The sequence below is a fragment of the Sardina pilchardus genome, chromosome 6 (assembly GCF_963854185.1).
Source record: "Sardina pilchardus chromosome 6, fSarPil1.1, whole genome shotgun sequence".
Classification (NCBI taxonomy): Eukaryota; Metazoa; Chordata; class Actinopteri; order Clupeiformes; family Clupeidae; genus Sardina; species Sardina pilchardus.
In genome coordinates, this window is record NC_084999.1 from 26,821,678 (window position 1) to 26,891,752 (window position 70,075).

The 70,075-nt window shown below is 44.5% G+C and overlaps 5 protein-coding genes across 10 annotated transcripts in view; all 5 read left to right on the forward strand.

The window, feature by feature from the left end:
- Positions 1 to 1,172: 1,172 nt before the first annotated feature.
- arid1aa (AT-rich interaction domain 1Aa) lies at positions 1,173 to 34,857 on the forward strand. 5 transcript variants are annotated; one of them, XM_062539246.1, is made up of 20 exons: positions 1,173 to 2,310; positions 12,747 to 12,941; positions 13,462 to 14,292; positions 14,656 to 14,778; positions 18,524 to 18,764; positions 19,465 to 19,554; positions 19,888 to 20,055; positions 21,553 to 21,895; positions 23,402 to 23,544; positions 23,980 to 24,083; positions 24,267 to 24,476; positions 24,748 to 24,952; positions 25,332 to 25,464; positions 25,888 to 26,060; positions 26,339 to 26,483; positions 29,005 to 29,127; positions 29,320 to 29,416; positions 30,740 to 31,877; positions 32,030 to 32,160; positions 32,471 to 34,857. In XM_062539246.1, exons 1-20 carry the CDS (start codon positions 1,405 to 1,407, stop codon positions 34,427 to 34,429), a joined length of 7,458 nt encoding a protein of 2,485 aa, XP_062395230.1. In that variant the 5' UTR covers positions 1,173 to 1,404; the 3' UTR covers positions 34,430 to 34,857. The 5 variants fall into 5 exon arrangements, with proteins under 5 accessions (XP_062395230.1, XP_062395234.1, XP_062395232.1 ...); XM_062539250.1 differs by having other exon boundaries at positions 25,894 to 26,060; XM_062539248.1 differs by having other exon boundaries at positions 24,270 to 24,476.
- Positions 34,858 to 36,872: 2,015 nt separating this feature from the next.
- Positions 36,873 to 39,375, forward strand: pigv (phosphatidylinositol glycan anchor biosynthesis, class V). The gene is made up of 3 exons (XM_062539252.1): positions 36,873 to 37,225; positions 37,574 to 38,743; positions 38,857 to 39,375. The coding sequence occupies exons 1-3, from the start codon at positions 37,157 to 37,159 to the stop codon at positions 39,163 to 39,165; spliced, it is 1,548 nt and encodes a 515-aa protein (XP_062395236.1). The 5' UTR covers positions 36,873 to 37,156; the 3' UTR covers positions 39,166 to 39,375.
- Positions 39,376 to 39,486: 111 nt separating this feature from the next.
- Positions 39,487 to 44,566, forward strand: LOC134083428 (fibrous sheath-interacting protein 2-like). The gene is made up of 6 exons (XM_062539753.1): positions 39,487 to 39,733; positions 39,917 to 40,030; positions 43,441 to 43,602; positions 43,685 to 43,774; positions 43,886 to 43,993; positions 44,441 to 44,566. The coding sequence occupies exons 2-6, from the start codon at positions 39,920 to 39,922 to the stop codon at positions 44,564 to 44,566; spliced, it is 597 nt and encodes a 198-aa protein (XP_062395737.1). The 5' UTR covers positions 39,487 to 39,733; positions 39,917 to 39,919.
- A 4,376-nt stretch (positions 44,567 to 48,942) lies between these two features.
- LOC134082149 (uncharacterized) lies at positions 48,943 to 53,757 on the forward strand. The gene is made up of 4 exons (XM_062537796.1): positions 48,943 to 48,970; positions 51,827 to 53,366; positions 53,452 to 53,515; positions 53,640 to 53,757. Exons 2-4 carry the CDS (start codon positions 52,236 to 52,238, stop codon positions 53,693 to 53,695), a joined length of 1,251 nt encoding a protein of 416 aa, XP_062393780.1. The 5' UTR covers positions 48,943 to 48,970; positions 51,827 to 52,235; the 3' UTR covers positions 53,696 to 53,757.
- A 6,881-nt stretch (positions 53,758 to 60,638) lies between these two features.
- Positions 60,639 to 70,075, forward strand: part of zdhhc18a (zinc finger DHHC-type palmitoyltransferase 18a) — a 12,709-nt gene continuing 3,272 nt past the window's right edge. The window contains exons 1-8 of one of the 2 annotated variants that reach the window (XR_009939698.1): positions 60,639 to 62,021; positions 62,337 to 62,497; positions 62,764 to 62,913; positions 63,666 to 63,803; positions 65,349 to 65,400; positions 67,851 to 67,953; positions 68,469 to 68,581; positions 69,394 to 70,075. The exon at positions 69,394 to 70,075 is cut by the window's right edge and continues 87 nt beyond it. Coding sequence is in view for 1 of the 2 variants with exons in the window: in XM_062539253.1 (XP_062395237.1) it covers positions 61,780 to 62,021; positions 62,337 to 62,497; positions 62,764 to 62,913; positions 63,666 to 63,803; positions 65,349 to 65,400; positions 67,851 to 67,953; positions 68,469 to 68,581; positions 69,394 to 69,496 (1,062 nt within the window). In the remaining variant the exon portion in view is untranslated. The remainder of the gene's footprint in view (positions 62,022 to 62,336; positions 62,498 to 62,763; positions 62,914 to 63,665; positions 63,804 to 65,348; positions 65,401 to 67,850; positions 67,954 to 68,468; positions 68,582 to 69,393) is intronic. The other variant, XM_062539253.1, reaches the window with a different exon arrangement.

Below are 70,075 nucleotides of genomic sequence, written 5' to 3' on the forward strand. Positions count from 1 at the left end.
GTGAACAGAGTGAGGTCTAGGCTGCCCGGTGTAGGACTGTGCTGAGAGCTGGCGGCTCTGCATTGCATTAAGGCTGCTGCTGCGCTGCCTGCCTGCCTGCGCGCCCATCCCCCACACACAGAAACCAGAGTTGTGCTGCTTTTGAAACCAGCGAGGCTGCTGCCTGAGAGAGTCAGAGAGAGGGAGAGGGAGAGCGAGAGCGAGGGAGAGGGAGAGAGTGAGAGGGAGTGCGAGAGGGGGTGGGGAGAGACAGAGCCAGAGGGAGGGGGGCCACTGAAGGTGCCTTATTCTTCAGTTGTAAAATAATTCAGTCACCCTCTCTCGTATGCGTTCAAATCTCCATATGTATATTTCATACACCAGCCTGCTTTGGGCATGTGTGGATTTTCAGCCATCAGACAGGGTTAAAGTGGGTTGTTTGGGCAAGAATAATGTATTCTGCTGTGTAGCAGTTCGCTGGTTTATCTGATTTTCCTCTCTCCCCTCTATTTTTTTTTTTCGTTTCACTTCCTGCTTGTACTGGCTCAGCCCACTAGCCCTCCCTTTTCTTTCACTCTCTCACTCTCCCATACCTCTCAGGCTGCTGTACCCAGCCATGCTTTCCCTCTCACACTACAATCTTACTGCTGCTGGCAGCCTCCAAACCAACACCTATTTCAAGGCATATAGGCCACACTGTGATGTATTCCACAAGACCTATTTCATTAAGGCCTAGCCTATAGCCTAGACCACAAAGGAAAAGCAACATCTACATTTTGAATAGGCCTACACATCACAAGCATTGTCCTATTAAAGCAAAATACTATTTGTGACATGTTGAAATTAGGCCTACCATCTTAGACAAAAAAAGAGAAACAAATAGCCTAGATATCCCTTTGAAATGTGCTGTTAATTTTGGTCAATAACTGCTCCCTCATTTGAACTGAAAAATACAGTATTCTCTGCTATCATACAGCTATTTGGATTTCCTCACACTACTACAGTCACACTAACATATATTTCACATCATACACCTATTTTACACGTTATTGTTACGCAATGTCAAGTCCCCCCACTAAGTCCGTTCCGTCGTCTAACGAAAATCCAGTCCGTGTTTTGCGTGTCTCAATGTACCTCAGTAAAATGGCTGTATCTCGCTGAGCCTCGTGCTGATCTGATCCATTCCTCGGCTGTAGTCTAGTTCTGTAATAGAACCCCCCACAAATTTGTCGGTAAATTCATTTCTGGGATTTGAAATTACGTGACCAAGTGCTCTCAACACGGAACCTGAGTGGAAGCCGGATTCAGTCCGGTGCACGGGGTGGGAATGAGTCAGGACACGGATAAATTGTGGTAAACTATTGTATTTACATTCAATGTTTAGCGTTTGATTGTGACTGACTCGCCGAGAGGGAGAGGGGTATCATGGCCGCTCAGGTCGCCAGCGCTACCACTCTCAACACCAGCCCGCCCTCCGAACTGAAAAAACCGGATCGAGACCCAAAGGAGGAGTCGGTACCGGGAGAGAAGCAGCAGGAAAATAAGGAAGCGGGATTAGAGAGTGGATCTCCGGGCCGGGGGGAACTGCAGGACGGGGCCGATGTGGGAAATGCAGGGGGAGGAGGAGAGTCGGAGATGAAGAACGGTAACGGGAATCCGTCTCGGGTAAATAATAATCAGAATGATTCCGCGGGAGCCGACGGGAATAATCATCCCGGGATGGTACACCATCACGCATCCGCTTTTCCACCACCTTCATATGGTTACAGTCCGCACTACGGCCGGGCCCCTTTTCATCAACATGGCGGACAACAAAGCCCTGGCATGGCAGCTGCAGCGGGGCCAGCCGCGCTGTCGAGCAACTTGATGGACCCATATCAGCCCAATTCTCATGATCACAGCTTTCCCAATCACCAGTTCAACAACTACAGCCCATTCCCGAACCGAACCCCCTATCCCGGTCAAGGATACGCAATGAACTCCCCGCGAAACACTCAAGCTCAGGCGGCAGGGGGGCAGGCAGCCAAGCAACAGACAGCGGGAGGATCTGCTATGGCTGCATCATACAATAACCCGAGATATAACATGGGAAATCCGCAGCCCACTGCCACCCCAACTCTCAACCAACTTCTAACCTCCCCAAGCTCAACAAGGGGCTACCCAAACTACCCACCAAGCGATTATAACAACCAGGAAGGGGGTAATAAGGGACCAACAGATTTGGGCAGTAGCGGCCAGTATGGTGGGGGCCATCCGGGTTGGCAACAAAGGACACATCACCCGCCACCCATGAGCCCGGGAAGTACAGGGCAACCACTGGGTAGAAACCAGGTAAACTTTAATTTTCAGTACATTTTTCTCGAGTTTATTTTTCGTCGCTTTGGTCCTAATGTAGTGCATAACGTAATGGCCTAGGCATTGTCTATCTAAGACGCTCTAAAATGGCTGCCTCCCTGTTTTTTTTAATACACCACCTCATTTAACAGTATTTATTTCACAAGAATAACGTTCCTTTCCAATGAAGAAGTTACATATAATACTGGTGCGTTGTTAAACGTCTAACAGCGATTAGTTTTGAGTGAATGAAAGTCGCCATAAGGACATTAAACGTCAGATAAGGCGTATTTAGCCAACTTGTTTTTCACGAAGGCGGCTTAAATACAATTAAATTGTTATTCATTACAAATACACAGTTGGGAATGTGTGTGTCCCCGTATCTATCAACTGAAAAAACAGCTTACTGATGAAAATATGGCTTGTGGAAAGTTTAAAGGTGTTTGCTAAAACGGTGCTTAAACTCTAAGCTAACCTGGGTGCTCATTTGCAAGGCCTGAAAACCTTAGCTTGCTAGCTTTCCTTGCTAACTGTCTCGATCACGAGACATTTGTATGGTTGACCAGTGAAAGGTCTACAAAATATGTGTAGACGACGCAGTTTCTTGTCGGTTACCAACCTATTTGTACAGAAACAGAACCGTTTAAACAGCGAATAACAGGTTTCTACGACTTCATTTTGCCCGCGTCAACGCGTTATACAGCTTGTAAACATTAGGCAAGTGATTTCAGTAAGTGCAGATTGGTTTGCTCTGGGATTTGAATTGTGGAGGTAAAATCCTTCTGTCAAAGCCAGGAGACAGTTGGTCTTGGGTTGACATGCTAGCTGTGATCTGATTGGTTCCCATCCTGTGCTCTTAGCCATTTATAATTGCATATGATGTAACGCAGTAACAATTCCTGATTAGTGCGTTTATATACCCCTGACACATATGAAGGATGACTCTTTCCCCTTCTTTTCCCCCATTTCTCGATGCTTTATGACCTTGTGTCTAATAGTCAGCCTCCCCTAACATGCTTAAATGGCAATTGATTGCTAAAGAATATTGAAGCAGCCCCCCAAGGAAACATTGTGTAATTTTATACCAAACACTGGAAGGCTTTTCATTGTGGCCCTAATTGACACATGTTGATTATTTCACATGCCTTTTCAGGGATGCATAGCTGTGCAATAGGTTCGCAGAAGCAAACTAGCCTAACATAATATACCTTAATTGACATTTTCATGGGCAAGCCTTATTTGAGTGGCTGCGAGGGTGGTAACATTTTCAGAAAGGATTGTGTGGGAACTGATAAGTCAGCAGTGCACTGCTTCAGATTATGATTTCATAGTATTCAGTTTTGCAGTGAACTTTCACTTTCGCTGACTAGATTTCGTCTTCTTATACCTGCCTTATAACACTAGATAGGCCTGCATTCATAGTCAAGCCTAATGTTTCAAATGAAGTATGTCAACACACATGTATGAAGCATGTAGATCTGTTTTGACTGCTATGGCTTGGTACACTGCTTGTGTGTGTGTGTGTGTGTGTGTGTGTGTGGTTTGTGTCTTCTTGAACTTATTCAGTGTGCTTGCAGGTCACACTGTAATGTCCATATCTATGTTGACCAGATACAGAAGAATATCTTGTGTTCTTTGTGTCAACATGGAGAACAATTTACGGATTAAGTACCAGATTTAGTTGAAAGTTCCAAGCTTCAAGCTTTTTCCCCCTCCTTGTATATTGGATAAATATGAAAGCAGGAAATATTAATAAAAAAGATGAGACATCAGTGATCCAGTCATCTTTACACAGTTATGAACTGAAAAATTGTCCATACAAGCTCCTTCTTGATGAGCCTAGTTGTGAATGTGACCAGTCTCATGCCACTCTATCACAAGTTATTTCATGAACTTCACTTTTCCTTAGTAATGCTCCAGAAATGTAGATTCTTGTTACAAGAAATGTGTAGTCATCCTAGTAGCTGGTTGAAGTGAAGTATCTAGACAGTACTAGGAACAGTAAGGGTTGAGGTGGAAGAAAGTTGCTTGGAAGACTGTCTGCATTAGTAAAAAAAAAACTGAAATGGAAATTAAATAAAGTAAACACAGAGGGTAGAGTGAGAATATGCCATGTAATTAAGCACACAAGTGAAGTACACTGTGTATTTTACACGGATGTTTGGGTCCAGAGCAGAGAACAGCCCCAGTTTTGTCAGGTGAGTTTGTGTGTGCACATGTGTGACACTGTTGGGTGATGGTCTCCAGTTAGAATCTGTTAGGCACAGCTTAATTTGCCTGCAGCTAAAAGGACTCTGCGACTAGCTCATTTTCAAGAAACTAACAGCATTTTATATAACGTAAACATGTGTATTAAAGTGCTCAGCTCTTGGATCTAATATCTGCTCCCAGTACTATGTTCTTGATCATGCACCCCAAATATAGAAATACGTCTCATCTACCATTCCTACAACTGCTGCTTCCTGGTAGAACATGTGGCTGTGTATCCTGATCACAAATTGAGTGGCAGGGTGGTTACCTTGTTGGTGTTTGATATGGTACTTGGTTATTACCTTTTAGTTTTGCATGCAAATTTGGATTGCACTGTAACTGTAATCAGCACTTTTAATTCAGTGTCTCTAATTAGGTCATGGATGCTGTAAAGAAAACATATGAAACAACTAGATTGATTCTCAAACTGCTATCTTGTAGGTTTTCAGATGTATAGTCTCAGTACACATTGTGAATATTTATATAGGTGTTTCAGCCACAAACAAACTTTGGGAAGTTAAAACTTTCAAAAATCCATTCTATCTGGATGGATTATGGCATGTTACTTGTATATTAGGCTTACTTCAATTGTAAAAGAAAGGACTTTGGCTGTATTGTAACGTAAATAAATTGCATAATGGGAGGTTAAAACGACACATGTGGCTTTGAATGGTTTTACACACTACAGAGAGGTCTGTGAAATGTCAGATCTCAGTCGGATGCATGTTACCCGCAACTTGGAACAGACCATGCAGTGGAGAAGATGCTTTAGTCAGGCTTTATGTATGGACCCTCTTGTATGCACATGTGAGTTGGGCCCATAAATAGTAGGCTGTACAATTTCTGAGTCTGCAGAAATCCCAGGGCATCTTGTTAAATTCTCTCTGTTTTCCATGCTGGTCTAAAATGTTTTCCATTGAACTGGCCTTCTGATTGTGGAGGTAAGATCTGCATCCTGTTGCAACACAAGCTAACCTCTCCCCCCAGGTAACAGCAGCTGTTGAGATCTCAGAGTCCTCTGATGAGCCTTCACATAGAAGCTCACGTTTTCAAAAATGAATTTGTTTGTAACAGTTCAGCTCTCTTTGTCTGGAAGACCATTCTTCGGCCTTTGGGTTGGAATACCCTTTAGTGTTTAATATTGAGATCAAAGGAGAATGTGTGTTTAGTGTGTGTGCGTGTGTGTGTATCCTGGATGTCAGAGCCCTTCTATAAGATTGTGTTTTCTGGGAAGGTGAAGTCCCAGCCCAACAGAGGGCCAGATGGTGGCTGACAGAAGAGACCTGTCCTTGGGGTGCTCGTCCTTACCGCTCCCCCCACTTCCACCGGTTCCCTAGCACTCGTACCCTTGTCGGGCTGTCTGAACCAGAGCCTTTTTCTTCTAGTGTGAAAAGAACCCTTTAGTAATCAACAGAAAGAGCAGGGTCCTCACAGTCCAGCCTGGAAGCTTTTTTACCACACACTGAAGGCACTGCAGGTTCCAGACTAGTGATTGTCTTCATCTTCTCAAGGATATGCACCCTGGTTTCTTTTCGAAGTGTATTGAAAGTAAAGAAGACGGGACACTTGTGACCTGTATGGTTTTGCAAATGGGTCTGCTAAAAGACTGCACTTGTAAATGCATGGGGGTAGAGTGAAGCTTGATGAGGCAGAACCTCAGTTCAGCCGATTTAGCCTGCTCACACGTTTGTGTTTGTGTAACGTTACAGATGGATCTTTGCTGCATAAAATTAAAAGATGTTGTATTCGTTTTTGCAACTAGATATTTGTATGGCTGCAATAGTCGCTCTTAGCCCCTGATAGCAATTATTGTGTTGTCTTGGTTGGTATTTTGTTAAAGCTGCAGTTGTCAAGGGCTTGTGTGCAATGAGGACAACAGGTTGACCAGCTCCTTTGCGTTGTCCATAGCTTCTGTACCTGTTTGAGTTTTGCACGACAGTTCAGCCATACAATCTTCAAAGGGTGTAAGGGAGCATGTCACGTTGACTTGGCTGAGATGGCGGTGGTGGGATGGGGTGGCTTTCTCTTAGGACTTGGTGTGCTCCAAATCGGAACTCACTGAATACTGTTTAACAGCTACTGCTCGATAATGGATTTGTTTATCATATAATTTTAACGCTAGATAGTAAACTGAATATGGTGTTTATTTGTGCAGATTTATCAGTTATCAGGAGGGAGCCTGATGTGTTTTGGGTTTGATGGGTAGATCGTGTGTGTGTGTGTGTGTGTGTGCGTGTGTCTTGTTATAGTTGTATAGTAGTAGTTACAAGGTGTGTGTGTGTGTGTGTACGTATGCAACAAAGCAGAATTGATATTTCAGTTCAGAAGCAGGAATGCTGTGTGGTTCTACAGGGAAAGTGACCTGGAAACATTGATGGCAACTAGGAGATGTTTTGAAAGGTGAAAGTTGTACGCTGTAAGAAGGTGGGTGACAGGATTTGCAGTTCTTACGTGTGTTATAGTCAGAGAGTGAAAATGTGTAGGTCTGTGTTAATTGTCTGCACTAGTTGGAACACATTTGTTCAGTGTATGCTATTGGTGTGTGAGAGGCTATAGATAGACAGAGATAGAGAGAGGCCTGGACCGATGGATATAGACGAGCACACAATCGGGCAGTGTGTCTGCGTTTGGCTGATGAGCGGAGAGCAGCAGCTCACCCCATCAGGTCCACCACTACTAGACTGCCCCCCCCCACCCACCTCCACCCCCTTCCACGTCCCCAGCCGCCCCCACGGCCAATCAGACTCCGAGGCCGGCGGCATCTCCCCTGCCAACAGATCCTTCACTTTATCTTATGCAGATTAGCCATGTGCCTGCCCTTATTTATTTCATTTCATTATGTGCAAGTTGCCAAATGTCACGGAAGGCTCGTTCTCACCCCCCCTCCCCTCCCAGCCTCTCTGCACGCATTCCAAAGAAAACAACAAAAAAGGGATTTGACTTCTCGCTCACACACACTCACACACACACACTTGTCCTCTCTGCCTCTTTTATTCCGTTTTTCTTCCCCCTCCTTCAGTCATCCCACTTCCCCACAACAGACGGATCTGTTCCTCTCCCACATGGTTAAGGCTATATGTAGTATTTAGAGCTGGGATTAAATGCGTACATTTGAAGTGATCACAGTGAGAATTCAATTTGGTTGTGCCCATTTAATTCGATAGCTCATTCTCCTCTTGGCTGTGGTATGTCAAGCATACAGCTGAGCCAGAATTTGTACTTTTTAACCAGCCAGTTCGTTCTCTGTACACAACTTCATGTTAAAGGCCCCCCCCCCCCCCAAAGCGCATTTAGGTGTGTGTTAGGCCCTGGTGGTCTGGTAGCAATGGAAACAAACCAGTCTCTAAGGAAGGTCTATCTGAGGACCTCCATATCTCCCCTCTTGGATGTGGAGAAAGTGGAAAGTGGAACATTACCTACATAACCAGCCATCTGTAGAGCCGAGCAGAGAATCAGGTGTGTGTGTGTGTGTGTGTGTGTGTGTGTGTGTGTGCGCGCACACTTTCTACCCTTGACTGGACTCTTTCCATGCTCTGAGGGCCAAGGTTCTAAAAATAGCCGACTACCCACGGTACACACACACCAGGTCTGCATGATTATGGCAATAATCATAATCACAACGTGTTGGTCAATAGTGAGGCCTTGATTTTTTTTTTTTTAACATTTTTTTTTTGTGGGATTGTTTTTATCAGCAATTGGCCATCAATTATTATTTTTATTTATTTATTTTTCCAGCAAACATGAACTTGTGGTACTTGTGATTCCTTTTTGCTTCATTATTCCTCTTTTATATGATTCAAATCATCTTTAGATAAGTTGGGTACTATGCATTTAGTTTTTTGTGTTCAGTTGAATAGAGAAGCAGCCTACTGGATAGTTGGGCTGTGCTTTTGATATCGATATATCGTATCGCTGTTTGCACCATATATCGTATTGTATTGGATCGCCACTGCTGCCAAATGTCAATATCTTTCATTAAACGCTAGACTGTGCAGAAATGTCTATACAACTGACCATTGCGATTTTTTGTTTGTGTTCGACATATTATACTGCCCAGGTGGTACAGACAATACACAGATTTTTACATTTTCTGTAAAATTTCGATATATTGTGCTATATATTGCTTCTCAATATATTGTAATGTATCGTATTGTATCGTATCGTGACCCATGTATCATGATGTGTATCGTATTGTGAGGTCTTTCCCAATACACCTACTGGATAGTGACATAGGCCTAGTCGTGTGAGTTTGATCAGGAGCCAAGATTTCCTGTATTTGTAGTAGCTGATCAATCAATATGGTGGAAAATGTCCCTTAAGTTCTAAGAGTTTTTGCACCATTTGTTTTTGCTGACATTTCAAAATACCCTGAGGTTGGAGATGAGGTGAAAGAATATTAATGTTTTTAAATTGAAATCGTAATTTTAAACTAATAGCGACGCTATTGGTTGTGCAACTCATGGCTCATGACATGTTATTTAAGAATATTTTGATACTTCCTGTGACAACATGTTGAACATGTCATGTACCAACGTCTTAAAAAGCACTATGGCAGCTGGACAATGAATGTAGCGTAAAAAAGTAGTCCAATATATAATATAAATAAATGTCTTGTATTGTGGACATTGAACCCTAAACTTGAATTTCAAAAATGTATCATTATTCAAAATCAAATTGCAATGTGCAATATCTCATTGTGATTTTCCCCCCCAAATCGTTCAGTCCTAGTTGAAGAGTTTGATTGCATTTGTCCCCAAGTTTGACACGACTGGTGTGTGTGTGCTTTATTGTCCTGTTTAATGTCTGCTATCTGCTAGCTAGGAGATGTACCGGAAACTTTTGCCTATTGGGCCCGACTGAATTCTGTGATGCTGAGTTGAAAGATACAGTGCTTTAAGCTGACGCCTTTTGTCATATAGCTCTCCATTCAGTTAAAATGTGGGTGTTTGTAATGTATGCAGTCCGTGGGTGGTGGTAGTGTAGTGGTTAAGGAGCTGGGCTAGCGTGCAGTAGCCGGAAAGTTGTGGGTTCAATTCCCGGCTTCCACTGTTGTGCCCTTGAGCAAGGCACTTAACCTCAAGTTGCTACAGTGGACAATGTAATCCCTAAAATAGTTGACATAATGTAAGTCACGTTGGACAGCAGTGTCTGCTGGATTAATATGTAAATGTAATGTTCTTTCTACAGTGGCTCAGAGGCAGCCATCAACAATCCTAGCCAATCAGCGTAGGAGCATAGAAGGGGCAGGTGTGATTTGTTTGGCTTCTGTGCTCAAATATCAACAACCTCTCATGAAATGAAAACCTGACTCAAAACTGCATCTTTAAAAGATGAGTTCATGAGGTAGGCTAGGCGATGTGTGCTTTTGACTCGAGTGTCTGTCTACTTTAATGCCTTTTCTTAGTGGTAGTGTGATGAAGGACTCTACCATTCCCTTTGATGTTTATTGCTTGAGGAGCAGAAAGAAATAGACCTATTTGCAAAACATACCTTTGCAGGAAATAGCTCTGTGTCTAAACCTATATTTTGACTGTGCAGCGATTACATGGCTAGGGTGTATATAGCCTAGGTCCTACCGGAGTGGCTAAATGGAATCCGGGAGACCCATTAAATAACATAATGCATGGAGAGCTCTTGTGTCCTAGAATCCATGTAAATGAATGGTAGATGTGCAATTGTCTTTGTACGTGATGGATAGGTTTTTTTTTCTTAACAAGGTACTTGTATTGGGGCAGGCGTGGTGTACTGGTTAGCGCATCGGGCTTGTAACCGGAGGGTTACCGGTTCGATCCCCGACCAGTCCACCACGGCTGAAGTGCCCTTGAGCAAGGCACCTAACCCCTCACTGCTCCCCGAGCGCCGCTGGTTGGGCAGGCAGCTCACTGCTCTGGGTTGTGTGATTCACCTCACTGTGTGTTCACTGTGTGCTGTGTGTTCACTAATTCGGTTAAATTGGGTTAAATGCAGAGAACTGAATTTCCCTCACGGGATCAAAAAAGTATATATTCTATTCTTCTTCTATTCTATTTGTTGATTTTAACCATACATTGGAAGAGAAAGGCACCTTCCAGGTTTAAAAACAATTCCACAAGTACCATAATTTCCCAACTATAATCCGCGGCTGATACATATTGATTTTGCAAAATGTCTTAATCTATGAGGTTAATAGATGGGGGCAATTAATGCGGTATGGTTTTGTTTCTTTTAACTTGCATAAAAGACTGTCCTGCGGCTTATACACAATGCGGCTAATGCACAGGAAATTGGTCATTGGCCTGTGCCCGCTGGTACAGCGGCTTTAGCAAGTGTGCTCTTAGAAATGTTCAGAGGTTATCCTCCTCTCCATGTAAGCCTGTGTGAAGATTCGGATCCGAAGGCAAAGTGTTTGAGAAGGCAACTACCTGCACACCTCTGTCTCTCCCTGTCCCTCTCTCCCTGTCTCTCCATCTCTCTCTCTCTCTCTCCCTGTCTCTCCCTGTCTCTCCACCTCTCCCTCCCTCTCTCTCTCTCTCTCTCTCTCTCTCTCTCTCTCTGTCTCTCTCCCCCTCTGCCTTCCTCCTTCCTTCCTTCCCTCTGAAGCGTTGTCCACCAGGCGTAGGCTCTCTCCCTCTGTGGCTGGTGTCATTCATTCAGTGCCAAGATTGCCTCCTTTAAAAAAAAAAAAAGAGGGAGAGACCAGAAAAAACTCAGGAAAAGCTGGCTTGGCCCCGGCTCAAACGGGAGCGCAGCTGGGATGTGTTAGATATTCGGCAGACTGCCCTCTGTTTGAGATGAGTTATATATAGCCGTGGTCGACTTCCTTAACTAAGGCTGTGTAAGGTAACGCGCAGGTTAATGAGCGTGGGAAAAACACAAGCCGTGTTTTTTTTCCCCTTCTTTCTTTTTTTTCTCCCTTTGGTCTTGTGCCTTCTTTTCTTCTGAGGTGGATAACTGCCATTTGGGGTTGCTCGTCTCTGAGCCTCTTTCTGGTATGAGTGAACTTATATCCAGGGCCAGGCCTCACAAACAAATGTTGTCAGGATGTTTACACATTGGTCAAACACCAGCTTAACAGAATGATTGGCAGTTTGTGCCATGGATGGTTGCAAGCATCCATGGTCCTGTCTGGGTGCACAGAATCAAGAACACGAGTGAACACCACCAGTGTAGAAAATGGGAGCCTTGCAAAAGCTGTGGAGAGTGATGAGGGGACTCACCCAAGCAGTATTTGTTTGCAGACTATGGTTGCAGAGTTTGTGTTGTCAACTTGTCAGTTGTGTTTGTTTACGGCTTTGCTGAGTGCAGCTCACACTCCACTTGCTCAGGGGTGGCTCGGGTAAAAAAAAAAACCCAAATAAAAACAAATAAATAAACTGGTACTCCACTGTTGACACACTTTAGAAATTTTGTTTTTTTGTGTCGACGTAAAAGTGTGTTCCTGAAGGAGCGTGCATGACACCTTTCTTGCCGTCATTTTAATGAGCCTTTTTATTTTGAATTTTTTGATCGTGTCACTTGGTCCCTTAAACCTGTAACATGTGTGAACTATGCATCAAGACCGCAAAAAACGTTTGATGGCAAGCCTCTCAGCGCTGTCCTGCCTCCTCTCCTGTGTTGTGTGTTTCTAAAGGCCCATACATGCTCAACGTGTGTTAATTTACGTCTGTATTTTGTACGTACGTTCTACCCGGTGTTGTCTTCATACCTCCATCCGTATTTTACGTGTGAATGCATAGCGCCCCCACTTTTTCGTGTGGTATTCATGTGGTAGTGCTCCGTATTGCAACGTTTCATCCGTAATCGTATAAGCCCCTCAATTTCGTGTCAAAGTATGGACGAAATCAACGGAAAGAACGTTTGAAACACTCCACACGTATCCGTATTTTACGTTGAGCATGAATGGGCTGACATCCTCAATGCGTATTTCAGACCATTTTTAACTCATGTTATGAGTTCAGAAACGATATCGCTAATCAAATTTAATATTTTCCTTGAATAGTCCAGCCCAAAGTCTAACCATTTCTTCTCTCTCCCTCCTCTCTCTGCCTCTATGTCTCCCTCTCTCTCTCTCTCTCTCTCTCTCTCTCTCTCTCTCTCTCTCTCTCTCTCTCTCTCTCTCTCTCTCTCTCTCTCTCTCTCTCTCTCTCTCTCTCTCTCTCTCTCTCTCTCTGCCTCCTCTGCTCTACCTGTCCTCCTCCTGACAGCCTCCAGGCTCCATGGAGCAGATGAAGATGCGGGGGCAGCCGTATGGCGCAGGCAGCCCCTACTCCCAGCAGCCCCACCAGGGCCCCCCTCCGGGCGCCCAGCAGGGCGGACCCTACCCTGGACAGGGCTACGGCCCCCCAGGACCTCAGCGCTACGCCATGGGCATGCAGGGGCGCATGCAGTATGGACAGCAGGTCGGTAAACACCCCTTTAAATGTGCCGTTTTGTTTCTTTGTTCATTCTGTAATGTCTAGACTATTGTTTCCCAACTTTGGGGTTGGGACCCCATGTGGGATCTCCTGAAATTCAAATGGGGTCAGCTGAGATATTGGTGATCTTGCAATTGACAAGTACATTACATGCAAATATATACATTGAATAAATAAAACTCTGAAAACCCCCATTTTCATGATCAACGATCAAAGTCACAAAACAACCAGGCAATATTTTCGGGGAACATACCACTCTCAACTGAATGATTGGGGGCCAACATTTTGTGACCTCAAAATGGGCTCACCTGCTTAAAAAAGGTTTGGAACCCCTGGTCTAGACCAAGACCGGTTCAGAGCGTTCAGACCCTCTTTGTTCTAGGCCTACATCATTTATCTCAAACCGAAGTGCTTCTTTATGCTTAGCACCGTGGCTCTAATGGCAGGAGAGGTAGCCTTCCTCCTCGTTTGTGTGTTCTAACTGCTGCCTGTTGCTTCTGTGCAGATGGCCTCTTACGGCCAACAGGGACCAGGTGGGTATGGCGGGCAGGGCCAACAGGGACCAGGCGGCTACGGAGGACAGGGCCAGCAGCCCTACTACAGCCAGCAGGGCCCGCACCCCCACGGGGGTCAGCAGCCGTCTCCGTACCCCCAGCCCCCTCCCACGCAGCCGGGTGCTCAGGGCCCCTACCCCCAGCAGCCGCACCCTTCCCAGCCGCCCTCGGCGCACGGCCCGGGCGGACCCCCCTACCCGCAGCCCCACATGCCTCCCCACGCCCAGGGCCCCATGGGGGCAGGAGGGCCCTCGCAGGGTCCCCCTCAGTCCCAGCCGCCGTACGCCCAGCAGGCTCAGCAGGCTCAGCATCAGCAGGCTCAGCAGCAGCAGGCACAGCAAGCTCAGCAGCAGGCTCAGCAGGCGCAGCAAGCTCAGCAGCAGCCTCCCCAGGCCAGTCAGTCCCCGTACCCGTCTCAGCAGCCGCAGCCGCAGCCTCCGAGCCAGCCGCAGTCTCAGGCGAGCTCCCAGGCTCCACCGGCCTCACAGGCCCAGCCCAGCTACCCTCCCCAGCAGGGCCCTATCCCGCCCTCGTCCCAGCAGACACCACCCCAGACCTCCACGGCCTCTTCCCAGCAGGCCCCGGGCCACGGGCAGTCCGGGCCCTACTCCCAGAATGCTCAGCAGCAGCCTCCGCAGCAGCGGCAACCTCCACCAGAGCAGCAGCAGCAGCAGCAGCAGCAGCAACAACAACAACAACAACAACAACAACAGCAGCAGCAGCAGCAACAGCAGCAGCAGCAGCAGTCACCTTATCAGCGATTTCCCCCTCCACCTCCTCAGGTAGTCTTCTGTTTTAGTAATAAGTATTAGCCCAAGTGTCTCTCATTGGAGCTACCTTTCATTTACAGAGTATCTGCATATTGGTTGACAGCACAATTGATTAATATTTATTGAGGTAAATCATATATCTGAGGTTAAATTTTGCCCTTTAAGAGTGTGTGTGTGTGTGTGTTGATGGGGAATATGTATCATACTTTCCCCTCTACTCTATCCGGTTATTCCTGCTTCTCTGCAGAGTTGGATTTATGCATTTGTGTTTGTGTCACCGTGGTGTGTTTTCTGAGTTCCTCACACATTCTCTCTCCTCTCTTCTCCTCCCCCTCTTCCTCCTCCTCTTCCCCCTCCTCCTCCTCTTCCTCACAGCAGGAGCTCTCCCAGGAGTCCTTCAGCTCCCAGTCCAGTGCCCCGGCCTCCAACCAGCCGCTGGCCTCCAGCAAGAGCACCTCCGAGGAAGCTGGGATGCAGGGACGGCCCTCCAGCCTCCCTGTGAGTTGCGCACACTTCATTCCTCTTTTCCCTCTTTCTCTTCCCCTCTTCCCCTCCTCTCCTTCCTTCTTAACTCTCATGCACTCTCTCTGCGACCTGCACACTGCTGTCCTATGGGATCTCCCGTGGTCTCTCTCTACACCCCCTGGTCCCCTTTCTCTTGTACTCCGTTAAAGCCATCCCTGTGTGTGTGGGTTTGGCAGCTGGCTTTTCAGCAAGTGGCGGCCCCACTGCACACATGATATTGTTCTATTAACCGTGTCTGCATGTTGTCATTATTTTATTGTGATCTGATCAAACCCTGGTTGTGAACTGTTCTGATGGTACATGAGAAAAGCTAGGAAGATGATGTTGGACATATTTAAAGGAATAACGTAATAAACGACTCGGAAATGTTACATTTTGTTTCCAAGTTCATGAAATTGGTGCATTGTGCCGTCAAGCTCTTCTGGAAGAGGTTGAGATATGAGCCCAACTCTCTGATTGGTCGTCACCACAGGGAGTGAAGGCGCGCAGGCAACCAATCAGAAGCCAGAGGACTGACGTCAGGCATTCTGAATGGTGGAATGAGCGTTTTGAAGGAGTAGGTGAACGTTTTGGGGAGGAGGACGAGGATGCCCAACTAAATCTGATGGGCATATTATGCCAGATTAAGACTTTATTGAATTTCACTTTTCTGAACAAACTCTGTTGTTCAAGCCTGTGCCTGTTTAGATGAATTCAGAGCCCAAGTGGTATCTTGCTGTTGCCTAAGAAAGAGACGTCTATTGATTGTAATACATGTGTCTCAGAAAGGAGAGGGCCAGTTTGACGGGGTACTGCTGATTTTGTTTATCTTATTTGCTTGATTTACTTGTTTGGCTTTTCCATATAACAATGTGGAGTTCTAGAGGGCACCAACACATTCTTAGACTTGGACTTAAACATAGGATTGCTTAAGCGGTAAAGTAGAGAGTAAACATAGAGGGTGGCCACACCTTGGCATCTCACTGAAGGTGTGTATGGAGGTGTGTGTGTGTGTGTGGGGGGGGGTACTTCTGACTGCAACAGGCTCCAGGTTTGAGGGGAGCAGAATAGGAGGAGACTCTAATAAGATTGTCGTTTGTAGAAATGCCTGCAGCCAGGGAGCCTGGGTTCTGCTGTCCCGTGTGTGTGTGTGTGTGTGTGTGTGTGTGTGTGTGTGTGTGTGTGTGTGTGTGTGTGAGTTTGTTTTTACATGCCTTGAGCTCAGCTGTGTGTGTGTGTGTGTGTGTGTGTTGACAGATGGGGCAGTCGTGCCTGCTGAATCAGCACACGTGCGGCTCAACCACTGTAGCCATAGCAACGAGAGGGACGCTTTTTTTTCTCTTTTTTTTTTTTCCTGGCTGAGATAAATAAGGACGGGAGCCTGAGGGAGGGTGTGTGTGTGTGTGTGTGCAGGCTTGCATGTGTGTTTGTCTCCGTCTCTCTGTGTGTGCGTAAAACGACCCAGCGGGAAGTGTGTCAAGCAGTTTCCCAGGGAGGGAGGGAGGGAGGGAGGGAGCGTGAGTGATTGTATGAGTGTATGTGAGTGAGTGAAAGTACTTGGGTAGAAAGAAAAGTGACTGGATTGTGCTGGTCCTGAAGAAGCCAAGCTGGCCGACTCCTCTGAGAGAGGCAGGCCTTTCGCCACCATCCTCCCCTCTACTTCAGGAATGTTACTATTGGCAGTTATTATTAGTGATCGTATTTGAGAGAGCTCTGCTTTGTTGTTGTTGTTGCCCTGGACTGCTTTGAAGAGATTGCGTTTTCTTCCCCATGAGTATGTGTGGAACCCACCTCAATGGATGATATTCTGATTTTCTGATTTGAAGGATTTGTTTTGTGAATATGGATTTTATGAAGTTGTGTTACAGTAATTTCCCGCATATAAGCTGCATTGTGTATAAGCCGCAGGGCAGTGTTTTATGTTAAAGTTATAAGAAACAAAACCATATTAACTGCCCCCCTGTATTAACCTCATAGCGGAAGACATTTGGCAAAATCAATGTATAAGCCGCGGCTAATAGTCGGGAAATTACGGTATCCTTTTCAGATGTCGCACATTTTACCCATTTTTCCACAATTGTACCCCTTTTCTCACCATTTTATACTTTCTTGAGGTCTTAATAGAACATCTGTGTCCCATGTAGGGCAAAATACCTAAAGGAAGAAGCACTGCAACATTGTGTTCAACCCTGTCTGTAGAGCCTTGCTCAGAGCATCACTTTACAAACCCCAACAATGGCTCTGCTTTAACATTTCGGTAACAGGTCCCAAGCTTGCGGAATAAAAGCAGACTTTTTGCCTGTTCGCTCTTCAGTCGTGAGTGGAGATGTGGTCCAGAAAATTGAGGTGGTTTTATTCAACAGGCCTCCCTAGACGACTTGAAGGGAAGAGTTCTGAACGGCTCTTTCTCGTCTCACTGAATCCCATGTTTCCAGACCCAGAGATCAACGCAGCCCATAAACTAAAGACCTGGGTTTTGTTACTTTTGTGTTTTTACGTTAGTCGCCACCTGTGTGTCGTCTCGTGTCTTTTGCCCTGTTGTGCATAGTGTGGTTTTATAGTAGAGCTCTGCATGCCGACTCTGCTCAGGAAGAGAGGGTGAGCCTGAACACGACAGTTGTTTTTAATGTGCGGCGTGCTGAGCACCATCTGGCATCGCATTGATTAGTTGTCAATATTTATCTGTCTGTCGCGACTGTCTTCTGGCTCCTCTGTACCTCTGAATGGAACCTCTGTGGGTCTAGAACTGTGTCTATGGGAAGAGCGCTCTGAATGGAACCTTTTTGGGACTAGAGCTGTGTGTATGGGACGAGGGCTCTGAATGGAACCTTTTTGGGACTAGAACTGTGTCTATGGGAAGAGAGCTCTGAATGGAACCTTTTTGGGACTAGAACTGTGTCTATGGGAAGACTCTAAATGGAACCTCATGGGCTGCGTGCATGAAAGGCTCTCTACGCTTGTTTGTTTGGCACTATTGTTAATGCAATTAGTGCGTGTTAAATGTGCGTGTTAAAAATGTTATTATCAGACAAACAAGTTATTCAGTGTTGGAGTGCCTTTCATGCACCTGGTCTAGACTAGAGATTTGTGTGTCTATGGGAAGAGCTCTGAATGGAACCTCATTGGGACTAGAGCTGTGTCTATGGGAAGAGAGCTTGGAGAGGAATAGTAGTACCAGAGAGGGTTAAAGTGGATCTTTGGTAGTAGCCTACACATGCCATCCTGAAACCATAGCAACCTGGAATGCTGTGTCAAACATGTTAAGAGGAAGGGGTTGTGATATTATTTATTTACTTATTTAGTGATATTTGGTCATTCAATGTCCTAAAGCAGCACCATACAGCAATCAATGGGTTTTTTATATATCTTCGAAATGGCTCTAGTTACAGGAGTTGTTCTAAGTAAATTGTATAGAAAAATGGCTCAAGCATTGATTAAACCTGTGAGTGATTTGGATTGACTGTTACACCTTCCACTTTGTAATCAGCACTGATCTGAGGTATTCTCTCCATCTTGTGGGGACTGTGGTCCCGCTCCTCCTTTATTTCCCTTTCTCTATTTCCATACTCTCCCTCCTTCCCCCTTTTCTTTCTCTGTCTCTGTCTCAGTCACCCTCCTCAGCTTGTGGGTTCTCCCACACTGAGCGGGGTCACCATTGCACACATCACGTTGTCTGTTGGGTAAAATGGACCTGTGTCTAACCCCAGCTTCTCCCCCTCTCTCTCTCCGTGCGCTGCAGGATCTGTCGGGCTCCATTGACGACCTGCCCACGGGCGCGGAGAGCGCGCTCAGTCCTGGCGTGAGCACCTCGGGCGTGTCGAGCAGCCAGGGCGAGCAGAGCAACCCGGCGCAGTCGCCCTTCTCCCCCCACACCTCGCCACACCTGCCGGGCATCCGCGGGCCCTCGCCCTCCCCTGTGGGCTCGCCAGCCAGCGCCACCGCGTCCCGCTCAGGCCCGCTCTCCCCTGCCACCATGCCAGGTAGGACTGGCCAACACCACACACACACACACACCTCTAAAATGTGACGAGTGAGCTAGGTTAGTGAGGTGTACCTCTCCACTGAAATGAGTTATTTTGGTCCAAAGGCAAAGCACCCTATTTGTTTGGATGATGGGGTATTATAGCTGAAATATACACACACACACACACTCACACACACACACACACTCTGATCTTTGCCTAATACCTTCCCATCACGTCCCTACCCTGAACTGTGGGTTCAGTTGCAAGTCTGTATTTCCCCAAGGAGCCTCTCATACAGTACAAATCTCCGTAGATGACATCCTATTTTGTCTTATTTGAGCAATGAAATGTGTGGACTCTATGGGGCAGTAACTATGGAACCCTATAGCTCCTGGCACTGCGCAGCTTCAGAATGGAAACGAAAGATGTGATGGTTTGAAAAGCTGCAGGTGAGACTACTTTGGCTGCAGATCCTCTAGCCCAGGGGTTACAAGTGGTTAGGCTTGGCCAATTATGGGGTGAGAAAGACCTGATGTTAAAATGTGTTCTCTGAGCCTTACATGGTGTGGTCTGTTGGTGTTGAGCGCTAGTACAGCAATGCATTCTCTAGTCCAGTTGTAGAAATGTTTAGGTTTGGCTTGTGATCAGAGGGGTGACTTGACGTTTTCTTGGGATGACGGGGTTGACATAATGTTTTTGCATCATTGCTGCGCAGGGAACCAGATGCCCCCACGACCCCCCAGTGTGCAGTCGGACGGAATCCTGCACCCCTCCATGAACCAGTCTGCCATGGCCCAGGAGAGAGGTGATTGGCCACCCTAGACATTCTAATGGCGGCAATGCCACCGGTGTTACTGTACAGTTTAACAGTTGCTCATATTCCAGTCACTGACAAGTGCCGAACGGGAGCATAACCGACAACCATGTTTGGGCAAATAATACCATATTTGTACTGTGCAGAATCCATCACTGAAGACTCACGTTCTTCATGGTCCTCCTCAACTGCCTAAAATGCTCTCTTGTGTATAAAGCGTATTATACTGTACATCAGACCTCATTTTGACCTTTGTGTGTCAGTGATCAAGATTGTTTAAGTTTTCTATCTTTTTTTGACTTTATCGACCTCTCCTCCCTCCAGGCTTCCTGCAGAGGAACCCCCAGATGCCCTACGGTTCGCCCCAGTCGGCCTCTGCCTTATCGCCACGACAGTCTCCGGGAGCCCAGATGCATCCTGGGATGGGGCCCTATCAGCAGAACAACTCCATGGGGAACTTTGGGCCTCAGGGTGGCCAGTATGGCCCTCAAGGTAAGACCCCCATGCTTGACCTCAGTGACCGGAAGTGATGTAGGCACAGCCTCTTTTCCGTTGTAAAATGGGATCCAGTGGAAGACATAGTTATGATGGAGATTTTTGTTAAGAATTTGGTGCAACTTATTTGTAACTGAACAGATAGCAATATGATAGGATTTTTTTTTAGCTCTCCCTGAAAAAAACATAGCCTGGCTCCGCCCTCCTACGTACTTCTGCTTAATTTTCATTTCCCTTCAGTACGTCGTCTGGGTCTGCGGTATGTTCGCGTTTTTTCTCAAGACAAAAATATATAAGTCCAATCAGCGAACAGAGAGAGTAGCTGAGAACGTTGTCGCTGTGGGCGTGCACTAGTTTGAGCATGACCTACGTAATAATAGAAGTTATTGACACGATCATTGCCAGTCTCTGACTTGTAAATCTGTAAAGTAAATCTGAGGCCTTGTTTGGTGTTGAGTAAGGAGATGTGAGGTTGACTGTGGAGCGGTTTTGCCCTCAGCAGAGTCTGTGTGAGGCCACGTGGAGAGCGCTGGTTAGAGCTAGCCTACTGGAGTTTGTTATCGTTGATGCAGCCTTGAAATCCGTTTTCATGGATGATAATTGCGGAATTATAACGTCTGGAGAAATGAGAAACTTCTCATGAAATTAAGTCTTTTTTTTTTTTTTTAAATACCTTGTTCTAATGAAGTCATCTTGTGTTTTACACCAAGGACAAGTCATCTGTCCACAGTTCTGTTGGACTGTGGGTTATTTAGGGTGAAAGTGCAACTTTCTGATTTTCTGCGAAACAAGCGGCCCTCCAGACAGCTCCTCAGCGCTCGTGTCTGAGCCAGGGCCCAGTAGATTGCACTGAGGCTATTTTTAGTCCCGGAGAAAAGACGCCGCTGACGTAGCCTGGCTCACATCAGCCTCCCTGCCTGCTGCCTTGCCTTGCCTTGCCTTGCCTAGCCTTGCCTAGCCTAGCCTAGCCTAGCCTGCTGCTGGGTCTGCTTACTGTAGGACTGTGTAAGCCTCTGCTTGTTTCCTTGCTTGCTCGCCCACTCACCCACCCACCAAACCACGAGCCAGATAGACGCCCCCATTGGGCAGTGAATCTACAGCCTGTGCTCGTCACAGGCTCAGACCGGGCTGAAGGCCTCGTCACTCTTAGACGAAATCAAGATGTGTTCATCTATATGGCCAAAAGAGAGTTTACCATATATTTTTTAAGGAGCTGTGACAAATGTTAAGGACGATAGTGACCTGTTTTACATCCAGAATGGGCTAAATGATTTTTGATGTGATGTAATGGGATGGGTAAAGGGACTGAGGGCTGTCTCTAGGCTTTCGGAAGAGTAGATGTTTTAAGGTTGAATTTGGAAATAAGATCTAATACTAGAGTTTTTAAGTTCCTTTTTTTGTGCGTCGTCTGCTTTGGTGCAATTTATGTAGCCTTGTTGTCTGTTGTATGTTGCGGCATCAATGATAGACTTTCGGTCTTTCCTGTCATCTTAGGATACCCCCGGCAACCTGGATATGGTGGCATGCCCAATGCCAACTACCCTGGTGGTCCTGGCATGGGCGGATCAATGAACCCCATGCCAGGCCAAGGAGGAGGTCCTCCCTACGGAGGCATGCCCCCTGGAAGGATGCCACCGGGGCAGATGGGCGTCCGACCCCCCTATGGGCCGAACATGGGCCCCAACATGGGCCCCAACATGGGCAACATGCCCCCTCAGGTGGCCTCTGGGATGTGCCCGCCTCCAGGCCTCAACAGGAAGCCACCTGACGCAGCCGCAGCAGCAGCAGCAGCAGCCGCTGCCATGCAGCATGGAGCCACCAACTCCATACACAACAGGTACAGCACACATTTAATACCTACTGACACCATACACATCAGGTACAGTACACATTTAATACCTACTGACACCATACACATCAGGTACAGTACACATTTAATACCTACTGACACCATACACATCAGGTACAGTACACATTTAATACCTACTGACACCATACACATCAGGTACAGCACACATTTAATACCTACTGACACCATACACATCAGGTACAGTACACATTTAATACCTACTGACACCATACACATCAGGTACAGTACACATTTAATACCTACTGACACCATACACATCAGGTACAGTACACATTTAATACCTACTGACACCATACACATCAGGTACAGTACACATTTAATACCTACTGACACCATACACATCAGGTACAGTACACATTTAATACCTACTGACACCATACACATCAGGTACAGCACACATTTAATACCTAACTGAGTACTGACACCATACACAACAGGTACAGTACACATTTAATACCAACTGACTCTATACACAACAGGTAGTACATATTTATGATGCCAACTGACTCCTGCATACATACACTATACAACAGTATAGTACAAGCTATAATCTAACTCTATACGACAGGACATACTATAACTACTATATGCCACATTAAGAGCATGCATTTAAAGATATAACGTAACTCCATACACATGACATATGATTGGCTGCAGTCTTATTCACATCAGATATAGAGCCCATTGGTCGGCTGAACCACACAGTGTCATTCACGTCAAATACAGCTTATTTTAATGAATGAACTATCTCCATACTGTCTCTACCCCATCGCTCACCACTCTTCTCATTTCTCAGTCAAGTCTGTTAACCAGATAGTGTTTTTTCCAACACCCATTGGAACCTGAGGTGCATTCCGATTGTTTGTTCACACTTGCGAATGGTCTCCGGAGGTAATACTCTGCAAACATATATGGACTTCGGATGAACAGTTTCTGTTGTAATTGAACGATTTGGAATGTTGAGCACAAATACTGTAATGCTGTTCAGACAAAACACGTTTGCCACTTCTGTTCAAAGTTCTGGAATGCACCTCAGCGTTCTCTTTTGCAGGTGTATTTAGTTCTATTCTTGCATCTCGCAGGTGTTTGCTGTCCTGTGGAGGAACGATGCTGGAGAGAGGGTAGACCAGGGCCAGGCATGCATGAAGCACGCACAGGCAGGAGCAGAGCAGAGCAGTGCAGCACTGAACTGTATTGAAGTGAATTGTATTTGCACATCATAAGTGTTGACAGCAGCTTGAGAAAGGATTGGAGCTCGCTTACACGATCCATGACCGTAGCACTCAGACTCAGAATCCTGATGGTGTGGTGTACAGTATCCTGAGGTGGCCTCGTAATAAGTAATGACCAGGAAGTTGAATGCTTCAGTAATATGCACACTGAGAGTGATTTTAAAGCCTGAGATTAGGTTGTTCAGCCTTAAGTTCCAGAGCCTCACGATGGTTTTATTATAATCGGTGTCTTCTCTCGCAGGTTGCCTGGTTACCCCAACATGTCGCCGGGCATGATGGGAAGTGGTCCTCCCTATGGCCCATCCATGAACAGCATGCCAGGCATGATGAATGCCCAGGGCCCCCCTTTCCCCATGGGCGGCAACATGGCCAATAACAGCAGTGGTAAGATCCACACTTGTGACTTGAGTCAGACAGCAAGATATCGGGAAATAACAGCGCTATTATCTCAAGAGACGTGCACTTTGTGTCCTTAAGAGTGTCTGAGTAATTCCAATTTTTAATAACAGTAATTTCATACTTTTGTTGATATTCATATCTTTCGACCTTTAGACTAGAACTTTTTAACTGCCTCAGCTCAGTTGGTTGCCTGTACGTCTTGTAGAGAAATACACCTGTCCACGATTTCAGTTTTCTCACCATCTTGATCATGTTGGTAGCCATCAGTGATCTTTTGCACAAAGTAAAGATTGAATTTGAGATTTTAAAATAATTTCCTGGAAGCGCAGGCACAGTACGGTGATATCTTGCATGACCGCTGGAGCCAAGCAGAGTTCTGCTGTGCTGGACATAACTTCATTTCCCCGTGTCTGTCTCTAGGAATGGCTCCTAGCCCGGAGTTTGGCCTCGATGGAAAAATGAACCAGGCCCAGAAGATGAACAACAAGGTGGAAGGAACCCCCAAGACCGAGACCAAGTCCAAGGTTGGTGCTTTGTCAGCACAGCCACTTGATTTTAGACATGCTATAGATATTAGAAGGTGGTCCACGTGATGGAGCACCAATTCAGAGCTCCATAGTTGCAAATACTGAAAGATGTTTGCATATACTTGGCCCTGATCTCCATCTTGTGTCCTTGCATTCCCTGGGACATACCCGTTGTCTTAGAAGTCCAGCTCATCGACGACGACCAACGAGAAGATCACGTGTCTGTATGAGATGGGCCCCGAGCCGGAGAGGAAGATGTGGGTGGACCGATACCTGGGCTTCATCGAGGAGAAGGCCATGGGCATGAACAACCTGCCCGCCGTAGGCCGCAAGCCACTTGACCTCTTCCGCCTCTACATCTCGGTCAAGGAGATCGGAGGCCTCACACAGGTTTGGGAACCATTTTGGAGCACTCACTTCCCTTTGAACTCCCGATGCATCAATGGCCACCATTTGCAGGAAGGAGAATGACAACTTTTCCAGTCTTAGCCAGGATGTGTCAGGAATCTATTGATGCATCAAGTTTTTGAAGCACTGCTTAGTGGTATAATTGAGAAGTACACCCTCAATATCGATATCGTGACGGACCTTGATTGCTGTTGAATGTCCTCTCTCTAGGTGATTCAGCTCTCCCCTCACACCTTCTCTCTCCTCGCCACAGGTAAACAAGAACAAGAAGTGGCGTGAGCTGGCCACCAACCTGAACGTGGGCACCTCCAGCAGTGCTGCCAGCTCGCTGAAGAAGCAGTACATCCAGTGTCTGTACGCCTTCGAGTGCAAGATCGAGCGCGGAGAGGACCCGCCACCGGAGTTCTTCAACACTGACAGCAAGAAGAACCAGGCAAAGGTCCAACCACCCTCGCCTGGTGAGTGAATTCTCTGTGTGTGTGTGTGTGTGTGTGTGCGTGTGTTCGCACACGCCTGTGTTGGCCTCAAGCAAGGGTTTGCTTGTACCTTACAAATTTGTATGAAATTAGAAACCTGTGTCACTACAGTAATTTACCGTATATAAGCCAAAAGAAACACAACCATATTAACACCATATTAACTGCACCCCCCCTGTATTAATCTCATAGCTGAAGAAATTTCGCTAAATCAATGTATAAGCCACGGCTAGTAGTCAGGGAAATTACGGTATATACTAGGCCGCACAAGACATTTAGTCATATTTGGAAGGCTGAGTATCTGTGTGTTTTGTGTGTGTTGTCCCGCTCTGCTAACTCCCTCCTCTTCCCTCTGTTGTAGCCGGCTCGGGATCCCTGCAGGGTCCCCAGACCCCCCAGTCCACCAGCAGCTCCATGGCGGAGGGGGGGGACCTGAAGCCCCCCACCCCGGCCTCCACCCCCCACACTCAGATGCCTCCTATGCCTGGCGGCAGGTGTGTCACTTGGACCTCTAGTCCGTCTTCTTGTGTTTCAGAAATGACTTATGTAGCGCAAACTCTTCCATTATGGTATTTTTTGGGGTATCAGAGCAGAAAACAGGATGTATTTAGGACAACTCCCTGTGTATGTCAATTTGCAAATATTCTCCCAAGGTTGTTGTGGTTAGTGGAGTTAGCTTGATGTTTGTTGAAGTAACTCAAAGCAGGAATGTGGTTATTTTCTCTATCAATTTTTTTCTGGTCGGTTCCACAGTGTGGTAACCGTAATTCCAGGCTGCAATTCCACCATATTCTTGGATGGCATTTTTAAGTTGTGCAGCAGGGTAGCATCTGCAGCCACACTGTTCTAGTGTGTGTGTGTGTGTGTGTGTGTGTGTGTGTGTTTTGGACAATGTCTTACCCCCTACTGTCTCGTAGGAGCAGTGTGAACCTTCAGGACCCATTCGCTGATGGCAGTGATCCAGCCTTCTCCAGGAGGAACGCCATGACGCCCAACTCGGGCTACCAGCCTGGCATGGGCACCCCTGAAATGGCTAGCCGCATGGGGCCTTACGAGCCCAACAAGGACCCCTTCGGTGGCATGCGCAAAGGTAATGCAGCATCAGCAGCGCAACACAGTCGATCATGGACGCCAGGGGAGGGGGGAGCTGCTGTTCTTAAGTTAATGGGGAATAATTGGGAAGCACAGCATCCATCACTTGCAGGGTATCAGCGCCATGATTGCGGTCATTAAGTCCATGTGTATCATCAATGGCTCTCTTTCATTAGATAAATGGAATTGAATTACCAGTCACGGTGCTCCCCCCCCGAGAGAAGAGTTTTCCCCTGATGCTAAAGTTTGTGTGTGTGTGTTTTTTTCCCCCTCCAGTGGGAGAGCAGTTCATTCCCTCTGGCCAAGGCCCTAACAGCGGTATCGGGGAAGCCTACAACCGCGGCCCTCCAGGTCCGTTGGGCAGCATGCCCCCTATGGGACAGAGGCAGCAGTACCCCTACGGCCCGGGCTACGACAGAAGGTAAGACCCCCTGACCTGCTCTCAGGCCAAACTGGCTAGGGTTGCCAGAAATGCACTCGGTAGCTCAACATGTAAAGGAAAAACGTCATTTGTTTTTGGTGCACAGAGCACACACCCAGTGACTGCACGACTTTTGAGCACAGAGCAGGTGTGCACGTAAAGCACTGTAGAAGCACGGTGCTGTGAAGCTGATTTACATATGCTTTCCATCTAAGTCTGTCTTCATACTGTGGAGTAACAGTCTTTTGTGTTTGAGAGTTTTAACCTGCAACTGTGCCCTGATGTTGAGCTATGGGTGTCAAATTGGTGATTTGTGTTTGAGATTGATTGATTGATTGATTGATTGATACAGGACAGGGTCATAGATAAATTCAGTGTGTACTATGAAAACTGTTGTCGGGAGAAAATGTGCAGAAAAGTCTCCGAAGCATCATTATGAAGATCAAGACTGTTATTATTTTGCACAAGATAGTGAGGTATTTGTTAATCTGACCGATTTAATCACAATGATTTTTTTTTTTTAATGTTAAGTGGCAGAGTAAATTGTAGGGACCATTTGAAACGCTCAATCGTGACGTGTTTATTCACTCTGATGGAAAAGAAGCAGTTCTGAATGAGGTTGAGACTGATGGCTTGAAAAACCTCCCCAAATGTCACTGGATAGGAATGTCCAGTTGCATTCGCTTGGCCAGCGCAAAAAAAAGTGCCTTGCTGTAAATACAAGTTAGTGTGAGCTGATGGCCAATTGGTAGAAATAAATAGTAGACACGTTTGCCAGGTGGGACCATAATAAAAAGGTGATGGCATGTTTAAACACTTCGGATGGCCCCAGTGTGGAAGGGGTGGCAGATCTAGGCCTTGAGAAATGGAACCATTAAAGAACAATTGTGAGCAAGTTAACGATCGCATCAGAAATCCATTAGGTCGTAATTGGAAAATGTCCCTCCTCACAATGCCTGAGATGAAGATGGCAAATCAAGGGTCCACATTTTATTGCCGACAGGCTGTAAAGGAGGGAGCCGGTGGAAACAAATTGAATTGACCAGGTGCTAGTGGGAATAGCAGCCAGTGGTTCTCAATAGCTGTGTTTCCCAATAGCTGTGTTTCCGTTCTGCTCATTTGCATGTTCTGTGTGTGTTCATAACAGTGCGGTTCTGCATCTCCACGGGTTCCAGTTCTATGTGTTATGCGAGTTAGCTTTGAGATCAAAACTTTAGCTCGTCAGGGTAAAGTTTAAGGAAAACATGCAGGTAGAAATGCAATGAATGCGAAAATACACAAATTCATTGTTTCCATCAACTTTAATGGTGTTAAACATTATGCAAATCGAGAGTTAATCCACCTCCCTTCAACCAAAGGAATTGAATTTCACAGCACATTAGAAGATTCGATGCGTTTTGCAAGTCTTTCCAATAGGCTATGTGCACGAAAAGCGCTCTGTGCACTCGTTTATTTCCGGTGGAGCCAGGTGTGTTTGAAAGTTGTTAATGTAATTAGTGTCTACACCGACCCGGTTGGGTGTTGCACAAGGGAATCGGCACGTTATGATAAAGAAGGATTTATGTTTGGTTCAAATTGTTATTATTGGGCAAACAAGATATTCAGTGTTGGAGTGAAGATGTAAGGAGCAGAATATAACAGAAGAGGCTGTTATAACATAGTTAACGCTCCACCAGGATCATGCTGTTATAACACCGTTAACGTTCCACCAGAAATGAACAAGCACACAGGAGGAGCCTTAGGTGCTTGTAGTCCATTAGGATGTCTTCTTTAAGTTGTCGAAATGTACATGGAATCCCAGTTATACCAGTGTTGAAAGGTGCATACATTTAGTTTGATTTTGGGATGGCCTAACTGACAGAGCTAGGTGTCCGTCCAACTTTAAAGTTCATTCATGGAAATGCTGAAGGAATTGTCTGTGTCTGTGTTTCCGTCCGCTTATGAGAATCATAAATGTTCATGCTTTTAAGCAAGAGTTGTTAGCAGCTGGGGCTTTTCCAAACCTCAAATTGTCTGGACAACTTTAGCAGACGTGATCACAGGGAGATTTTAGGGAGATTCCTCCTCAAATTAATACATTTCCTTTTTGACTTTCCACTTTCCACAAAGAATTTCATGTTAGATTGCTAAAATCCGCATTCAGATTGGATGGAAACCCAGGTATTGTCTGTCTGGCCCCTTTGCTTCACAACTCCTCAGATCTACAGAAAGACTGGATAGGTCTAAGCAGTGTGCTAGGAAGGCTGGTTGAATCAAACGGCAGCCATGTTGTTAGCTCAAGACCAGGGCTGTTCTTCACCAAACCATCCCCAGATAGAGATTAATCGTGTTTTTAAATGTCAAGCAAACAATAGATGCTACACAAACACCTCAATTGAGAAAGATTTGCGGTGTTTCTGAATGTTCTAGAAGGATTTTCACCAGCTTGAGGAGGGGGCGGGGGGCACTGAATTGAACTGACTTACTATGCATTACACATAGTACATGATGTGCTGACCCCAGTGTGCGTGTTATCCCCCAGGGCTGAATCAGGTATGGGCCCAGAGGGCAGTTTGGGCCCAGGGGGGCCGCAGCCAAACATGATGCCTTCCAGCACTGACACAGGGATGTACTCGCCAAACCGCTTCCCTCCCCAGCAACAGCGGTATGTCGAGAGGCCACTCTATAAACCCTCTAAAACTCTTGTCGAAATGTTGAATTTGATTGCATCGGTGGAACTGTGTGAGGAAGGATGTCTTGTTTTTCCTGTGGTGGTGTAAGCATGGTTGTGCTGATGGCTGTGAACTGGCTGTGAAAGCTGTTTCTGAGGTGGGTGGTTCTCTCTTCTCTGTTGCAGACACGATTCCTATGGAAATCAGTATCCTGGACAAGGAGTGCCCCCTGGTGGCCCGTACCCCAGTCAGCAGCCAGGAATGTACCCTCAGCAGCAGCCGGTGAGTTGGCACTTGGAAATGGTATATTAATGCGATGGAAATTAATAGCAGGCTCAGTTGTAATAGTATATAGGAAAAATAGGGACAGGCTTAAATGTGGCATGTGAGCTGTTAGTTTAAGTGATATGAACAGAAGTGATAACAATAGTAGGCAGCTGAGTAACTTGGCTAACACTTAAATACAGTTCACAAATTCATCCTGAAGTCATTCATTCATAATAACTTTTTTGTTGTTAAATGAAGTCCTCAACACCGTTGGATTGTCACCAATGCTTTACTGAACCACGTAACGTTAATAGCCTAACTGTATTGCACTGCATCTAACATGAGTGTTTGGTTCATTTGGTTAACATCAATCAGGCTCATCTCCCACAACATTCAGCCGTGGCATGCTCAAAAGCAAAGTGTTTTGTATTGTTTCTCTACGGTTTCCAGTTTGAACAACATCGTGTTTGGTCACAAAGGTGTGCAGCGACGCGCAACAGATAGTTCTCTCTCGTTTGGTGGGCGTGTCTGGTGTGCTGCCCTGTCAGCATGGACAAGCATACAAAACCCACCTACTTAAAAAGGGCATCGTGCGCAATATATCTATCTGCAATATATCTCTGTTATTTACTGATGAAAGATAAGAATGAAAAGCTGAAAAGGAAATGAAACGTATATTTAATTATTGTTAATGGTACACTATGCAACATTTTTCAGTTAATCAATTCGTTTAATTTAATCATATATAACAGTATTAGTTATTACCGGTAGAACAAGGTTTTTTCCGGCCGCCCTAGTGGTCTGTAGCGGTAGAACCACGCTTGCAATTTCAGGAGCCCTCGGGACGCACCCATGTTCTAGGAAGTCTCATGTGAAGTCTTTATCATGCTCATGAAAAGGCAGACTGAACGTTTTGTAAAACATACATGCTAAAGTTGTAGGGGAAGCTCTGCAGAGAAATTTGCAAGCATAAAACGAGCAAAAACGGAAAGCGAAAGCGGCAATGAAATCGCCAATCCTGCTTAGTTTCCCTTTAATGTTTTTTTTGTTTAAAAAAATTAATTAACAACAGTGACCTACTCAGTTGTGCTGCCAGGAGCAACAGATCATTCAATGTACCAAGTTTTCTGTTGAATCAAACACTGGAATATTTTATCCATTTTGATCTTAATCCAGGGCAAAGGGGATGGGTTAGATTATTGATTGTTTGGATTGATTTGTTGCTGTGGCGGGCCCAAAAATAAATGTAGAAGCAGAAACACTGACGAAATGTACTGAATAGGTAATTGCTTTTGAGATTTATAAGAATTATGTTCAAATATGACTTCTCTTTTGCAGAACTACAAGCGGCCGGTAGAAGGTGGTTACCCACCAGCGAAGCGTCATGAGGGAGAGATATACAGTGGCCCCTTCACTGCTCAGCAGCAGCAGCAGCAGCAACAACAACAACAACAGCAGCAGCAGCAGCAGCAGCAGCAGCAACAACAACAGCAACAACAGCAGCAGCAGCAGCAGCAGCAACAGCAGCAACAAGCGCAACAACAACAACAGCAACAACAGCAGCAGCAACAACAGCAGCAGCAACAACAGCAACAACAACAACAACAGCAGCAGCAACAACAGAGACAGCAGCAGCAGCAGCAGCAGCAACAGCAGCAGCAACAGCAACAACAGCAAGCAGCGCAGCAGCCACCGCAACAGGAGCAGCAGTCCTCCTCGACCCCCTCTCCAGCCTCCAGTGGCCCAAGCCCTGCCCAGCAGGAGATGTTCACCCAGTACAGTGGGGGCTACACAGGCCCTGAGCGCCGCCCCCCAGGCCCCGGCCCCCAGGGTCAGTTCCCGTACCAGTTTGGGCGCGAGCGGATGCAGCCGGGCTCTGGCCCCAGTGCCCAGGGTTCCATGCCCTCGCAGATGATGGGCAGCCCCATGCAGTCGGGCCCTGAGGGCCCCCAGGCGGGCATGTGGCAGGGCCGTGGCGAGGTGGGCTTCCCCAACTTCCCCAACCGGCAGGGGCCCGGCGGCCCTCAGCAGGGTCCCGGCTTCCACCCCGGCATGAACCGCTCGGAGGAAATGATGTCGTCGGAACAGCAACGCATGAACCACGATGGCCCGTGGCCCGGCCAGATGGGCCCCAGGCAGCCTCCTTTTGGGGCGGGCGGAGCCGGTCCGCCCATGGGGCGGTCCATGCAGCCCAACTACCAATCCCCGCAGTCCATGCAGAACCACATTCCGCAGGTGTCCAGCCCCTCGCCCATGCCCAGGCAAATGGAGAGCCGGACCTCGCCCAGCAAGTCGCCCTACATGCAGGGCAACATCAAGATGCACAAGGCGGGCGCGCCTGTGCCAGCTTCGCACATCGTGCCGCAGCCCGTGCAGTCGCCCCTCATGCGGCGGGACATGCCCTTTTCCCCGGGCTCCGTCGAAGCCACTCAGCCTGTGCTCAAACCACGACGGAGGCTCACCATGAAGGACATTGGTGAGTTATGGTTGTGGTTATGGCGTTTTGGCAGGCGCCTTTGTCCTAAAGCGACATACAAATAAAAACAATAAAATAATTCATTTAACACATTGTTTCACACATAGTTAACCCAGGTCCGTTTCATTTGATGTGGTTTCCCCCCTGCACAGGCACCCCGGAGGCATGGAGAATAATGATGTCACTGAAGTCCGGTCTACTGGCGGAGAGCACTTGGGCCTTGGACACCATCAACATCCTGCTGTATGACGACAACAGTATTTCCACTTTCAACCTTTGCCAGGTGAGCTTCATTCCTTGGCTTGACGAATTGTTATGCGGTCATACTGCTTTGTGTCCTACGGTAACATGGATGGCAGTGTTTTATGCAAGTTAAAAGACACAAAACCATATTAATACCATATGAACTGTCCCTATGTATCAACCTCCTAGTGGAAGAAAATCAATGTATAAGCCGCGACTAATAGTCAGGAAATTACGGTATGGCTCTCTCAAGCCTTAGCATGCATGAATGACTGCAGATAGATTGTGAATGTGTGTGCCCCACACAAGAGAGATGGTGAAAGTGACGACCAAATTCTTTTGTGCCACAGCTTCCGGGTTTCCTGGAGCTGATTGTGGAGTATTTCCGGCGCTGCCTGATCGAGATCTTCGGCATTCTGAGGGAGTACGAGGTGGGTGATCCTGGGCAGCGGACGCTGCTGGACCCCAATGCCTTGACCAAGGAGGAGAACGGCCTGGAGGCCGAAGACAACCTGACCGAGGACATGGAGGAGGGAGGAGAGGACGACGACGAGGATGATGATGATGAGGAGGAAGAGCAGCAGCAGCAGGCCCAGTCGGACACGCCTCAGGTCAAGCAGGAGGAGAAGGAGATGCCGGTGGACGAAGACGGGGCTAGCAAGAGCGAGGAGAGCAAGGGCAAAGAGAACGCCGGAAGCTCCTCCAAGGAAGGGTCGTCTGAGACCGCGTCGTCCACGGAACCCGTGGTTCCTCAGGAGAAGCCCAAGCAAGCCAGCAAGTTTGACAAGCTGCCCCTGAAGGTGGTGCGCAAGAAGGATCCGTTTGTGGTGGACTGCTCAGCGCGGCTCCGCCCGGTGACGGAGTTCGACAGCGGCCTGGTCCACTGGAGCGTGGGCGGGGGCGACATCACAGAGCACATCCAGACTCACTTCGAGAGCCGGCGCGACCCCTTGCAGCCTCGCCAGCAGCCCGCCGCCTCGGCCCAGACGTCGAGCCGGAGGAAAGCGTCCGCCAAGGACAAGGACAAGGACACGTCGACCGCCTCCACTTCCAGGGAAGACAAGAGCACTGAGGAAGAGGGGAAAGCTTCGCAACCTTCGTCATCATCATCATTGTCGTCTTCCTCCTCCTCATCGAAGACGACCGCGGTCACGAGCAGCACTTCAGAGGCCAGGAAGGACGCGGACGCCTCCGGCGAGACGTCGCCGCAGCAGAAAGAGGGCGCCGAGAGGATGACCGGTTTGACCGACGGCGCCATACCCAGCAACGGCGGCGTCCTAACCGAGCCCATCATCCCGCAGCGCGTCACCACCATCCTGGAGGACGAGCCGCACAGCAAGGACGAGGCGCCGCTCAGCACGCTGGCCCACTGGCAGGACTCGCTGGCGCGCCGCTGCGTCTGCGTGTCCAACATCGTGCGCAGCCTCTCGTTCGTGCCGGGCAATGACCAGGAGATGTCCAAGCACCCGGGCCTGCTGCTGCTGCTGGGCCGCCTGGTGCTGCTGCACCACTGGCACCCCGAGCGCAAGCAGGCGCCGCTCACCTACGAGAAGGAGGAGGAGGCCGACGAGAGCGTGGGCAACGACGCCGACGAGTGGTGGTGGGACTGCCTGGAGTTGCTCCGCGAGAACTGCCTGGTGACGCTGGCCAACATCTCGGGCCAGCTGGACCTGTCCATCTACACGGAGAGCATCTGCCTGCCGCTGCTCGACGGCCTGCTCCACTGGGCGGTGTGCCCGTCGGCCGAGGCGCAGGACCCCTTCCCCACGCTGGGCGCCAACGCGGCGCTCTCGCCGCAGAGACTGGTCCTGGAGACGCTCAGCAAGCTGAGCATCCAGGACAACAACGTGGACCTGATCCTGGCCACGCCGCCGTACAGCCGCCTGGAGAAGCTCTACGGCAACCTGGTGCGCCTGGTGGGCGAGCGCAAGGTGCCCGTGTGCCGCGAGATGGCGGTGGTGCTGCTGGCCAACCTGGCGCAGGGCGACAGCATGGCGGCGCGCGCCATCGCCGTGCAGAAGGCCAGCGTGGGCAACCTGCTGGGCTTCCTGGAGGACAGCCTGGCCGCCACGCAGTTCCAGCAGAGCCAGAGCTCGCTCATGCACATGCAGGCCCCCTTCGAGCCCACCAGCGTGGACATGATGCGGCGGGCGGCCCGCGCCCTGCACGCCCTGGCCAAGGTGGAGGAGAACCACTCGGAGTTCACGCTGTACGAGTCGCGGCTCTTGGACCTGTCGGTGTCGCCGCTCATGAACTCGGTGGTGTCGCACGTCATCTGTGATGTACTGTTTTTGATTGGCCAGTCATGACAGCCGGGGGGAGCGGTGGCTCCACCTCCTCCTCCTGGTTTGTCGTCCCCCGCCCTTCCACCCCTCTACACTTTCCCCACTTCCTGGTCCTACCCTTAAGCCCCGCCCCATCCTCTTCTCCTCCCATGGTGCACTGGTGCTGTGTAAAAAAACGAGCGAGGGGGAATGGAAAATACTGGGGGAAAACGTGTTATTTTTTTCCTTCCTTTTTTTTTCCTTTGCTTTTTTTTAATTTATGCAAATCTTCAGATCCCTCGGTCCCTTCCTTTACCGATCTGAGATTCCACGTCTCATTTTGCTGCGTCCCGATGAAAGACATGATGTCAAAGTAGCTGTGGATCATGAACTGCTGTGGTAACTGACACAGACTGAACTGTTTGACGCAAACCAAGACGACACGGACCCCTGGTTTATCTGTTGCTGCCCTGAGGGGGTTTTGGGGGGGGGGGGGGCTGGGTGGGAATACTCTTATTGTTATTTTTAATAAAAAAATAAAATAAATAAACTAAATAAATAGTTGGCAGAACACAAAACCACAAAAAACCAACAAACTACAAAAAAAACTGTAACCAAAGTTGCTGTCTCGTTTACAGTGAATTTGGGAAAAGGGGTATGAACTTGGCCCAGCCTCTGTGGGGAGGGGGGCGGCGGGGGGGGGGGCACGAACAAGTCCAACCTCTGGTTCATATTTGGAGTTTGAGCAGACTGAGAGAGATGCAGCAGTGATGTGTCGTCTGAAATGGCTGCTCCTCTCACGCCACCACAACGTCCCTCTCATCGGACAAGAGCAGACGTCTTAGAGAGGGGAGGGCCGGGCAGTAGATTGTAGTCATTTTTTTGTACAGTGCTTGTTACAGCTGTACCCTTTCTGTAACACTGTTTCACATTGAGATGATGATGATGATGATAATGATGATGATGATGATGATGATGCTGATGATGACTCGATGATAGGTTTTAAAAATGGGGGGGGGAAACAAGAAGTTTTTAATGGTGTGAAGAGAAGAAAAAAAAGCTTAAGAAAGGCTTTCCCCCCAAAGGATCGAGACCCTACAACACCCTTACCTCCTCTCTTTAAAAAAAAAAAAAAAAAAAAAAACCCTTGATTGTATGAATTGACCCTTATAAAAAAGAAATCACCTCTTAGGACTGGTTTTCAACTTAAGATGCAGCGTAGGCTGTGGTGTAAATAAGATGTTGTACATTACACTTTCTCTCTCTCTTCTCTTCTCTTCCCACTCCCCTTCTCTCTGGCTCTCTTTCTCTCTCTTGCTCTTTGTCACATTCTTATGCTACTTCTCACTGTTTTTATCTATGAAGAATGGACATCCACACTTGAGTTGGGTTCATTGCATCAGAAACTCTGTAGGTATGTTAACAGACCCCCCCTCCGGCTTCTCACCACTGCTCCTTCTTAGAACAGCAGACACAGCTGAAATATTTTAATTTCATCTTGTGGTACAACAAAATAAACTCTAGATGAAGAAACACAGAAATTTGAGATTTTTTTTCTCTCTCTCTATCTCCAGTGATATGGATTCTGCATATTTGTATTTCAGACTATGTAGCTAAAAACTTAATGTAAATTCCTTTTTCCCCCTTTTTGGCTCAATGAATATCATTTATTCAGTATGAAATCTTTATACTATATGTTCCATGTGGTAAGAATAAATGTACATTAAATCTTCGTAAGATGTTTGTGATTGTTTTATTCATTTTTTTGCCACTGGCTGAGTGTTTCAACACAGAATGGAGTGTGTTTCTATCACTTGCAATTAACCATCTCCCTTCACATTTCATACTTAATGGAAGAATGATTTTGCCTTAATTAATTTCCCTAATCATCTGATGCACTTTATTTGGTATCGGAGGTATTTTGAAAATTTGAGGTGTGTCAGTTGACCATAGATGATGCTGCACTTTCCTCTCTCCACATCAGCTATCTTAGAGAGAGAAAGAAAGGAGCACATCACACACACCTTGAAATAGCATAAACGAATCAGGACCCAACAAGTGGTTAGAGCAAGAGAACTGTTGGTGTTGATACAGAAGCTTCTCAGGACAGAATGGCAGAGCATGCTGGAACCGGTCCATTTGAACGTAAAGTTATGCTGATGAGCTCATATTGGGGCCAGACTAATGGGCTATCACTGGACATGTTGACCATCCAGCTCCCTCTACTGGTATTGGCTCTAGAGTGATCATGCAGAGTAACTTTCTCACAGATTATGGTAATTTACTTTAAGAACAAGATGTAGGTAAATGGTTGGTACTTGGAACTAATGATTCTAGATTTAGAATTAATATTTTGGGTAATATTTCATGTAAAACAAGAGATAAGGTAAAGCGTATAGAGGCCATAATTAAGGCAACCCTTTCTGGCTTTTATTTTGACTTTCCCCGATTAGCTGACCCGGAAGAGTAACAAAAAGGCAATCGCGGATGTTTTAAGAAGACGTCAAGGATATGCGCGAATTATAGTTTGGGACATTGTAGGTTTATTTATGTTGTAATGTCAAATGTAAATGTGTTAACGGAACGGCACTGTCTTAAGTTTAACAGGAAGCTCAACGAATATAATTCATACTTCATCGTAAGGGTAGGCTAGTGTAGCTTGTAGTTTTTCAGAAGAAAGTGGACACTGGAGTGAATCCTTAAGTTATTTGGGTTGGATTGAATCTCTACACAGATTCACACACATAATTAAACGAGTTTGAAATGTAGGAAATGGCTATGGACGTGCCGTGTATTCTGCGATTCGCCGTCACGACCAGACTGCTGTCCCTGCTACTACAGGTAAGTACAACATGTCTGGAAAATACAGAAGCAGCATCTTGCATAAAATGTGGGGGAATGGTCATGTCTTTGTTGTACACTGCCGTCCCTATGCAAAATGTTCTGCTTACCCAGCAGTGACCGACACTCCAGTAGCGGTAGCGCTCTTCTTGTTTGTATCTACTGTCTATGGTTTGTATTCGGCTCTACTTTGGTTTGTGTTGGAAGAGAACGCTATCTTGTGGCGTCTGTTGGATCTGTATCTATCTAGCTATTTGACGTTAGTGAGATTTTGACTTTCTGTCACTGTTTTTTAAAATGTAACATTTTTCTCCAACTAATTTTTTCATTATAATTATTTGTGTCTAGGTATTGTTCAATACTGCCATTCCAGATCATAAAGCAGATGCGTTCAGTCCTCCTCCTGCCGAGAGTCCTCTCGTTTTGGACCCCATCGCTGAAGTGCTGTTCGGAGGGCTGGGCCGCTGGGATGCTCAGCACTTCCTCTTCATAGCAGAGCGTGGCTATGTGTTTGAGCACAACTTTGCATTCTTCCCCCTTCTCCCGGTGCTCCTGCGATGTGTTGCCGCAGGTGTGCTCTGGCCCCTGGGTGCCTGGCTGACTCTGCACGGGAGGCTGCTGCTGGCCGTGGCCCTGGTCAACAGTGCACTGTTTGTCCTGAGCGCGGCTGCTCTCTATGGCCTCGGCTGCTTGGTTCTCCAAGACCGCCGCCTAAGTCTACTGTCTACACTCCTCTACTGCCTGACGCCTGCGAATGTCTTTCTCATGGCTGCCTATGCGGAAAGCCTCTTTGCTGCACTCACGTTCGGCGGCCTGTGGCTACTGGAGCGGGGGTCAACCATTAAGGGGTGCCTAGTGCTTGGGCTGGCCACTGGCGCACGGTCGAATGGCTTGGTGAATGCTGGCTTCCTGCTCTACCTGCCCTTGCAGAGAGCACTGTGTCAGCTCCAGAAGCTTAGCAGGGAGGCTGTGGTCCAGGCGAGGAGCCTGCGCTACGCATGGATTGCCGTTCGCTACACGGTCACTGCTGCTGCTGGTGTTTTTGTCATCAGTCTGCCTTTTTGTGTCTTCCAGTACTATGGGTACAAAATGTTTTGTGAGCAGCCGTCGTCAACCCAGGAACCAATATCTCCTATTCTGCTGACTCTTGCCCAGGACAAAGGCTACAGGGTGCCGGATGCAGCCTCTCCTTTGCCGCCCTGGTGCTCGAAACCTCTGCCTCTTCTGTATTCCTACATTCAGGATGCCTACTGGGATGTGGGATTTCTGAGATATTTCCAGTTCAAACAGATCCCCAATTTCTTATTAGCCCTACCAATAGTTACTCTAGGCTCACTGGCCGCCTATGTATACGTCAGATCTGACCGAGAGTATTGCTTGTGGCTAGGCCTCTTCAACAGACATGCCAAGGAGAAAGAGGAGAAGCCACCCTGTGGATTTTTCAGCAGGAAGGTTTATGTTTACGTCGTCCAAGCCATGGTTCTGTTGGTGTCTGGCTTCTTTTGCATGCATGTACAGGTGAGCATCTGTCTTGCAATATGTCTGTGTCTCTCTCTCTGTGTGCTCTCTCTCTCTCTCTCTCTCTCTCTCTGCCATGCTAGTTATTGACTGCTACTATACTTTTCCCACAGGTTCTTACTCGTTTTCTTGGGTCCTCTTCTCCTGTGACCTACTGGATTAGTGCTCATTTACTTGTATCCCAAGAACCTTTGCTGATGGAGGACCACAGTTCCACGTCTGTGAAAGACAAGAAAGAACAGATGCCTATGAATCATTCATTGTTTGGTGTAGGATGGACAAGGCTACATCAAAATCCCATTACTGAGTTATTGAATCAGTGGGGAGCCTGCTCATTCCAAACCCATTGCATTTTGGGATACTTTCTGTCCTACTGGGTGATTGGCCTTGTTTTACACTGTAACTTTTTGCCATGGACCTAAAAGTGCTTCCACTAGAGTGTAAATAAAATACTTAACTAGATGTATACAGTTTAATGCCACTGTATAATGCACAGACATTTCTGTTATGCAAAAAAGGTGAAAAGGTTTTCTGTATGTTTTAATGTGGGCTCTCTAGGAACAGGGCGTAATTTTGGTATTCAGGTTTATTTATTTTGAGGTTAATTGTTTATTAAAAGACTACTGATTCCAGGCCACGACTGTGCCCATTGTTCTTGAATGGGACGCCCTTACCGTTCAACACGCTCACATGAAAAATTGCGTCTGCTTGCAATACAGAAATATCCTTTATCTGTTTTGAGATAAACCATTTTGCCGTCCTGTGATTATTTTTGGCTATGTTGAAATGCAACAAATGTATCACCTCCGCGCTCTAGAATTTTGTGAAAGTCCCACGAACTTATTTTTACACTGCGTTGCCATGACACAAAGGTCGGTGCAGGGCAGGCTTGGATTTTGAAAACGTGATAAGATAGACTAGATTTCTATCAGTGTTGTGACCAGTCGAATACTCTCCACCCTATTTTGTGATAAACAGCATTAACAGCCGGTGAGCTTGATCCTATTCTTACAAAGTATACATGTTTGACAATCGCCAATTGACATAGCTTAACGCCATTAGCTAATTATGGTAAAGTTAAGTTAAGAGGTTGGATGGAGATGCGACCAATAGGCCTGGTTCTAGACATAGAATAGTGTAGGCCTACATCTGTTTGAATTCTGTAATATAAAGGTAATGGACCACAGCAAATCATCTTACTCATCACATCACTGTATTGACCACAAGTCTCCTGATAACTGTGGGCAGCAGCCAGATATTTTCTACACCACGCGCCTATGTAAAAAGGTAAGTCAAAGAATGCTAACTAGAAGTGAACCTATCGTTTTTCTGTCCCCTCCCCTATTTTTCTTCTTGAAACGACTGTCAACAGAATATCAGGTTGTATCTTAGGCTACCTAAATATAGGCAATGGACCCACGTTGCAAATGAAATGTGTTTGATAAACTTTAATGTTCCTTGTAGAATTCCTATGATGATCATGGACCATCGTTCTCACACTAATCACAGGCCTGATAGAGTTCAGGCATGGTGCCTGAATTCAGGCTTGAGCTAACCAATGAACGATGTCAAGAAAGGCTATTCTCTATATTGTCATTTTAATGTATTTGATAATTTCAGGCACAGATAATTTCCTGTCTGTCAGCCCTGTAAACAATTTTCTTAAGAGCTAGAAGAAGCTCTCACTTGTATTTTTACAGAGACTTAATGTCAGGCTTGTGACTCATTCTCCCTGTCACATGCAGACATTGACAAAATAATCTAGGCCCTTATTCTCATGCGTTAGGAGGCTCTTGTGTTGGCTTGGTTGAGTAGTCTTATAAAGCAAAACAGACCTAACCAATAGGATCCCAAATCTGATTGGAATGCTACAGGACTTCTTGATAAGGTGGAGCAGTGAGGGGTTGGGTGCCTTGCTAGGGCACTAGATGTGGGTGTGGATGTGGGCATGGGAGAGCAGTGTTCAACCACTTTCTCCACCCACATTTTTCCTTCTGGTCGGGGATCAAACCTAACCTGACTTTCGCCAGATCCTGTAGTTCGCTGTCTGCTTCACACAAGGATCTGGGACTTCTCGATAGGAGATTGGATTCTTGAGAATTTGCCTAAAACAGGTTTTAATTTTGAAAAAAAAAAGTTAGTTAAATTACAAAATCTGAAGGTATGTCATTATAGACCAAGGTCTTAGCTGTTCAGCATTGTACCGGTGCAACCTCCCCTTTTTGTATTTTTTTCATAAAATAGGCATTTTTCCAGTATTTATACAACGTTTTTTTAGGCCTAAATAGAAAAAGTATGCTTTTTTAATCCAACAACCATATTTTTGAATTAACACAGACTATTACTTTAATAACTACACCACTGAAGAAACATATTGTAAGCATATTTATTTAAAACAAATGAAAAATGAATCTGACGGTGTGACACTAATCTGACGGTGTTGACAGTGGTTTCATTACAACATAAAATTCCAAAATGAATACCACTCAAGTCTTGCTTGACAACTTTAAAAAAAGCCTCCGTTGAGGACCATTTGGAGGCTTTTTTCACCACCGTTAAGCAGAAAACCTGACGGAGGGTGACATCTGACGGTGGTGACAAAAATCTACTCTTTCACATGATATGCATGAATTGTTCACATTATCCACCCTGTTTGCATCCTATTGCTGGCTACTTCAAACCTCTTCTTAAAAAAGTATACATTTATTTTATAATCTAATCTAACATTTTGTATACAAAAGAGACGGTGTTGACATGTTATGGTTGTGACAGTAGCAGTGTCCAAAAATATGAACAACTTTAAGAGAAAATAGCAAACTAATGGGAGCTTGAGTGATCTTAAAGCATGCAGTACGGCTGAAGGTTTGCAAATGAGGTCCTCAAGAATGTAGTTGACCTTGTAGTTGCCTGATTTTATTGCCTTTTATAAATATCTGACGGTGGTGACGAAAATGTGGGACACATTTTGAGCAGCCACGAAATAATAGTAAATATTGCTCAAAACGTACTGTTTGGAGTTTCTAATACATAATACAATGTACTCTTTCATGTGGTAGAGATATCATTAAATTAAATGATTGCTTTTAGTGTTTTTAATCGAGTCAAAATGAGTATCTCCTATTCGAGGACAACTGATTTTGTAGGGTATGGGCCAGCATATAATCATTAAATTAATACAAAAATAAAATAAACCTTTAAAAGAACCTCACATTTGTGCAAAGGACCCCCTGATTATAACCTTGATTCTTTTTGTTCATGGAAATGGTATTAATTTCCAACAGAATCAGCACTTTTCTTAGTGAGACATGTTTTAGGCAAATTCTCAAGAATCAGTGATTTCTGAAGGCGGGTCCTTGTAAAACATCCTCGCATGTGATTCGATAAACCACTTGCCTGTTATCAGAGAATGTCTAATAAGGGGAGAAGGACCACTAGCGAAATACTTCCGCATGGTACTGCAACTAGAGGGCGATCGCGAGCAAGTGATGAATGAATGGGTAGCAATGGAGCTGAACCCCCCAGTACCACATTTGTCGTTATATAATTTTTTCTCCTAAAATTGCATTAATGCATGCGATGCAGGATAACTTGACTTGACAATCAGCTGACCAATAAAATTTTTAATATGTGTTGTTATTCCTAAAAACCCTTTCAAAGTTTTCATGTCACGTGACACAAGCGAACCACTTTACGGCCATAGACCTAAAAGAAGGTTCACCTTCACGACGGTCGTAATCGGTCGCGAGTGTCGCGAGCATCCATGAGCTAAATGCTAGCATGTTACAGGGAAAACGGCCCATCCTATGAAAAGCAGAAAGGACATGAGTGACTTTTTATTTCATTTCCAGTGGAAAACCTATACTCAGGTAGCTACTACGACAATGTACATTAAGAAATGAAGTTGTCAACTGTGAAAAAAACGAGTTCTAGCCGCTTAGCCCCATAGACCACAATTCATTTATCACTTGCTCGGCAACGTCCCTAGCGGAATTTCAACAGATTGCAGGAACAATCCGGTACAATGGAGTTAATAGGAAGTGGACCGGCTCTCCCTAAAGGGGCTCTGCTGTTATCTTGAATGACGTGCTAGGCTTCTTCAAGCTCTTGCCAAACCCGGTCGGAAGAAGAGTAAAAACATCCTTGCCACGAATAAATGTCTTCAAAACTATTCTCTGTTAATCTTTTAAAGAATGAATACTCGATAGATTCGACAAAACGGTTGAAATAGCAGAATCAATGTCAGCACAAGACTCCTCGCTGCGTGCCGCCATTGTTATTTGAATCAAACACTCGCTTCGGCGCTCCTGATTGGTTGCTTATTTTTTGATCACTGGCCCAGGGGTTTGGATTGCCCTCGCGTCCAGACCCTTGTGGAGCTCAACGAAACCCCTCTGGTGGAGCATGGCGGAACTACAAGGGTCTGGCGAGAGTCAGGCTAGATCAAACCAGCAACCCTTGGGTTTCAAGCCCGAAGCCCTAACCAGTAGGCCACGTCTCCCAAAATGTATCACATACTGTATATCATAATTGGCCATGTAAGGTTAGGTGGCATGGGGTTGCTTTAATTGTTCTATCTAAAGAGACAGAAACCAGGCTGAAAAGTAGGTAGATAGATAAATACATAGAATTTTAGAAAATGAGCAACTGGAAGTCCAAAAAAACGAATGCAATTTCTTTTAATAACATTTTATTTTCAGCTTATCAAAGGGAAGGGAGACTTCGATCTTACAGACCCCAATGGGTACAAATTAAGCACTGCCTACAACTGCCTCCATGATCCGAACCTAAAAACCTACTTGTACCGTAAAGATATTCATAAGCATCTCTTGAAGGATGGATTCATTACTAAAGACGAAAAAGTAAGAACACTGGTATATCAAATTTGTCATGACCTATTATGTTGTTGATTTGTTATGACTTGTCATTTCTTTTATTTGTCAGGTCACATGCAGTTTCAAAGAGTTCAACTCATACCAGAAATACCTTACAGATGTACGGAGGGAAGTGGACCATAGGTTTAAGATGGAGCAGGTTATTTTGTGTTGAGAATGTATACGCTAGTGTATTAAGTGGACCTACATATTTTTAAAATGTATACTCAATAGAAAGGTAAAACAATGTAAAACTTTTACATGGCATCAGAGAGAGCTGGTGCACAAGATACTCATCCTGCAGCAGGAGGGCAGGATCTCCCCAGACGTGTCTGTGCCTCACTTCATTGAATGGTTGGTTGTCCATCGTCGGGACCATGTGCAAAATGATATGGATAGGTGAGGCTGAACTTAGGTTAAAACTTTATGTTTTTAAAGCCATGACAACAAGAGAAAGAAGCATTTACCTGCAGCATTTGGATACACTTGCAGGCCTGGACCTGGACCAAAGAAGTCACAGAGTTGCAACAGTAACGTTTTGAAGCTACCGGAATTGAATATGCAAAGCAAGTCACTTACCTTGTCCCACTACAGTGACAACTTGTCAGGGAAGGTAATAGATTTTCTGGAACCTTTTGGTGTTAAGAACGTAGGTATTGAATCATAGATGGAAATACTCGTTATTAATTATGAATGAAGAGTAAAAGGAGGGACACTGGTTCTGTTATATGCAATTATTGCTCTTAATTGTTGTGATTTATGTTTGTAAAAAAAAAAAAAATGGGCCAAGTTTTGAAAGGTTCATTTGCTCTGGTGTTTCCATGAGGTCTGCAATACTCGCCAGCAGCAGATGCTCAAGGAGGTGGTGGAGGATGTGCAGAGGGAGCTGAGGCTGGAGCGACGCTGGAAGCATCAGCGAGAACAGCGGATGCTTCCCTCGCAAGTACATTAGGCGTCAGAGTTTCCAGCTCACTCCTCCTCATAATGTTTGTAGCTCATTCCCAAAAGTACATGTCAGTTGTCAGTTAAGCTCTGGCCAGACACCTGTAAAAACATAACAAAGTCAAATCCTGTTCCCAATCTCAGATTTACATGAAGTACTAGCAACACATGGCCTGTACCTAACTTAGCCAAATATACTTTGGTTTGAACTGGCTTTGAATATTCACTCTCAATTTCGCAGAGAAACAAATGGCATGAACCCGATATAGCTATTCAAGGCAGAGGGCTGAGTGGTGCCTTAACCAACATCAGAGTCGTATCTCTGAGAGAGGGTAAGAGTATGGTATCCGAAATAAAAAATAATAATCTAAAGTCAGCCACAAATGATTCATATACTGTATGTAGCAATAATTTATAATATATAAAATTATAAATGATATATAATATAAGTTATTGTTTATTTTTACTAGATTATTGCTTGAATTGATATTGTTTATTGTTTTGTTGCATTATTTTTATTTAGTGGCTTTGGACAAAGGCGTCTGTCAAATAGCCATAACCATAACCATAACCAGTATAACAAGGATGTTTTAATTTTTTACAAGCAGCAGGTGAGGATAGCGTGATGATTAGGAGGCCAACACTTAAAAAACTGGCTCCACTGACACACACACAGAAGATGAATCCAGTGTCAAACCGTGTAAGTAAGCTGACATGAAATTAAATATTCAGTTATTGTCCATGCACTTCTTAAACTGACATGTTTATGAAATGTAATTTAGGCTGTTGACCCTAAAACCACTGTGACAACAATAGGAGATACTGAGAAAGATACTCCTAGACTCAAACCCAGAGACCTTTCTGGTAAGTGCTGAGTTCTTGATCACAACTTTCCAGTAAGCCTTCACAGCTCATGAAGTTAGAATATGATTGTCTTTGTGTGTTTGTCATATACAGGTGGTAAGGGTGGTGATTACAGCCATGTGATATTCACCACAGTAAGAACAGGTCTCTTTGCTTGTGTTTCCTTTCAGATAACAGGAGGATTGCAATCATGGCACCACCCAAGTCTCATCCTCTGCAGACCAATGTTTCATACAACCCTGGAGGCATTGGTGGAGATTCACATGATATCGTCACTGTTTCACAACTCAGGTGACATTTTGCAGACCACTCCCAACTGTAAACTACTACTACAACTACTGTATAATCCAGTTATGGACCACATAGTCTCTGCAATAGTGCTATTTTGTCAGAAGTTGAATTGGGTTATGTTGTTTCTTTTGAATGCTATTTTATTATCATTAAGTAGAAATGATTGGTGTTATATTTTTCAGTGAACAGAACCAGACTGAAGATAAAGATGAAATATCTGTAAGTTCATTACAGGCAAATTGAACAATGATTGTGGATAATGTTATTCATAGTGTAGTGTAGCCATGCTTTTAGTTTGAGTGCTTTATTTAAGTACAGGGAATGTTTTCCTCTTTCTTTTCAATACAGAATCTCATGAAGGAAAACCCTCAAGTAATTACAGATATCGTCACCACGGTGATGAATGATATGATAGGTGCCATTATCCCTGCCATGCTGCAGTTCATAAATGAGCGTTCACCAGACAAACAAAGCTCCTCTAAGGACACACCAACTGCTCATGATAATCATATCAGTCAAGTTGAGGACACCAAACCAGATGATGGCAGTTTGCAGAATGCCAGTTGTGCATCAGTTCTGATGCCCCATAAGTACTCCACTCATTACAGCCAAAAGCTTAAAGAGCCAGTCGGTAATAAGGCTGAATCACTCCTTGGCGATGAATTTGGCTCACTAGATGCCGACCTGTTTAACAAAGCTGAAAGGGTAATCTGGAAAGCAATGCATGAAGCGATAGAAGAAATACAAACTATGAGGTCCTCCTCTGTGGATACAGTCGATTCTAAGTCTCAGTATACTGCCAATGAGGAGTATTGCCATGATTCGAAATCAACAACCTCCAGCACACATGAAGAATTTTATGATGGTGACAAAGCACTGCCATGCAAACAGTCTGTTTCGCTGGTGAACCCCCAAACACAGACAGAGTCTGTAGCCTGTGCAAAGCAGATGTTCATGGATCCAACTGCCAAGAAAACACAGCAGGGAGATGATTGTTGGAATGAAGTCAACGCCCAGCTCGCCATGCCAAGGCTTCTCTTGAGTGGACTCAACTCCTCTGACACCGCACAGAAGAATCTGATCTATTCCCAGTTTGTGGAGGACATTCTAGTGAGAGTGTATTCCCTTTTTCCCGATGAAAGCATAGAAGGTGATTTACAGATAGAAACAAGCAGCTCGCCATCTTCTACTGCATCATTATCATCATCATCCAGGATGCGGAATGAACGTCCCCCTCTGCAGGCTGAGAAATCCAGTAGTGCACCTGTGTGCAGTGTTTCCGCTGAAGGGGAACACCATGTAGCTCAGAGAAATGCTAGTGCCAGGCCAAAACTCCAAGTCGGACAAACTATCAGACTGCTGGCTGCTAGACCAGTGTCCCCAGGAGAGGTGGAACAAGTGACAGCTGCTGAGACAGAGCCGTACGCTGATGAAATGGTCATGGCCATTATGGATCAGCTCAAATACGAAGCAGAGCTAGAGTCCAGAGAGAGGAGACACTCTGAGACGCCAGACTCTTCATCTCTTCATCTCGCTTCATCTGAAGAGTCTGTAGTGATGGGTCAGGGCATTGATTTCCCACAGGTCACAAAACTGAATCCCCCGTCTTTTATTATGTCAAAAACACAACACCATCAAGCAGTTGAGATTTCTCACCAAATCTTCCTCAGTATCAAAAGTCAACTTGATCAAGAACATTCTGACACTGAGACTAATGTTTCTAAAACTGTGGAAAAAGCTGCTCTTTGTGAATTTGTTGATTTGGCCCTGGAGAAGCTTAGCACCATGTGTGAACCAAAGTATTCCACAAGTGAGATTGTTGAAATGTCAGAACACTTTCTAGGATGTGAGTCATCTCAACCTGAGGAACCGCACGCTTCAGAGAAAGCTTCAGAGATTATGGAAAATGTCAAGATGGAGTTTGAAAAAGCAACTCATCAGCATGTTAAAGCTGTCCTTGAAGAGGGTGTCCTTAGTGTTTTTTTGTCTTGCAATGTCCATCGTCAATGTACCTCCAGAGAAAATCTGCCTCCGTGCCAGAATTGCTTGAGAGTCCTGGACAACAACCAGGCTGAGCTGTCGTCCTTAGCTAGTGATATTGTCTTTATTGTGTGGGAGAAGTTGATCGAAACATCTGGTTGTGATACATCTGCCTGGTCTTCTAACAGTGAAACAAAGCTGATTAAATTAATTAAACTAATATCTGAAATAGCATCTTTTAACGCTAGTGCGACCGATGCAGGTTCAACTACACTAGAAGCTGAATTTGCCATGAATGGAATTACCCATGCTGTTCAGACCAAGGTGAGGCAGTTTGTTGCTCACCAGTCTAAAGGTGGCCAATGGGCTACTGACATGGCAACCTTGGTGGAAAAGGCAGCCATAGTAGACAGATCTGTAGATGCCATTATGAATTGCTTCAGAAAACTAGACAACACTTGTGGACAAGAGGTTCATGACCGTTTATTTTCCACAACCTCAGAACGTGCATGTCAACACAATACGGGACACAGTCTTAACTTCAAACAGACGTGCACCAGTTCTCAGCTCACATGCTGTTCGAGTCCCACTATCAGCCGTTCAGAGCATGAAAACGTCTCTGGAGCTTTTTCAAAATCAGCCACGTCACCTTTGAGAGACTCTTATGGGGAGCAAACAACAGACATGAAGATAAAGAAAGACGCCCACATAACAGATCCCACCTTTGAAGGTTTGGTAATACAGCCACGTGCTAATAACAGAGCTCTGATTGTACAGAGAGTTGCTGTGGAAGAACTATCTCAAAGTCATGCAGGTTCCCTGGAGAGTGAAAGGAACAATCAAAGGTTCACTCAAACTATAAAGCCACCAGAGGTTGTTTGTCCAAGTTTTCCAGAACAGATAGACTTTGTGGGCAAGGGAAATGTGAAAATTCACGGTAGTCCGATCACTCAGATCAACGACCTAGCCAGACCCTCTCCTTCTATGTTATACCTTTTCAAGCCCACGTATGAGAAGGTTATTTTCAAAGTGATAATCAAATGCATGATGGGTGTGGAGTTGGTCACAAAGCAAGGAGTGGTGTCTTATGAAACACGGGTGCTTCAGGACAGGAGGACTCAGAGTGCAGAGTCTGTGAATGAACGAAAAAAGACACGGAGACACAGGATGCTGGAAGCCACACGGGCTTTTAAAGGGACACTCCAGGAAGCTGACTCTGACACGACAACTAAGTCTGTGAAAGGCCGTCGACCACACAGCGCTGCACCAGACTCCAGAGGTAAGTCTGTCATATACAGCAGGCTGCAACTTTCAATTTGTCACATGCATGTATGAGGTGTGGAAATCACAGAGTAACTCATGATAATGATACTATCACAACTCATTGAACTGTGGTGTCAGTTTCACAGAAGTTGACAACTGAAATGAAATAGTGAATAGCTCAAGTTCTTTGTTGCGTGGCTCTTAAATTAAGAGTGCTGTCCCGTAATTTTAAAGGCCTATTTTTACGGCGTACTCTGTCAGTCATAGTGGCATTTCATAACCATTGCTACTGTGACAAGCAGTGTTGTGCCTGAACGCGTTCATTGAACGAAAGTTCATGAACTCGTTCATAATTTTGGTGAACGTGAACTGAACGAACTGTATTTCTGCCTGATGAACGATACTGTGAACGCGTTCATTCTGGTGTCTGTGAACGTCACGTTCACTCTTTTTTTAATTTCGTTAGGTTCGGGCAAAAAACACACCGTTAATAGCACTAAAGTGTTGCCCAACCGTTGCGTGTGCTTCTTTGTCTATGCCAGATTCTATGTCTGAATTCATATTTCCGTATACTACCGGAATTTTTCCTGCTGCCGACCTATGTTTCCGTAATGTTGCCGCCACAGCTGCTAGGCATGCAATCGCGGAAAAATCGCACTTGATGATCAAGTGAAGTATTACCTGGAGCCTTTTAAAGCGCCCTATGTCAGTGAACAGTTCCATCTCTATGGCTCTGCATCTCTAACGCTGCAGCTAATGCAGCAAGGTATCCTCCTCTCCCGGTGTAAAAACTACAGTCTTCTGACAGCGCGGCCGCGTTTCTGCCCAGCCAACCAAAGCCCAATTGATGGAAATTCTACATTAGATGTGAACAAACGGAGGCCGTAGGCCCATACATTTCGCATGCTTCATGTCTGAATTTCCGCTACCGTCAGAAATGCGGCAAGCAATTATAGCAGAATGTGTAAAACCTGTCTGAAAATGGCTATTTCATGTTAAACTAATGAAGTAGGCTATGTGCTGGCTGTGGCAACAATTTTGAAAGAGTAGGCCTATGGTTCGCAACATATTGAAAAAAATGAACTGAACTAGTTCATTTTTTGGAGCTGTGAACTTCGTTCATAATTTGGAATTATGAACTATGAACTGAACTAGTTCATTTTAAAATTTGTGAACAATGAACTGGACTAGTTCATGTAGAAAGTGAACTTTCCCAACACTGGTGACAAGAGCCCTGGACATGAGGATGGAGGGTAATGGTGCTCTGGAAAACTACAATGATTAGGCAAATATTTTCCTGTACTTAGTCAAATAAATTAGATTTAACTGTTCAAAATGCAGAGATATTGTAGTATACCATATCATTTTTGTCCCAGCTCTTGAATGTACGCAGTGTATGATACTACTAAGCTAAAGTTGTAGCCACTAAATTGAATAGAATGTGAATTAGTGTGAAGAGTATATAGTGTTACATACTATATATGGGTACAAACAACAATAACAAAAGTAAACAAATAAGAAAGAAACAGTAAATCAATGGAATTATGTTTATATCTCTTAGCACATGGTTTTGCAACTTAACAGCAACAACAATAAACATTCCATCAGCATTACATTAAATACTGCAATATTAATATCAAAGCATAATAACTATAACCATACAAATATACAAACCAAAACTCTGTAAGGACAGGCTAATTGCAAAGTAAAAAAAGATGAGTTCCTGAAAATCTCAAAACTAGAACACTTCTCCTAAAACGGAGAACACTTACTCCAAATAGGCTACTACCTCACTGTAAATAGATGACAGTGAGGAAAGCAGGATGTTTTTAGATTTCACTTTGAGAAAAGGGGTATGAAAAGTGAGGAGGAGTTGCATGTAAGTGTTGTGCCCAAATAAAAAATATATTTTAGAATGAACAATTAATAGAATGGCCAGACCAGCCAGTTTGACATCACTGTGCCCCCATTATTGCATCATATACACACAAAAAAGAGACTCAAAGATAGATGTATTATCTGCTCCATGGAGGCAAGCCTCTGTGGTCTAAGGTAGGGCATAGCTTGAGGAAAATTTAAATGTGTTTAGAATAGTTTATACTGTACCTACAGTAGTGATTATTACCGGTATATCAATTATTAAATAAAAACGTATAGTAAAATATTACAACTTCATCAACTTTTGCCATTTCAATTCATACAATATAAATTATATTCACACATATAGTAGATAGTTGCACATTATATCCTTAAATAGGTTTCTTAAATTGAGGTTTGTATTGTTTAATCTCTATGGACAAAAACGTCAAATATTTAAGGTATCTGCCGCTCAGATAATACATAATATGAGTTTGTAGTTTAAACTGCTATTTATGTGTTGAAATATCAATGCAATGAAGTAAACACGATCCATTAATAATCCTTTCCCATTATCTTCTGCAGAAGTGAAACAAACTTCTAGAACCAGGGGTAGCACTGCACTTGATGGGTTGTCCTCAAGCCAGGACCGTCATCGCCTGAGTAAACTCTGGAGAGCTAAGTCACAGAGCGCTTCTGCATCAAAAGCATCCTTGAATCACCCAGACATGTTTTGGAAAAACGTTCAAAAAGCCCAGACAGCCTTGAACCCGATCACTGATGGCTCTGGTAAAGGGCCCAGTGCTGTAAAGACAGCTAATAGACAGCAGGGGAAAGCAGACAGAGTCAAATGCCCTTTGTCACCCCAAGGCAGGCCCACCTCACTACTGTTAGCAGAAGCTATCAAGGACATTGTGGCTAACGTGTTGGTCAACATCTATGCTGATGGACCTGATACTCCGTGTGGTGCTTTCAGTCCGATTTCTGATCCAGCTTCACTAAATCTTCTTGACAGTGTGCTGCTGCAGATAGAGGGATGTCATCAACTGGATGGAGTGGGTGCTGATCAGCTGTCTTCTCTAGACATTGACACACAGGAGGTTGCTGGGTTTGTCTATCGAGACTTGGTCAATTACAGTGGCAGCTGCGAAAACTTGCATCGTGCCATTTCTGCATGTGAGGATCGCATAGTGAAAAGGATTGCCAGCTCACTGGTCCAATTGTTGTCCAGGACTATCCAGAACACAGATCCCCTCCATCGTGATAACCTGAGCAGCAAAGCCTCCACCCGACCAGGCTCCTTAGCCTCTACTCGATTGAGCTCTGGAGCATCCTGGGTTACTGAGGAAGCATGCACAATCTCTGGGGACATTACACTTAGATCTGTTGACCTAATAGAGCAATCAAGTACATGTTCCTTAGAGATGGCAGAAAACCTGATGGATGCAGTTATGGTTGAGCTCTACACTGATCCAGACATGTTTGGCACCCCACAGCCAGACAACCTGAACTGGCCCCAGCTCTCTCTGGATGAACTCAATCAAGCAGCAACAGAGGTTTACAAACAGATGTTGGAACAATGTGGCTCGGTGGAGAACCTCCAAAGTGCTTTAAGGTCCAGGGAGAAAGAAGTGGTCACCAAAATGGCCGTCGCAATTGCTTCTCAAACCTACAGGCTAATCTCTTTGAATGAATCAAGTGGCACTCCTTTACCCAATCAGGTCTCTCATCTCAATGAATCCTTATCCATAGGCAGTTCTCTACAACGATCTCCTGGACAGTGTTTTATTTTTTACCAGACAGTATGGGACATCATCTCAGCACTTATGCTTGAGCTGTGTAAAAAGAAAACACATGCACAGCATTTCACCCCAAAACTCTTTCTTAGGTCACTGAGCACACTCTCAGAGTGCACCGGAGTGAAAATAATTAATGATAAAAAACTGTGTGACATCTCCAACGATACCTATGCCGTTGAACAGATTGTGCTTGGGGCACGGCGAAAACTCAGTGAACATTCTAACTACTGGAGTATCCTGGAGACTTTTTTGACTGCCAAAGATGAGGTCGCAGCTGGGAGAGTTGTGATCACTATTGTTGAAGAAATATTGAAATTCGCATCACATCCGTTTGATGTCATCCCAGTTCCAGCTTCAAACCTCTACCACAGTGGACCTGGAAGTGAGGCAATACTACCACTCAATTTGGCATTCAGCCTTTCTGATGACGTCTCAACCCAGGCTACTGACCTCCTCAGTAGGTGTGAGAACCAGCAGACCTCAGATGTTTGCAGTATGCGTGCTGGTGTACCACGTTCAGCTTCAGACAACCCAAGAAGAGATATGACTTCAGCATCTCCTGATAGCGTAACCAAGGGGATCTCTTGCCAGTCAAGCACAGTTGGCTCAAAGAAAGTGACTTTTACACAAGATGATTGCTACAGTAAATCACAGGCTCTGCCCAAAAGGGAGTCTGAGATGTCTGATGAAGCTCCCACCCCACACCCAGCGAGCCGCTTGAGAGGCAGAAGAGTGATAAGTGTTAAAGTAAAGAAGGTAAGGCTATATGATTTAGCTCTTATATTCATCATGATCACAACTATTTGAAATGTTAAAACTATATGTCTTTGTGTACCTAAAGCATTCTAAGAAAGGTAGACATGCAAGACCAAGGAGGCAAAAAAATGTGGATGACGGGAAGACAAGTAAGAAAATATTTTAACAGTACATTTAAGTCTGCATGTCATGAGCACTGTACTGTTCTGATTGATGATGAGTATTCTGACAAAAACTGAGAACATATTATAACCTCTTTTCTTTTGTTCTCAGATGAAGAAACACAGGCGACGAGTCTTGGATCATTCCTCTCAAAATTCTTTCACTAGAAAACTGGTGTAGCATAACAGCAAAACTGAACATGAGACTTCAATAAAGTTCAGCAACAGCAGCAGTTGCCTGTCAATTTCCAGTTTGTTAGAAAGAAATCCCTAGACAATTTGATTTAGTAAATCACCAGCATGATAGGCCATGAAGGCCAGAAGCACACATGTAGCCAACAAAAAAGCAAATTCACATATTGTATGCACACACTCATTTAAATACACAAACAAAAATATGGGGATGGAGTATGGAAGTGTTATTTATTTTTGCGGAGAGAATGTGCAGGTGGTCATATTTGTACCGCTTTACGGTACATCTATTTGTATTTCTGATAATGACGGAACAATCTCTTTAGGACAGAATCTGTGCTGGGAACATTATGTATGTACTGTATGAGATTAGGATACTTTCATTATGGTATTGTATGTTTCTTTCTTACTGGACATGTGCACCTGTTCAGAACAGCTTACATTTTCAAGGACGTTTTCAAATTACCGGTTCATTTGAGATACATTGTTTCATTCGATTGGCTCATGTCCTTTCCAAACTCAGATGTGGGTCTGAACAAGGGAATCTGTTCATCTCACACTATACCGTATGAACACTAATAAACCCAAAGAAAACTCTAGCCTGGGCGAACCCAGACCAACCGAGAAATTTGAATTTTAAAAGAACAGCTAAAATAGCTTTCTTGTAAAATATCCAAATGCACTTGTTTACTTAGGCTACTTCCAAAGAAAACACATTCCTGGGTTTTTGGTGATTCGGAAACGGATATCAGCAGAGCAAATTGATATTTGCTAACAAATTTGTCTGGGCTCACCTAAGCTAAGACAATTCAGCTAAATGGCCAAATAAATACGTTCTTTATACAAATGTTCAGGAACTTCCGTGAGTAGTCTTGTTTTGGGCATTATTTTTTTTTACTATTTTTTAATGTGGCAAAATGATTCACTGCATCAAGTCACATCATTAGTCGTAATGTATGGTGTTACACAATGTAATGCATCTAATATTTATGATTCACTCCATTCACTCCTGTATGTTTGAGGGGGGCAGAGCCAGTTGTCATGGCATGACTCCAGATGATCTGACTGCTACAGTCGGCAAGGTGCAGACCAAAATTCTAGAGCGTAGCGCTGATCTTTGGTACAGACTGTTTTGTTGTACAAGTTCCAGAGCCAGAGATGTAATCAGTGATGAAACAAGATTGGCTGATGGACAGGAGGGAGGAGGGAAGCCTATACAATGCACAGTTTGCATGCATGCAGAAGTTTGACTAAACAATAATTAAGGGAGAAAGAATCACCTTTAGGCTACCCTTACAATAATTTCCGGCAAACATGGGCCCAATCAAATAGCATTTTTGGCAAATGTAACCACCTATTTTTGTTAATGTGATAGTCTACCTTGACTGACAAAGTGATACTGGGCAGTGTAGTGGGCCCAGTGTTGGGAAGGTTACTTTAGAAATGTAATGTGTTACAGTTACAAGTTACTCGGTTTAAAATGTAATAGTAGTGTAACTATTTGAATTACTTTTTCTGAGTAACGTAACTAATTACTTTTGATTACATTTTGATTACTTTCCTGATTTTTGAATGATATATATTGTGCCCAAATCCATGCGAAGATTTCGGCCTTGGTCTACAGGCTGCCGAGCAGTTCTGTAGGCTACAAGCGCACAAGGCAGCAAGGGCATTCAATACATGAATTAGCATCACATTTTTTGTGAGGATAATATAATGATAATCATAACACGTTTACAGGCAGGCATGTAGGCCTACGCTGATGGCGCTGTAGACGTGATAGAGCAGAAGGTCCCGTATCAAACTATGGCTGTGGAGGGAAACAGTTATTTTTACATACAATATTCTTTGCAAAGTTTTGCTGACAATATTGAGATGTAATTCAAATTGTAATTTTGAAAAATGTCAAAAGTACCTGTAATTGAATTACAATTTTTTCTACAGTAACTGTAATTTACTGTTACATTTATTTTGTAATTAAATTACGTAACTCAATTACATGTAATGCGTTACTCCCCAACACTGAGTGGGCCTATTTAGAAAAAAGCCCGGGACCTTTTTTTGTCTCTGTTTTTTGTACCACGGTGGGTAAACTATTCTATGAGGACCACAACTAGGTAACCCACGTCTTTTCTTTCTTTTTTTTTAACCACTTGACTACACCACTGATTTCATAGGCTAGACCCCTCTGTATGGACTCCATACATCTTAGTGTAGGGCGATATGTAGCAAAATAAAGTGTTTGGAACATTTCATATAGCTTTTTGCAAATTATGTTTTTTCACTTCCTCAGACCCTATAGTTTGCAAAACTACCTGTTTCCGATTTTTTCCCGGGCTGCACAGGCCCGAAATCCAAGATGGCGGATATATATCACCAAAAATGGCAAATAATCGCCTTTTTAAACATTTCAAATGGACATATGGTATATATTAGGTATAATCATTATATATATATACATTTTCTAAATAATTGAATTACTAAATATGACCATTAGTAACATGAGTCTCATGATAATCAACCAATAATGGGTGTAACCACCATTATGTTATTATGGTACTTTTATTTGCATACCCGTTTGATTATGTTTCCTTCACATAACCTAACTAGAAAAGCACTTCCGCAGACTTCCACCTGTATCGCTCTACCTAGGTTGTCATACATTTTAACCTAAACTATTCAGATCGCCACCACGTGGTCATACCATGCCATTACACCACAAAGCGAAAAACATAAACGCCTCCAGAATCCCGACGGTGATACGGATCACTCCCAAAATTGAATAGTTTCTTCTGTGGGTCATTTCTGACCACCTCTGAACATTTTATCATTTGAATTAATATACTAGCACAGCCCTTGTTACTCAGAAACAATAAACAAAATGAAACGTGAGCTTTTTCAGGAAGAACTCAGTTCTGTACTCTTAACGATCTGATGGCAGGGGACCACCAGGAAAATGAACCAGCACTTGTGTGGTCAGACATGGACTTTTATAAAAGAGTTCAAAAGGTCATTAAAGGGATATTCCGCCATTTTTGGAAATACGCTCATTTTCCACCTCCCCTCGAGCAAAACAATCAATATTTACCTTGTTCCCGTTCATCCAGCCATTCTGTGAGTCTGGCGATACAACTTTTAGCTTCAGCCTAGCATAGATCATTGAATCGGATTAGACCATTAGCTTCTCACCTGCTAGCTTCATGTTTAAGTGACTAAGATTTCTGGTAATTTTCCCATTTAAAACGTGTCTCCTCTCAAGTTAGAAAGTGCAATAGGACCAACTGAAAATGAAACCTGGCGTTTCTCTAGGCTGATTTGACATGGAACTACACTCTCATCTGGCGTAATAATCAAGGCAACTTGCAAACTACTGGCACTACTACTGCTTGTTGTCTATGGGGACTATTTTCAGATGCTGCGTACGATATCACTGCGCCTATGGTACGTTTGCAAGTTGCCTTGATTATTACGCCAGATGAGAGTGTAGTTCCATGTCAAATCTGCCTAGAAAAACACCAGGTTTCATTTTCAGTTGGTCTTATTGCACTTAATAAACTTGAGAGGAGACACGTTTTAAATGGAAAAATTACCAGAAATCTTAGTCACTTTTAAACATGAAGCTAGCAGGCGAGAAGCTAATGGTCTAATCCGATTCAATGATCTATGCTAGGCTGAAGCTAAAAGTTGTATCGCCAGACTCACAGAATGGCTGGATGAACGGGAACATGGTAAATATCGATTGTTTTGCTCGAGGGGAGGTGGAAAATGAGCGTATTTCCAAAAATGGCGGAATATCCCTTTAAAGTAGACTACATCACATGCCTACTACTACACTATATGTAAGAGACATGGGATGTGTCTTTACTGGATAGGAGTTAGTATAGGAATAGCCTCCCCTGAGCTATAATAAGAAAATGTATATTAATAATCACCCTGTTTGATCAGTTGCTACACTACAGTATATTGCCAAAAGTATTGGGTCACATGCCTTGACTTGCATATTAAATCCCATTCTTAATCCATAGGGTTTAATTTAATGTTGGTCCACCCTTTGCAGCTATAACAGCTTCAATTCTTCTAGGAAGGCTTTCCATAAGGTTTAGGAGTCTGGTTATGGGAATATTTTACCATTCTTCCAGAAGCGCATTTGGGAGTCAGCCTCCGCTCTAATTAATCCCCATGTTCCTTTAGTTTCAATGAAAGGAGCTCTGAATGCTTCAGCATTGACCAAGAGATTTTGGACAATTCCATGCTCCCAACTTTGTGGGAACCATTTGGGGATGACCCCTTCCTGTTCCAACATGACTGTGCACCAATGCACAAACCGAGGTCAATAAAGACATGGATGATAGAGTTTGGTGTGGATGAACTTGACCTCCTAACCTCAACCTAATAGAACACCTTTGGGATGAATTAGAGCAGAGACCAGTCTCGTCGTTCAACATCAGTGTGTGACCTCACAAATACGCTTCTGGAAGAATGGTCAAAAATTCACACACTCTTAAACATTGTGTGAAAGCCTTCCCAGAAGAATTGAAGCTGTTAGTATCAGTTAGATATTTGAAAAAAGTGGACCAACATCATATTAAACCCTGTGGATTAAGAATGGGATGTCGCTTAAGTTCATATGCGAGTCAAGACAAGTGACCTGATACTTTTGGCAATATAGTGTTTCTGGAGGTTCTGGTTTCATCTGGAGGGAGATTATAATTTTTTTCATGCTCTTCCATTTCACTGTATGTGCCTCAGCCATGGTGCTACTTTTGTGGTCACCATAGATGATCTGTCTCGTGAACTTGTAACACCTCCTGTATCACCTCATCATCAAAGTCAAGGCTATCTCCACACTGTGAGAGCTATTGCACAGGGTTCTTTGCCATCTGGTCATACACTGAATTCTTATCCTTGCCACAGAATCCAGTTAGGATCACATCCGATCATACAGTGCAGCTGCACAATGCAGTCTACCATCTTGTCAGTTATCAGATCACTGCAGGCTACCATATTCTACTTTCTCTTGATGTAGAGCATACCAGAAAGTTGCTTTGAGATTAACGCTGGTTCGACATAGGCATCATTACCAGCAGAATCAAGGACAACAGGTCCATGATAGCCTGATTCTCGCAGCATTGCGTAAGTGGAGAAGATGATAGTGTTGAGATGATAGTGTTTGCCTCAGACTGGTGAAAGCAGAAGTTCTGCATTGGTTGCTGGGTTGACAAGTTAGTACAGTGGGGGCCACCAGAGTAAACAATCTCTGCATCAACAGTTTGTGCAATGTCAGTCAGGTAGCCTCATATCAATTTTTGTAGATGCCGCATGTTACTTACGCTACAAAGCAATGTGTTAAATGCTTTAGCCTTGACCTTGAGGAGGAAGTGTTGCAGGAAGTATCCAAGTTCACAAGACATGTCATCTGTGGTCACAAGAGTACCACAAGAGTAGCACCACGGCAGAGGCAGGTGCAGTGAAGTGGAAGAGCATGAAAAATAAATCATCTATCAGTCTCACCCCAGATGAAGATAGCTTGTGCCAACGCTGCCTCTGTGACAACTACTTGGCATATCTAGTACGCCATCCCTCCCTGAGCACCATCCCATGCCAATCAGACATGGATGGGAGTTGGTGGATGGTCATTGTCGCCCTGTCCGCAACACAATACCTGCTCTTCCAACTCATCTACCTGCATTAAGGGCAGTTGAAGACAGCACGGAAGATAGTAGTGCGAGTATGATTGGGAAGAAAATGAAAATGATGATGTGCAGAGTAGAATTTCATCAGATAGTGGTGATTCAGAGTCTAGTGAGGCAGAATGCTCTGATTCGGACTAATCTTCTATTACTTTAAACTTCTTGGATGGTGGCCGTCTTGGGTTTTGGGGTCAGAACAATGTGTTAATGTCAAAAGGATGTCAAAAACACAATCCTTATGGTTAATTTACCACAAAAAATGTCTTCCTGCATCATTTTAGGTGCTCTGGTTTTTATATCTCTTATACATGATTGTGTCAAGTTTGCCTAACAGGGTTAATTCATCAGGCTTTATGGAAAAGTATAATTGTGTATCATCTGCATAAGAATGAAAATGAATGTCATGTTTCCTAATTTAAGAACCATGGGAAAGCATAATGCAGGGAAAATAAGAGGGGCCCCAGTACTGAGCCTTGAGGCACTCCATATTTTATCATAATCTGGGTAGATGGTTCGTTATGGACCAGTACAAATTGTCGACAGTTGGTAAGGTATGATCTTAATCAAGTGAGTGCTGAGTCTTTGATGCCTATGGTATGTTCAAGCCTATCAAGTAGTATGTCATGATCTATGGTGTCAAAGGCAGTGTTTCTTCTAAACGTCACATTTTTGCCTTCCCAGATGGTGGCCATCTTGGGTTTTGGGGTCAAAACAATGAGCTAATGTCAAAATGATGTCAAAATCACAATCCTTATGGTCAATTTACCACAAAAACTGTCTTCATGCATCATTGTAGGTGCTCTGGTTAAAAAGTTCATTTGTGTATTAAAAATGATGTTTTCGCTCTACCAGATGGTGGCCATCTTGGATTTCAGGGCCAAGATGATGTCTAAATCTCAAAATGAGATGTATAGAGAGTATAGAAGTCAAATCAGTCAACAACATATATTTGCCAGAGAATAGTCACGGACTATATTATATGTTATTTTTTGTGATTTTTCTGCATACATTGACCGCCATTTTGAATTTTGGCACTAAAAATGATGAAAAAAATTGGAAACAGGTTGTTTTGTATTCAATGGGGTCCTAGCAAGTAAAAAAACACTAGTTGCAAAAATCTATATGAATCGTTCCTAAAATACACTATCTGGCCCATGACCCCTAGGCTGCGTGACTATTACTGGTAGAACCAGATGGGTCGCTGTTTCAATCACATGTTGTAACCTACCTCCACCAGTGTTGTGTCTGTGCATGTCTAGCCGAAAACTGAACTGAGTCGGACTGTAGGTAGGAGCTGCCAAAAGACATGACTTCACCTCAAGCAGTGAAATACCTGAGTAGCTACAATTTCTCATCAACCTGGTTCTTATATTTAATCTACGAAAAGGACACAAGTGCAGCGGTGTGACTGATAACGCGAGAGAACACGAAAGAATCACAGCTGAAAGATGAAAGCCTGAATTCCGTCTCCAAGAGCTAACATTGTGTTAAGGTGATTGTTAACTGCTACTCGGGTAACGTTACGCCTGTTATTATCCAGAAGCCATAAGTACTATAGCACTTCTAGCCTTTTTTCTCGGTAGCCTCGCTATAAAACGGTGAAAACTACTAGACACGAACTGAACACCTAATTTTACCCGACCAAATGCTGACGAAAATCAATACGCTAACGCTAGTTAAGTCGTGTTTGTTTTGTGGTGGGGATGAGGTCTGACCGTTGTTTGTTAGTGCATTGAATAGCAGTCAATCTCTCTTCGTTAACGTTATTATTACCCATTTTGTTGTGAATATAATGCATGGATAGAGGTGATAGAGTGACATTCGATGTGAGTCCCCCCCCAGTTTACTAACTGGCTAATGTCGGGTGGTCATCTATCATATTTTAGTGAGCTTGCAATCAGTCGGCTTTTTGACTACATGTAACTTAACGGTTCCTGTGAGGCAAGGTTAGCCTCATTACGCTGTCTAAATGATCCAGCAATGTCCCCAGTTAGTTAGCAAAACAAATTGGAGCTTGCTAATTTTAGTTAGCTAGCGATAGTAGCGTACGGCAATATTAGCTTGGAAAAGTAGCTGAAGGCATGTAAGGTTAGCAACCGGTAGTTGTAGTTCTCGTCATTGCATATATTCCCCCCTCTGTCAAGTTGGTTAATAGTCTACAGGTTAACTGTCGTCAAACTGATTAGAGGGAGATATTTACGTTATTTACTTATATGAATGGGTTAACGTTAGCTATTTTGCAGATTGTTTGTTAACGTCAACACTAGCTAATGTTGGCTAGTTTGGTTCCTAGCAAATTCATATGTCAGTGTCACTGCCACATAGTGTTACCAAACCAAGTCAGGCACGGAGTTAAACTTTTCTCAAACCATGAAAAACTGTGAATACCAACAAATTGACCCACGGACACTGACTACACCAACGGCAACACCAACGTCAACACTACCGCTTGCTAGTAAAAATGTCCAGCGACAGCGGAAAAAGTGGGAAGTGTTCCCCGGGAAGAATCGCTTCTTTTGTGACGGAAGGATTATTGTTGCCCGTCAAAATGGTGTACTACCATTGACTCTTGGCCTTATCTTCATCACAAGTGGCCTATTTTTTATATTTGAGTAAGTAAACCTACGCCATCACATGGTGCAATCATTTGTATTATTTAAAGGTAACGTGAAATGTATCAACTGTTTACTACATATAGCGTTATCACAATCTGGCTTTTGAAAACAATGTATCGATCTGGAGTGAATGCGTGTGTTTGAGCATAATTTGTGTAGCCTACTTGTAGTTTTTGTATGTACCATCTTTGAAGAGTGTGTTTGCTGCTTTGCATCATGTATAGGCTACTTAACTACTTTTTCTCTTGGTTTTTTACTGTCTTGGCACAACAGCTAGTAATGTTAACCTTCTTGTCTGTTCCTTGTTCTCAGCTGCCCCTTTCTGGTGGCCCACCTGACTGTATGCATCCCAGTAATAGCTGGGGTGTTGTTTGTGTTCGTGGTCTTCTCTCTCTTGCACACCAGCTTTACAGACCCTGGCATATTGCCGAGGGCCTTGCCAGATGAGGCTGCCGACATTGAAAGGCAGATAGGTAAGAGCCTTAACTTGGTGGTAATAATGGTGGCAGGGGGTCAGGGACTGGTGCACCATCTGTGGCCCTAAAGTTGGGCAGCTGGACTCTTTATGGGCCATAACGTTTACGACTAGACAAGCTCATTGTCATTATGTTGTGCTAGTATTTTTGTGGAAAGGCTGTGGTAGATTTTGCACATCTTTTGGCAAAGTGATAGTTAAACTTCTTTGGATGGACTGGATCTCAGTGTGTGCCTCCTGCTTGTGTGTTCCTCCCTCATGAAGACAACTCAGGCTCCTCCACCTACCGCCCCCCTCCCCGCACAAAGGAGATCCTTATCAATGACCAGGTGGTTAAGCTTAAATACTGCTTTACCTGCAAAATGTTCCGGCCGCCGCGTACATCACACTGCAGCCTGTGCGACAACTGCGTGGGTAAGAGCACAGTCCCTCACTCGCCATGGCAACGGCAATGCTAATCTCTCTTAATCTGTTCACTCTGCTCGTGGGAAGAAAGGGGCTGGTAAATGGTGTCTAGCACAACTCCAATTCATAGACATGGAGAGAATGACACTATTACAGTAGACTTATGGTAACAGATACTCTGCTAATCCTTTAGACTTTAATCTGGGGAAAACATATTTTTACTACTATGCCAATGAAATGCTTAATTTTCTAGTGAAATGTGACCATATGACCTGAAAGAGATTTACTTACAGCAGGAAAAAGCAGATATGTCCCAGGGCAGTATATAGCATAGAATAGAATAGAATATAAACTTGAATTATATGCTGGTTTAACACCAGCAGAGGCTACAGTGTGTATGTCAGTCAGTGTCATCCTTTGCAGATATTGAAGGAGCATGAGAAATACTAATTTATAAAAGCATAATGTTAAAATCTTTTGCAATTCTTGAGTTTACAATTGATTACATTACGCTGAGGATGGTTGCACAGCACAAAGCACATGTCATAAAGTCGTATGAAAATGTCTGACACAGTATGCAGACCTTAGTCATTAGTCATGAGTCATTATGTATTTGTACCAGACAAAAAAAAGCTGTCAAACCAGAACCACAATAAATCTCAGCTTTGTATAGCTTCCTTTGGGGACAAAGCTTGAGTACCATCCTCCAGAAGCTTTGCTTTGTTACATGTCTTGCCTGTGGTTTTGTATGACATTCACAGAGAGGTTTGACCATCACTGCCCCTGGGTCGGGAACTGTGTGGGGAAGCGGAACTACCGCTTCTTCTACACCTTCATTGTGTCGCTGTCTTTCCTGACCTCCTTCATATTCGGCTGCGTGATCACCCATCTCACCTTGCGTAAGTGTGCGCTGAGTCACCGCATCACACCTTTGTTTTGACTCTTGCTATGCTGATACACATACATCACTAACACACACACGCACGCACGCACGCACGCACGCACACGCGCATATATGCTGTCACAGGTTGAGCTGCGCACGCAAGTAAAGCACATTTAGTTTAGTGCTGTTGCTGTTTTGAGCACCTGTACAGCTTATCACAGTAGGTGGCTATAATCCATAAAAGCCTGTTTTCCATGTCGAAAAACACGGATGCAGTTCATGTTGCATGTTTCAAATCCCTTTTCCTGGTGCGCATAAATCTACAGTGTATTTACGCAGCGATGCCTGACAACCGCAAATTAAATGTTCCGGTGATCTCTGAGGGGCCGCTGTTTCCAGAGCTTGTTGTCTGACCTAAATGTCCTGTCACCTCAGGTGCTGATAGGTAACAGCCTGTTGTTGCTGTGCCTGGTGTTAGGTATGTTAGAGTGAGCGAGACTGCACATGTCTCCAGTCAGCATGGAACAATACTTAATTGTGTTCAGGACAGGAGTGTTTTTCTTTGTTGGCATCCACTTGGTATGTCTATGTGGTTTCAGGGTTCATAAGGAAATTTGTCATTTGGTTTTGTCAAGTGTAATGCAAGTACAAATATTTTCAACTTGGGTCAATATTTGTCTGGCCTGCTGCCAGTGGACATTGTTTCCAGTGTAGAGACTGGGTTGATTTTGAAACCATTGTGCCAATTACGGTAGCATTGACCACAGTGGGATTATGGCCCACTTCAACACTAACATTGCAGGCAATATATTATGCTTTTAACAAGCCATATTGACAGTAAGGCCTTGCCTTCAAAAACTTGGTCTGGCTTCAAATATTTGTTGTTTGGTAACATTTCTCCTACTGAGTTTAGTGCTTTGCAGTTTGCCTTGCTCTGGCACTGCCACTTAACGTTGTAAATACATTGCAAACAAATGCTTCACTTTAATCTCAACACACTTAGCCATTGATAGGCTGATTGATGCGTCCAAAATATCCAGTTGTTTCATCTTACAAATATCAGCCAGGGTTCCCACGTTTCATGGAGCCTCTGGAATATTTTATTTTGGAAAGTCTATTCCAGACATGTAAAGTCAGGGTATTTGAACAGTTTTGGTGCAAAGTTATTGAATAGCAGGGAATTTTTTATGCAGCAGTTTAAAACTTACTTGCTAAAATATCAGTAACGCAAAATTGGTGTAATCTGGTTAAAAGCGGTAGTGCTTGCTTGAGTTGCCCAACCTTTATTCAGTGCTGATTTATTAATCTCCTGCTCTAAAAGAGTAAAAGAGTGTTGAACGGTACGTGGCTACTTTGAAATCATTGGTTGGTGTATTGTGCCATTTATTATGTACGAAGTAATGGAAATTCAGGGGGGTTTTCTTCCAAGTCAGGGAAAAATCATGGAATTTTACATTTGATTTAGAATGGTAATCCTGATCCTCTCTAGACCATAACCACAACTTCTCACATCTTCTGTTGAATTGAATCATGGATGGGTGGCTTTTCCTTTTCCTTCTAGGAGCCCAGGGGGGCAACGGCATCCTCAATGCAGTTCAGCAGAGTCCTGCCAGATATCCTTTATGTTTGGTCCCTTCATACACACACACACACACACACACACACACACACACACACACACACGTCTCTCTCCCGCCAGCATGTCCCCAAACAGAGCTCAGCTCATTCAGCTGGCTCTGCCTCTCCTCTGCTCCTCTGCGTCTCCCTCTCCACTCTATCTTAATTCCACTCCCCTCTAATTGGATCAGGCAACTGGCTAAGAGTTACCAGTCATGACGCGGCCCATGTTGACTGCTGACAGGAGGCAGATTGCTGTCTGTGACCGGCAGGTGTTCCTCTGTTGTAATGTTGCTGTAATGACCCCCCCACCCTCTGCCACACCACCCAGACGTCAGTGCTGTCTGGTTTTGTCAGTTTGACTGTGTTAAGGTTTAATGCATCGCTGGCCATACTTACATTGAATAATACATTTAATTTACTCTACCCTATTCTGGTCATTAAGGTGCTTAAATGAGCCATGCCATACACTTTTCAGTTATTTTATAACTGATGGCTCTAAAGTCTATACTGTTTTCTATTGATAAAAATGCCTTGGCTTGTTTTCCCTTATGATTCATGCTCTGAAAACCTTATGGGCTTTTATTTTGATATTAGGCATCCTCCAGGTGTTTTGCTAGATTGCTAACAGGTCAGGATGCAGCAGAAAGGAGAGCAGTGTGATGTAAGAACAATCTGCTTTTCTAGTTCTCCCTTCAATTTTGTGACCTTTTTTTTTCTTATCGTCATTGTAGTCATGGAAATGAACTGTCAGATCTGAAAAGCCTGCTTTGTCCCTTAGTTACATATCTGATTTCAAAGCTGAGGGGGAAAAAAAAGGTTTCTTGCGCCGTGACACAACATGCAGTCATTTTCTCCTCCAAAGCATTTTTGCCTGTTTTTTTGTGTTCTCGTGATGGCAGAGTTTAAATAATTTTAGTTTTATATTAATCTTTACATGTGAACATACTTAGCTCAGGCATGAAAACTCCTCACCTTTCGGCGAAATTCGCCGTTTTGAATAAACATAGGTGACTTACATGATCCGATGAGAAAATATTTAGGGGGGGGGGGTGTCAAGGTGAATTGAATTTATAACTGAGTCATGCGCAGACGCTAACGTATCTTGAGGTGTTTCCAGAGCCGCATTTAAAACGTGTCTGATCAGCAAGGGATGCGTGAATGTAGCCCCTATGCGTTTAATAAACATTAGTGGAAGCCAATTGTTGACAAGGACGCAACGCGAACAGAATGCGCAAGCCAAGTAGCCTCCCTGTTGTGAGCGCAGATAGTTGCGTCTGAGATGTCAGGTGGAATAGTGATCCTGGCGAGGAGAGATGCCGAGGGATTTCACAGGTGGGCTAGTTGAAACTTTCAACTTCTATTGGAAAAAGACGCTGAGACTAGTGTAGCAACGTAGCAGGTTGTTTTCCTCTAATGTTATGAAAGTTAGCGAAATTAGACAAACATGTAGGCTAGACATAACGAGTTCTTTTGATGAAGAATATGCGCAGTTTGAACCATCTAGATCGGCAAACGGTGAAGCAAATAGGCAGACTTTATCAGTATATCAAAGGCTAATGTGACAGTTGAATTAAATGCGCATAAACTGGGCTGGTTCGTTTTGTCCAGAGATAGTTGATTGACATGATAATGCTTTCTGAAAGAAACTTGGGCCCTTACTCAGGCACACTGCGCATAGACGTTACGCAAAGCCTACGCAAAAGATATACAACTCATGGTTCGCAAATGATTAGTAACCAAAAAAAGTTGCGATTGCTTCAGACCACACGTAACGCACGTTCGCGTTTGAGTTATGTGTATGACTTGCGACAAGTTTCAGTTACACCCGGATCATTACGAGTTCGTAAGCCATGCGTAACGTAAATTTACATTTGATTGTCGAGTTGCAGGACCCTGATCAGTAGCCTAGTCTGTGTAGCCTACAGTTTAACATGCAATATGAAGACAGTTCACATAACTTTATTGGTTGGTTAAACACACTAGCACAATATAAACCACAATCTGTAGTAGCCTAGGCTGCATATTAAAACGTTTACAAACAATTAGAAAAATTAAAGCCTATCTACCCTATTTTATATAATAGCCTAATATTAGTTTGAAATAGTGTGTGTCTCAAGCAAGTTTATTGATTACCTGGTTTGGTCCAACAAATATTCAGACTTATCCTTATTCTGATCGTTTAAGTGTCCATTAGGCCTCTGAAATCATGAGAAATGTGTAAAAACTTCAAGCACAGAGAGAGAGAGAGAGAGAAAGAAAGAAAGTGGGTCCCTCACACTTTGGAAGATTTTTGTCCTTTTTTTGTCCTTTTTTTTCAGAGGTGGGGGGGGTCGGAGAAGAGTCTTCTCACCTTTTTCACCCCTGACCCGTTTTCATGCCTGTTAGCTATTCATTCCATCATAAATGCTGACTATTTCTCCATTTGAACCTTAACATTTTGCACTATTGTGGAGCTGGTGGTGTGCTTCTTCTCCATATGGTCTGTTTTGGGCCTGTCAGGCTTCCATACTTACTTGGTAGCCTCAAACCTAACCACCAATGAAGACGTGAGTATTGTTTCATTTATGGCCCTTTCCTAAACTAAGTACTATGCCCTCTCCCTAGCCACCAGCACCCTTTGCGTCTTCACGTGGAGAGTTCGCCATATTAAGGGCCGTATGAAGCCAGATATTATTGTGGTAGTGTATTATAAACCCTCGAACACCGAGTGAACACTTATGGTGATCATGGAGTGCACTTCATACAAATGTGAGTTTTGTGTCAGTGAATCTTTAAACAAATCCACGCTTACGCCAGATTCTGTGTCCACTAGGGAGAGGGAAGATGGTCCTAAAACTGATAGCCATAGTTCCACCTCACACCCTAATCATTCCCATCCGAGTGCACTCCATAACCATGGGAGAGTTTAGGGACTGGTTTCGGAAAGGGCCTCTTACTTCCTTCAGTGGTGAAACAGACTGAATAAGTTATTGTGTGTGCCATGATCACCTGTATAGCTCACAAAAATGTTTACTCAAAGTGAGATTTAGGCCATTTGCACAACCATTTTTTTTACCGACAGATCAAAGGGTCGTGGTCGAGCAAAAGAGGGGTAGAGGACTATAAGAACCCTTACAGCTACAACAACATTTTCACCAACTGCTGTGTGGTGCTCTGTGGACCTATGCCACCCAGGTAAGGACTGCGGTCTTGTCTCTCTTGTTTTGAAGCCATTGAACTGGATTGCATTTGCAGCTCATTGCTCCCACAGTGTGGTTGTGCAATGCTGTTGCCATTGACTGATCCCTTTTGGCAGCAGAGTTCTACTCAAACTTGTCTGGGGAGAATAAATCAATATAGACATGTACGTGTCAGTACTTGCCAGAGTGCACTAAGCCTCGGGGGTATTCCAAGTGCGTAAGTAAACGCTGAGTAAGTGGTAAATCTCCTACAACGATAGCCCTATGCCATTGTTTTGTTAGGGGAATGAAGCCACGCAGCTCTTTGGGAGGTTTACCACTTACAATGTATTAACTTACCCAGGTTTGTCACTAAACCACATACTTGGAATGCCTGCCTGATCAACAATATATTTGTTTATTTATGACATGGTAGACAGCTCTTAATAGTGGCCTATGATCACCTTCTGTTTAAGACCATATTGCATATGACCCAACTCATGTAATGCAGTGGTGTGCTGTACAGTAATTTCATGTGCATTAGCCGCATTGGGTATAGGCCGCAGGACAGTGTTTTAAACAAGTTAAAAGAAATATAACTATATAAATACCATATTAGGTGTCTCCATGTAACAACCTCATAGCTGAAGAAATGTAGTAATAATCTATGTAGAAGCTGTGGCTAATAGTTGGGAAATTACGGTATCGTTCTGCTTTCTCCATATGTGGGGTTGAGTTACGTCCTCATTTGGGTCCTGTGTGCTTCATGTGGGTCCTGTGTGCTACATGTCCTACGTTTGCTACATGTGGGTCCTGTGTGCTTTCCAGTTTGATCGACAGAAGAGGTTTCCTGCCTCCAGAGGACATTCCACCCATCATTACTACGGAGCAGGAGCTGCCTCCCTTCCTGGCCAAGAACGACACAAACATGGTAGGAGCGCCATCTAGAGATGCTGAAGAAGTCAGCTGTTCAGACTTTTGTTACACTTTCTGTTGTGGTGAAGAAGGCAAGGTAACTTTTGCAGATATTTATTTCACTCCAAAATAACTGTCTGTTTGTGGAGAAGAAGCTTGAGCCCTCTGAGATATTCCTGCCGTGCGGTCTGTGGATGGACCTCGGCGGAGTGTTTATCATTTTGCGCGATTGAACTGACCAACCTCTCTCCCCACAAGATGAAAAAGACAGTCAGATGTCGCCACCAAAATAAGGAAAGGGAGCAGACTTATCAAGTGATCCCAATATTTGTGAATAAATATGGCAAAGAAACCCAAAGCTGTCTGGCTATGGTCCACAGGTTTTAAGCTGCATGATCTAGTAACCGCAGACTGTCTACATGTGTCCATATAATATGACGGGTGTGTAACAGGGTGTGATGTACCCAATCCATGTAAAACCACAACAGTTACCAGTGAGTGGACTTCTTGAGCTCCCTCTTTAAGTGTGTGGCCCTGCACTCATGGCTAGTGTTGTGTTGTGCTGTATAATCCTGCCCCCACAGGAGGAGACCTG

Coding starts and splice junctions, on each gene's coding strand:
- arid1aa (XM_062539246.1), top strand. CDS start 1,405: ATGGCCGCTCAGGTCGCCAGCGCTACCACTCTCAACACCAGCCCGCCC. Junction 24,477..24,747: donor AGATCGGAGGCCTCACACAG/GTTTGGGAACCA, acceptor TCCTCGCCACAG/GTAAACAAGAACAAGAAGTG. Junction 32,161..32,470: donor CCACTTTCAACCTTTGCCAG/GTGAGCTTCATT, acceptor TTTGTGCCACAG/CTTCCGGGTTTCCTGGAGCT.
- pigv (XM_062539252.1), top strand. CDS start 37,157: ATGGCTATGGACGTGCCGTGTATTCTGCGATTCGCCGTCACGACCAGA. Junction 37,226..37,573: donor TGCTGTCCCTGCTACTACAG/GTAAGTACAACA, acceptor ATTTGTGTCTAG/GTATTGTTCAATACTGCCAT. Junction 38,744..38,856: donor TCTTTTGCATGCATGTACAG/GTGAGCATCTGT, acceptor CTTTTCCCACAG/GTTCTTACTCGTTTTCTTGG.
- LOC134083428 (XM_062539753.1), top strand. CDS start 39,920: ATGGACCACAGCAAATCATCTTACTCATCACATCACTGTATTGACCAC. Junction 40,031..43,440: donor CCACGCGCCTATGTAAAAAG/GTAAGTCAAAGA, acceptor TTTTATTTTCAG/CTTATCAAAGGGAAGGGAGA. Junction 43,775..43,885: donor ATAGGTTTAAGATGGAGCAG/GTTATTTTGTGT, acceptor ACATGGCATCAG/AGAGAGCTGGTGCACAAGAT.
- LOC134082149 (XM_062537796.1), top strand. CDS start 52,236: ATGGCAGAAAACCTGATGGATGCAGTTATGGTTGAGCTCTACACTGAT. Junction 53,367..53,451: donor TAAGTGTTAAAGTAAAGAAG/GTAAGGCTATAT, acceptor GTGTACCTAAAG/CATTCTAAGAAAGGTAGACA. Junction 53,516..53,639: donor TGTGGATGACGGGAAGACAA/GTAAGAAAATAT, acceptor TTTTGTTCTCAG/ATGAAGAAACACAGGCGACG.